The 72089-nt window shown below is 40.2% G+C and overlaps 1 protein-coding gene and 1 long non-coding RNA gene across 2 annotated transcripts; one reads left to right on the top strand and one right to left on the bottom strand.

The window, feature by feature from the left end:
- Window positions 1-41905: 41905 nt before the first annotated feature.
- On the top strand, window positions 41906-44490 carry LOC120438108. Its single transcript, XR_005611672.1, has 4 exons — window positions 41906-42448; window positions 43321-43469; window positions 44229-44390; window positions 44469-44490. It is a non-coding gene; the product is annotated as an uncharacterized LOC120438108 (long non-coding RNA).
- A 25474-nt stretch (window positions 44491-69964) lies between these two features.
- LOC116334154 (NLR family CARD domain-containing protein 3-like) lies at window positions 69965-71840 on the bottom strand. Its single transcript, XM_031757492.2, has 2 exons — window positions 71173-71840; window positions 69965-70157 (listed from the first exon to the last, which is right to left on the bottom strand). The coding sequence occupies exons 1-2, from the start codon at window positions 71766-71768 to the stop codon at window positions 69980-69982; spliced, it is 774 nt and encodes a 257-aa protein (XP_031613352.2). The 5' UTR covers window positions 71769-71840; the 3' UTR covers window positions 69965-69979.
- Between the last annotated feature and the right edge of the window lie 249 nt (window positions 71841-72089).

Genomic DNA, 72089 nt, shown 5'->3' with positions numbered 1-72089 from the left:
GCCTCAGGGAGATGTTAAAGATGTCTGTGAAGACATTCTTCAGCTCCTCTGCGCAGTCTTTCAGCACACTACCAGGGATGTTATCTGGACCCGCTGCTTTCCGGGCGTTGATGGTGATGAGTGTCCTCTTCACGCTGGCAGCAGACAGGCACAGAGGCTGGTCGTGTGGAGGTGGTGGTGTTTTCTGTGGGCGTGTGTTGTTCTGTGCTTCAAATCTTACAAAGAAGCTGTTCAGGTTGTTGAGCAGAGTGGTGTCGCTCTCACAGCTACGCGCTGCAGGCTTGTAGTCTGTAATAGCCTGGATGCCTTGCCATAGGCTTCGTGCGTCCTTGCTATCATTGAAGTGGGAGGTTATCTTGTGTGTGTAGTCCTGTTTCGCTTTCCTGATGCCACGGGACAGGTTGGCTCTCGCTGTTCTCAGGCCTATTTCATCCCCAGCTCTGAAGGCCTTGTCTCTGGCCTTCAGCAGCCTGTGGACATCTCCTGTTAGCCATGGCTTCCGGTTGGCTCGAGTTGTGATACTTTTCATTTGTGTAACATCATCAATGCATTTGGTGATGTATGAGCTCACCGTGTCTGTGTACTCCTCGATGTCTATGATGTTATTGTAGGTGGCTGCTTCCTTGAATATATCCCAATCAGTTGACCCAAAGCAGTCTTGAAGAGCAGAGGTGGCCTCCTGTGGCCACACTCTTACCTCTTTCATAACAGGTTTGATGACCTTCACTCTCTGTCTGTATGCTGGCATTAGCATGACAGTGAGGTGATCAGAGGTGCCGATGTGGGGGAGGGGGATGGCTTTGTATGCTCCATTTTCCTGTGTGTAGACCAGGTCCAATGTGTTGTCTCCCCTTGTTGGAAAATGTACATGCTGATGAAACTTTGGGAGAACAGTTTTAAGATCAGCATGATTAAAGTCTCCTGCGAGGATGATGAAACCGTCTGGGTGTGTTGTTTGTTGCTCACTGATGGCCAGATACAGTTCGTTCAGTGCCGCATTTCTATCGCTGTTGTTGCTAGATGGAGGTATATAAGTAGCGACCAACAGGATCGAACTTATCTCCCTGGGCAAGTAGAAAGGGCGACACTTCACGATCATGAACTCCGCCAGTGATGAGCAGTGTTTGCGTACTACAGTGGCATCACGACACCATTCGTCACGGATGTAAACACAGACCCCGCCACCTCGGGTCTTGCCTCCGTCTACGAGAGCCCTGTCGGCTCTGTAGCATGCTAGCTGCTCCAGTTGTATGGCCGGGTCCGGAATGTTGTCATTAAGCCATGTCTCAGTGAAAACTAGCACACAACAGTCACTTACATAAAGACTGAGGGAAGGCCAGAGCCATTTATACACCTGAGGTCATCACAGGAGGGTCATGTGACAAAGCTGAAACTCATCTAGACAACGTCTGACACCAGAGACCATACTTACTGTGGAGATACAGAAATTCTTTTATTGCTGCAATATAACCTGCATTATTAACATTGCATTAATAATATTCCTTACAGCATTGATATTGCATTAAAGATGTTTACTAAAGATGCTGCCACCATATTAACCTTTTATTACAGGTGAAACCATAAACACGTTATACACATATTGCATATTTGTGCTCATTCAGAGTTGATGCTCGGTCTATTGAAGGTTTCAAGCTTTGTGAAGCGCTATGTCTTCACAATCTATTGTGTAAGTGACTTAGAGCATAGAAGGACCGCATACATGCTTACAAAACACATATAATCTAGAAACCTGCCAGGGCAAAAGGCCTGAAACCCATTTAGCTTCTAACTGCATTTCAGTCTGCTTGGTAAAGACAAGTCAAGAGAAGAATCAGCCCTCAGAGACCAGCGAGGCTTGAAGTTTATTGCCATGTATGGAAGGTGTTATAGAAAAAGGAAGTTCTGTGTCTGTTTTTAGCCATTTAAGATGTACCATTTATTGTAATCAACGTCTTTGATCTGTAATTGATGCTAGAAGGGGGCGTTAACCCTGATGTGATAAAAGCATTCTCAAATGTATTTTTGGTAGAAGACGTGTGCTGATGTGATGCTGCATACTTCTTCTCCTGTGTGTTTTAATAAACTCATCATTTGATTGCACTCTTCTGGGCCTCTGTTGGTTTGTTTCATTGCTCAACATTGTTTGAACTCGCTACATTACCAAAATAAAACAGGTTATAATGAACAACCATGAGTGGAACAGCGGGGTGAATTCAGCAGCAGGAGGGAGGGCGTTTCTCCAAAACATGTGTCCATCACAATTATGGACAGTCATGTATAATAAGTAGACTTGTTCAGATTTGTCCAATACTTTTCTCTGTCAGTGTTTCACAGAATATCATCAAAGAGTCATGATAGTGACCATTGTGTGTGTGGAGATGCTTGTTCCAGCATCACTGACTTCATGGTTCCAGTTTCCATTACTAAGGACAACATGTGGCAATGCTGCTGTTAGCCATGTTAGCATGTTAGCTCCAACAGGTGGTCAGTGTGAGAGCAGAAGATGATATCAGTGACATCCAAACAAGGAAGGAAAAGACTGTTGAAGGCAGCGAGCTGTGACTGCTGTGAACAGTGTTCTGTTAAAATCTCCCAGTTCTTTTAATCTTTGGGCTGAAGGAAGGACAATACTCGGTGTATATATGCTCAATCAACAATATTTTATTTCCATATAATTCAACACTTAAGAGCATAAGAACCATCATGATGGGGAGAGTTGCCTGCAGAGGGTCACAGCAAGTCTCAAAATGGTGACGGGTTTCTCAGCCTTTTATAGCCTCTAGTAGCCCCCACCTAATCGTAAAACCCTAAACATTCACATTCTTTCTCTCACACGGCGCCTAAGTTATGACCTCGGCTCTCTGTCTTTCTGCTCTCTGTAAAGGTGGGGGTATGGAATGTAGTCTGTTTCTCCCATTTATCAGTACAAGGCCCTCTGCACCCAACATTCTCTTCATGATTCAGCAGTATGAAATGTCAAGAAACAGTGTAACACATTCAACAGTGTTGAGTAATGCAGGTCAATCAAATAGATCTAATGTTTTTCACACTCTTTTAAGTCAGAAGTATAATGCAAACTAAAACTACATACTGATCACACACTCTATATTAAGGGGTATAATATGATCTACAGCAGTATCATAATTCAACTACTTTGATTACAGATATAAAGTAACATATGATAACAAAATAATCTCACAGTTCTCACACTATTTTCTCCCAGTGTCAACATACATGAGGCTGTTTCAGCTGCTTAGTTATTCAGTGCAACACACCACAAACACCTTTATACAACTAAATATACTGCGAGCACACTGCTCTGGTTGCTGTGGTAACCATCCATATATCCAGCTGTTTGGGGCCGAGTCTGCTTCCTCATCCTTGGGAAAAAACCCTCAAAGTTTGACGTGTTTTTGACTTGAAGCTTTTTGGGATTTGGTTTTATTTGTTGTTCTACACACTGTGAAACAAAGCTAGAAGCCACTGTGGTACAGTGGGGGACTCAAACCCAGGGCCCAACCTGCTGCAACAGTCAGAAGGATTTTACTAAGTCTCATTTTGTGTTCATTAGGAAAACATCAATAACGAAGAGCACATGTTTATAGAGGCACATTCAGACCAATGACAACAGTCCATTCACACTGACCTCCACCTTTTTAAATGTCAGTAAACACATCATGGTTCTGGTGCTGATATGGTATCTGGGACAGGTGATGATGATGAACTCTGTCTGAGGTTTGATTACACTGAACCTGCACTGCTTTCTCCTCTTTATGACACATTTATACCCAAAGTCTCAGCTGGATAACAAAGAACGAGGAAAAAACAAATTTGTTGAGAGAATTGTTAACAAATGCGGTGAGAGTGTTGTAATTGTTACAGACAGAACTATGATTTATACGTGTTTGACTGATGCTAACACAGCTACACAAACACCTGAAACTGATCAAAGACAACCCAACATATTAAACATAAATATGTTCCAGTAACCACGACTTATTTAACTTGTACTGAGGGTTCATTATGCTCAGTGTCTCAATACTGGCATGTTGATTTGAAACAAAGATCAATATGTTGAAGTTAACCACTATAATGAATCAGAAAATAGAATAACAGTGATTCTAATAACAGCCTCACTTTGTAAAGAGTCTGACCTTGGATGTGTGTGTGTGGTGCAGGATGTGGGTGAAAAAGGGAGGAGATCCCGTTTAATCGGTTATAACACGGGTCAGAAATATAAGTCCCGACATGTGTGGTATGCACAGAAATCTCAGCTAAAATCTCATAGAAACCATTTCTACAACCACCAAACACAACAAAAACAAGCCATGATTAAAAGAGCAGTTACGTACATGTGCAAAAGTCAGTTAAACAAACAAAACTGAACAAGAAATTCTCCAGACTTCATGTAACCGGCTAAAGAAAGGCTAGTCTAAGGTTCTCAGTCATCCAGGTCATCGCAGTCTAAGGAGCTTGGAAAGAAAAGTGTCTGGACTCCTTTAGGTTGCTTGAAGACCTTTCAACTTTCAATTTAAAAAATATGGAAACATCCCAAACCTGACTGTTTCAGATGCATACTGCTTGTCTGTGTCTTGCATCAGAGAGTTACTACCAATGACGAGTAGGATGCGCCAAGTTAAGCAGGACACTTTGTGAGGCGCTGAGGCCGCCTGTTGTCCCCCTCTTCTCCCCATTCGCCTTTAGACCCTCTGTTCCTTGTAAAACTTCTGTTAGTGCGATGTGGTCAGGCTGTTTGTCGTCCCTCCGCCCCAGCTTTGCCGCTGCCGGTTTTTGTTTGTGAGTTCTGTGTTTGGCTGCGTTAATAAACCTTCTGACACTGACTGGCTGCCCCACATGTTACTTCCTTAATCCCCTAGGCAAGCCGTTTCGTAACAGGAGTTTCTAATTTAATGTTTATTTTTTTTAAACAGGCCCTTCGGTCACAACAACATGGCAGATGGAGTCAGACAGTGATACTCCTGTGAAAGGTAATTTTACAGCAAATGTACACCTCAAGAGCTATGGTGATATTTTGATATTTTTTTTTTTTTTTGGACCAAAAATATTTAGGCTGGACTGAAAACATGAAAATAAGACCGGAGATTTACCTGCCAGCTTTTATCTCCAGCTATTTACATCTGGATCAGACAATCAACTTAGATGGTATTGTTTGTTTAAACTACAGATCCATCCATATGATTTTTTTTAGGGCCGATATGGATTATTAATAGTCAGGGAGGCCGATAACTTATACTTGGAGCCGATTTTGGGCAGTTATTAAAGCAGAGGATATGCAATGAAATATTAAGTGTTATTTATTTCATTTAATGTTAATTCTTTCTGTTCAATATTTTTTACTTCCATGAAACAAACAAACAAAGTGATCTTTTAAACTGTTCATCAGATTTAGCTGTAAAAACCTGGAATCCAAAGCTGGCAGGTAAATCTCTGTCTGATATTCATCTTTTGAAGTCGACGCCAAACTCCGCAGCAAAGAAAATCAAACCTCTTCAGTTGACAGCAAAAACAAACAACTTGGCCTAACAGTCCAAATTCTTTAGCAGGGGACTGTAAATGAGTTTAATTATTTCATTGGTACTTGTTGCCTAAAATGATTTGATCTTCAGTTGATGAGTTTGTGGAACACAGTCCAAAGATTCTTGTAGTACTGTACAGGTTTTCATTTAGCTCTGCACATGTGTTTGAATTATTACAGCATTTGTATAACACCGTACAGGGACGTTTGTCACTTTTGAGGTATTTACCTGCAGTACAATATCTCCCCTGAAATGGCAAAAATAAATAGTAGTTACCAGAGATGGGCAGTAACGCGTAATCCGATTACTTTTTTCAAGTAACAAGTATTAGGATGATGCTGGAGGTTGTTCTGTAAATATATGAAAACCAACAGAAGAGTGAAAACTTTTAGTGTTTCTACAAAGATATTTCAGCTCATAGCTGCTCACAGATTGTATTTACAAGAGACAAACTGCAGTATCTGACTCATAAGTACATCTACAGTATATATCAAATATATTCTGTATTCAAAATTATTCAGAGGTGTTTGAAAGTCTTTCCAGGAGAGTTTGATCCAGAAGGGTCTGAAGCCAGAGTCAGACAGAGACTGTGCAGAGACTGTAGAAGGACAGAGCAGCAGCAGAGCAGTCCAGATACACTGATGATCCTCTGTCAGATCCAGAGGGACACACAGGGATGATGCTGGACTCTACATTGTGTCTGACAGTGGAGCTGTTCTCAGAGCAGTTCACTCTGCAGCATTGACAGTCATCTGCACTTCATTCCTCTGTCAGTCACTGCTGGATGAAGCTCTCCTCTCCACTCCACCTCCCAGTAACATGGCCCAGTCAGAGCGTCTCTACACACAAGCTGCTGCTGCTTCAACCTCTCTGGATCATCAGGACACAGCTCCTCCTCTCTCAGCACACACACCGTCCTGTTTACCATCATCAGCTCCACCTGCAGAGAGAAGAAGGAAGAGCAGAGGAGATAAATGAGTGTTTCCAGAGACTCTTCATCAGCTGTCAGTCAGTGATGCGGCACATCCAGTATAAAGAGCAGCAGGGACTTCAGTGCTGGGAGTGTACTGGTACTCATTGTTGGTTCACTTTTTCTAATCTTTGGTTTTTTATTGAAGTTGATGAAAATGTTTTTGACTCCTAGTTTGAGTTTGGACTTTCATTCATTAGAAGAACCTTGATCGTCCACTCTGAGCTCTGTAGGAACCCCAACAACAACCCAACAATCCAGATGGACGGTTCCAGCTGTCAACTGGAGGAACACTCAAGGCTGGTTTGGAAAGGAATGAAGTCCATGGTGGGGATGCAGAACAAGGACCAAAGATGAATGTGATGCTGAATCAGCAGAAGACTTGGACTCATTTGATTCCAGCTTTGATATAATTGATTTCAATGAAGAGCTTTGTGATTGTAGCAAAGGGCTGGTAGCTCTAAGAGTGACACTGATGAGGTGTTTGTGTGTAAATCTCTTAGTGGGATCAAAGAGAGAAAAAGCCCTGGTCTTGATGCTTTGGGAGGGAAATGATTGAAGTGTGCTGTGAGGAACTGACTGGGAGATTTTCACACATTTTCTAGTCCTCCTACAACAACAGTAAGTTCCCAGCATATGGAAACAAAGGTTAAGTGTCCTATGGCACTCAGTGATGATGGTCCTGTGGCCCCACCACCTCCACCTCTTTGTAAAGGAACTAACTGTAATCGGAAGCTTCAAATGGAACTAGAAAAATTTGCATTTCCTGCGAAAATGCTGTGTGGATGCCTTAACGCTGAAGCTGTCTGCTGAAAAGCTGAAAAAGATGAAAAGTTGCAAAAAGTTGTGTGGTGGTGAAAAAAAAATGTCACCCTGAGCAGGATTTGAACCTGGCCCTCCTGGTCTCAAGGCAGCTACTCATCTCACTGAGCCAAATTCATTCTGACAAATAATAGGTGGAGAGACTCACAATTTTGCTGAAATGAGCAGAAGCTGCTGAGAATTGTGCTGATAAGAGGTGAAAAGGCTGAAAATTTTGCAGAAAAGAGGTGAATCAGCAGAATTTCTGCTGAAAAGAGGTAAAGAAGCAAAAACTTGCGCTAAAAAGAGATGAATCAGCAGAATTTCTGCTCAAAAGAGTTTTTTCTGAAAAAAGCTGATATTTGTGCTGATAAGAGGAGAAAAGGCTGAAAATTTTGCAGAAGAGGTGAATAAGCAGAATTTGGCCTTAAAAGAGGTGAAAATTTGGCTGAAAAGAGTTCAATCAGCAGAATTTCTGCTGAAAAGAGTTCTGCAGAAATGCAGAACTCACAATTCTGCTGAAACGAGGTGAAGAAGAGGTGTTGGGCTGTTGAGAAGAGTTAAATAAGTTGAACTGATGTTTGGGTAGAAATACTATGATTTGGCAATAATACTGCATTTTAGCACAACTCCTGAGATTTGATTGAAATACTATGATTTAGAAGAAATATTATGACTTTGTACAAATACAATGTTTTGGCACAAATACTATGATTCTATGATTTAGTTCGAATGCTATGATTTGAAACAAACACTATGATTTGGCAGAAATACTATTATTTAGTAGAAATACTATGATTTACCAAAAGTACAATGTTTCTGCAAAAATACTATGATTTTGCAGAAATACTATGGCTTAGTAGTAATACTATAACATCACAGATATATGATGATTTTGCAGACATAGTATGTTTTTGCACAAATACTACGATTTCGCTCAAAAACTATGAAATTGCAGTAATACTATGATTTTGAAGGAATACTATGATTTGGTAGAAATGCTATGTTTTAACATAACTAATATCTTTTGACAGAAATTTCTGCTAAAAGGTACTATTTCTGCTTTTTAGCAGAAATACTGTAATTTGGCATAAATACTATGATTAGGAAAAATACTATGATTTGGCAGATATACTATAATCAGCACATATACTATAACATGACAGAAATTCCTCCACTTAGTAGTAATACTATAACATAACACAAATGTTATGATTTGACACAAAAACCATGATTTAGCAGAAATACTATGATTGAGCAGAAGTACTAAGATGTAGTAAAAGTACTTTGATTTAACAGAAATACAATTATGGAGGAGTAATACTTTAAAATGGGAGAAATATTGACACACACACACATACACAGAGCCTAAAGGGAACAGTATTTGTGCCATGGAGTGTTAACAAGAATGTGAGGTCTATATTAGAAAAGCTGCTAAAATCATAAAAGTTTGCAGAATTGTAAAAAATGATCAATATGAATTACTGGTCTGTGATAGTGTATTAATTTGTAGGCAAAAAAAATGTTGACCAAGGTTGAATTGAACCCGCGATCTTTGGGCTGCTGTCCGGTGTCATTACCAACTGCGCCACTGGGAAAGAGAGCGGCGGCGGCTGAAAAACAGGGAGATGAGTTGTCAGGTTTAGATCGCGGTGAGAGGCGTAAAAACGCCGATTTTTAGAGTTACAAAACGTCGTGTAACTCAAACACTAGGTGGAATAGAAGCATCATTCTTGTACTGGGTGAATCAGCGGACTCTGGTGTACTTTGACTGCGATTTTTATTGCTCTTTGTACCTCCGACGCGGAGATATGACGAGAGAAGAAACGGCTTCATTTTCAGAGTTTGAAAAGTGAGAGGAGGACAGATTTCCACCCCTCAAACAAACGTAATTCATTGCTCAACAGTAAGATGACTGTAAAAACTGCTCCAACCGTGAGTGTCAGCAGTGTCTGAAGATGAATTGGCACAAGCCTCTCGTCTTAACTTTGCTTTGTTAAAATTATTTATGATTTGGCAGAAACATTGGGACTTGGTAGAAATACTATGATTTACATGAAATACTTTGACTTAGCAGAAATCCTATAGTCTAGCAAAAAGCACTACAGCATAGCAGAAGTTCTATCATTGAGCAGAATTACTAGGATTTAGTACAAACACTATGATTTGGCTCAAAAACCTTTATTTTGCAGTTATATTGTGATTTGGCAGAAATACTATTAGCAGTAATAATATAACATAGCAGAAATACTGTTATTTTGTGGAAATACTATGCTTTGGCACAAATACCATGATTTGGCAAAAATACTATGATTTAGCAGAAATACTATGATTGAGCAGAAATACTAAGATGCAGTAGAAGTACTTTGATTTAACAGAAATACTATTATGGAGGAGTAATACTTTAACATGGGAGAAATATTGATACAGACACAGAAACACATACACATACACAGAGCCTAAAGGGAACAGAGGCTGTTAAGAGTCTGGGCTTGGTATATCTAGGTCAGTTAAATTAGCTGCACCTGCTGTAATCAGCCCTTACACACACAGACACAGAGAGAGGTATAAGTTTTCTGCAGTGTATTTCTCACATTCACATTCAGGATTCCCCTCGAACCTCCTGGTCTCAAGGCAGCAACTCATCTCACTGAGCCAAACTCATTCTCACAAAGAAGAGGTAGATAGACTGACAATTGTGCTGAAATTATCAGAAGCTGCTGAGAACTGTGCTGATAAGAGGCAAAAAGGATGAAAATTTTGCAGAAAAGAGGTGAATCAGCAGAATTTCTGCTGAAAATAGTTTTTTTTTCTGAAAACCGCCAAAAAAGCTGGAATTTGTGCTGAAAAGTGGTGAAAAAAATGAAAATTTTGCTGAAAAGGGGTGGAGAAGCTAAAGTATACCAAATCAAAGTATTTGTGCCAAAACATGGTATTTCTGCCATTTTGTGGTATTTGTGCCACAAAAGTTACTACATTACAACATGAATACGGATTAAAGTTGAAAGAAACTGGCAACAAATTCCTCCACTACAAACCAGTCTGAAACCACTTCTTTGCAGTGTTCACGTTTACTAAGGCACTACCCAAAAGGCGCCACAAGAGGGCACTCCAACACAAGAGATGACCTATGTACACTGATGCACTTAGTAACAGTCAGCCTCCTACTTAGCCACTACGTAATACAGCGATATTACAGTGTACAAATTCACACAAATTTGTAGGGGGAACAAACAAAGCAGGAACAAGCCCAAAACAATCAAATAACTGTGCTGCCATAGCTATCGCTAACTAGCACATACACTAAAGGTAACTAAAACCAATACACACAAGTAGCAGGGTAAACATCTTAAGCATGGAACATTAACTCACGTTTATGTGACACACACCATCCCCAACAAATACAGGATGGGCTATTTGCTCCCCTTCCCAGCAGCTCTCTCCTCAATCGTTAGCCCAGGAATGAAGGAAGACCATCTAGCTCAGAAGTCCCATGAATCCCCTCACTGCTCAGAGGCTGCTGGGTAATGTAGCTCACACTAACACAGGTTTTCTACAAGCACAAATACTATAACATAGCAGAAATACTGTGATTTTGTTGAAATACTATGCTTTAGGACAAATACTATGATTTGGCAGAAATACTATGTTTTAGGACATATACTATGATTTGGCTCAAATACTATGATATAGCAGCAATACTATGTTTTGGTACAAATGCTGTGCTTAGGCACAAATATTATGATTTGGCAGACACTATGATTTAGCAGAGATAATATGATTTGGCAGAAATACTAAACTTTGGTACAAATACTATAATTGAGTGCAAGTACTTTAAGATAACAGAAATACTATGATTTAGCAGAAATACAATGTTTTTGCAGAAATACTGTAATTTCACTCAAATACTTTGAAATAGCCATAATACTATGATTTGGCAGAACATAACAGAAATTCTACGACTTAGTAGTAATACTATAACATAACAGAAATATTAATTGGGCACAAATACTATAATTTGGCACAAGTACCATGTTTTGGCAAAATCCCATAATTTGGCACAAATACTATGATTTGGCAGACACTATGATTTAGCAGAGATAATATGATTTGGCAGAAATACTAAACTTTGGCACAAATACTATAATTGAGTACTTTAAGATGAGAGAAATACTATGATTTTGCAGAAATACAATGTCTTTGCAGAAACACTGTAATTTCACTCAAATACTATGAAATAGCAGTAATACTATGATTTGGCAGAAATACTATGTTTCAGTACAAATACTATGACAAAGCAGAAGTACTATGACTTAGAAGTAATACTATAACAAAAGGGATTCCTCAAAATACAATGAAATTGCAGTAATTCTATGATTTGGCAGAAATACTGTACTGTACAAATACAATGCTTTGGTACAAATACTATATTTTGATTTGAATACTATGATTTGGCACGAGTAGTATGATTTAGTACAAATACTACGAATTGGCAGAAATACTGTGACTTAGTAGTAATACTATAACATAACAGATATACTATGATTTTGCAGACAGTCTATGTTTTTGCACAACTAGCACAATATGGCAGAAATACTATGATTTGGCACAAGTACTATGATTTAGTACAAATACTCTTATTGGCACCAATACTATGTTTCAGTACAAATACTACGATTTGGCAATAATACTGGGTTTTAGCACAACTACTGAGATTTGGGTGAAATACTATGATTTAGAAGAAATACTATGACTTCGTACAAATACAATGTTTTGGTTGAAATAATATGATTTGCAAAAATACTATGATTTGGTACAAGTACCATGATTTAGTACAAATACTACAATTTCGCTCAAATACTATGAAATTGCAGTGATACTATGATTTTGAAGGAATACTATGATTTGGTAGAAATACTATGCCTTAGTAATAATACTATAACATAGCAGATATAATGTGATTTTGCAGACATAGTATGTTTTTGCACAAATACTACGATTTCGCTCAAATACTATGGAATTGCAGTAATACTATGATTTGGAATGCTATGATTTGGTAGGAATACTATGCCTTAGTAGTAATACTATAACATAACAGATATACTATGATTTTGCAGAAATTCTATGTTTTTGCACAAATACTACAACAACTACTACTACAAATACTACAAGAAATACTATGTTTGGGCAGTAATACTATTATTTGCTATAAATACTATTATTTGGCACATATACCATAATCAGCAGATATACTATAACATAACAGAAATTCTATGACTTAGTAGTAACACTAATATAACAGAAATTTTAACTGGCCACAAATAACATGATTTGGCACAAATACCATGATTTGGCAAAAGATACCATGATTTGGCACAAATACGATCATATTGCAGAAATACTATGATTGGGTACAAATACTATGATTTGGCACAAGTACTATGAATAAGTACAAATACTATGATTTGGCAGAAATACTATGATTTAGCAGAAATACTATGTTTTAACATAAATAATATCTTTTCACAGAAATTTCTGCGAAAAGGTACTATTTCTGCTTTTAGCAGAAATACTGTAATTTTGCATAAATACTATGATTTGGGATAAATACTATGATTTGGCAGATATACTATATTCAGCACATAAACTATAACATAACAGACATTCCTGCAATTAGTAGTAATCTCATAACATAAAATAAATATTATGGTTCTGCCCCCAAACCATGATTTGGCCCAAATACCATGATTTTTCAAAAATACTATGATTTAGCAGAAATACTATGATTGAGCAGAAGTACTAAGATGTAGTAGAAGTACTTTGATTTAGCACAAATACTATTATGGAGGAGTAATACTTTAACATGGGAGAAATATTGATATACACACACACATACACATAGAGCAAAGTGTACAGGGGCTGTTAAGAGTCTGGGCTTGGTATATCTAGGTCAGCTAAATTGGCTGCACCTGCTGTAATCAGCACTACACACACACACACACAGAGAGGTGTGAGTTTTCTGCAGTGTATTTTCACATTCAGGATTCCCCTCGAACAAATGGCCATAATTTCCTAACCGTAGGGGCTAGAACGCTCATTCTGACACCGATTTGTTCAGAAGAGATGGGGAAAACTTCAGGCCTTCATAATTCAGAGATAAAATATAAATTATTGAAGATATATGACCTGTAATACACTGTAACTGAGTAGAGGCGAAGCAAAACTGCCTTGACTTGCCCTCAAACAACGTTTTGTAACTCTAAATCTATATGGAGCATCAAAATCATTCTTTCACCGTAAGAAACAGCAGGCTTTGGTGAACAGTCATGGAAATTTTCAGGTCTCTGTTGAAATCAATCAAAAAGATATGACGATAGAAAAAAGTGCCTCATTTCCAGAGTTTGAAATCTGAAGAAATCTGAGCGAGGGAAAAATTTCCTACCCTCAAACAAGTGTAATTCATGGCCAAACGGTAATAGGTGAGGAAAAAATTCTTGAATTGGGAGCATCAGGGATGTCTGAAGATATATTGGCACAAGCGTCATGTCTCAACTTTGTTTCGTTAAGGAGATATGACGATTTGAAAATGCCTCTCATTAGAGAATTCCAGCGCTGATTTTGAAGAAACTCCATTGAGTTTCTATGGAGAGTTTTGAGACTTTATGTTACTCTGAGGAGATTTGCAAAACATCTATAAGTCCCACAACAATGATAGTGACATTTTCTGAAAGCCAGCAAAAATACCTACGTTTTGATGTATAATTTGTGGGGTTGAGTGGAAATTGAGCGAGTAGCAAGAAGTTGTTCAGACATGAAGAGAAAATTCAGAAAGGACGAGTGCACACTCTGAGTTAATTGCATAGCAACCATAACAACGCATGTATTTTCTGAAAAATCACAATTTTGCAACTGAAAACTTAAAGAGGTATAAATTTAAAACGGTAGAAGATCTGAAAAAGCTGAATCATTCAGAAATAGCCCAATAGTCTGAGAACATTTTAAAGTTTGAATGGAGTTTCTAGGTGAAAGTATGACAAAGTAGTTAAGTTTCAAAAACAAGCAAGTTTTAGCAGAATTGTGGAAGTTTTCCATTCATTTCAATGGGACAAATTAAAGGAAAAAAGTGTAATATTTTAAAAAGTATAATAGTAATAAACACCAAAAGTCATAGCAAACATTAGCAGAAAGAGCAGAACAGTATAGAGTTTGAATGGAGAAAATCGGCTGAAAACTGAGGCAGTAGATAGACGGCAAAAAACGTACGGAAGCAACTTGAAGAATAACTAGAAAAAATTGCATTTCCTGCGAAAATGCTGTGTGGATGCCTTAATGCTGAAGCTGTCTGCTCAAAAACTGAAAAAGATGAAAAGTTGCAAAAAGTTGTATGGTGGTGAAAAAAAAAAAAATTGCCCTGAGCAGGATTCGAACCTGGCCCTCCAGGTTTCAAGGCAGCCACTCATCTCACTGAGCTAAACTCACTCTGACAAAGACGAGGTGGAGAGACGGACAATTCTGCTGAAATGAGCAGAAGCTGCTGAGAATTGTGCTGATAAGCGGAGAAAAGGCTGAAAATTTTGCAGAAAAGAGGTGAATCAGCAGAATTTTTGCTGAAAAGAGGTAAAGAAGCAGAACGTTGCGCTGAAAAGACATGAATCAGCAGAATTTTTTGCTCAAAAGTGTTTTTTCTGAAAACAGCTGATATTTGTGCTAATAAGAGGTGAAAAGGCTGAGAATTTTGCAGAAGAGGTGAATAAGCAGAATTTGGCCTTAAAAGAGGTGAAAATTCTGCTGAAAAGAGTTCAATCAGCAGAATTTCTGCTGAAAAGAGTTCTGCAGAACTCTTTTCAGAATTCTGCTGAAAAAAGGTTTTTGCTGAAAACACCTGAAAAAGATGGGATTTGTGCTGAAAAGGGGTGAAAAAACTCACAGTTCTGCTGAAAAGGGGTGAAGAACGAACAGTATTTCTGCAGAAAAGACAGAAAGAAGCAGAACATTGTGCTGAAAAGAGGTGAATGAGCAGAATGAGCAAAAGCTGCAAAAATTTTGAAAATTCTGAAAACAGGTGAAAAAACAGAAACTTTTGCTGAAAAGAGGTGAAAAGGCAAAGATTCTCCTTAAAAAGGGTAAAGAAGTTCAAATTTGTACTGAAAAGAGGTCAAAAGGTTTCTTCTGAAATGAACAGAAGATACTGAGATTTGTACTGATGAGAGGTGAAAGGCTGAAAATCTTGCTTAAAATATGTGAATCAGCAGAATTTCTACTGAAAACAGGTAAAGAAGTAGAACGTTGCACTGAAAACAGGTGAATCAGCAGAATTTTTGCTAAAAAAGATATTTCTGTTGAAAACACCTGAAAAAGCTGGGATTTGTGCTGAAAAGGAGTGAAAAAACTCACAATTCTGCTGAAACGGGGTGAAGAAGAGTTAAATAAATTGAACTGACAAATGCGATGATATGGCAGAAATACTATGATTGGGTACAAATACTATGATTTGGCAGAAATACTATGATTTGGGAATAATACTGCATTTTAGCACAACTACTGAGATTTGATTGAAATACTATGATTTCAAAAAAAATATGACTTTGTACAAATACAATGTTTTGGCACAAATACTATGATTTGGTTCAAATGCTATGATTTGAAAAAAATACTATGATTTGGCAGAAATACTATTATTTAGTTGAAATACTATGATTTACCAGAAATACTATGCCTTAGTAGTAATACTTTAACATAACAGATATATGATGATTTTGCAGACATTCTGGTTTTACACAAATACTATAATGTGGCAGAAATACTGTGTTTTAGCACAAATATGATTTGCTATAAATACTATGATTTGGCACATATACTGTATTCAGCAGAGATACTATAACAAAATAGAGAGTCTACGACTTAGTAATAATACTATAACATAATAGATATACTATGATTTTTCAGACAGTCTATGTTTTTGCACAACTAGAACAATGTGGCAGAAATACTATGATTTGGCACAAGTACTATGATTTAGTACAAATACTCTTATTGGCACAAATACCATGTTTCAGTACAAATACTATGATTTGGCAATAATACTGCGTTTCAGCACAACTACTGAGATTTGATTGAAATACTATGATTTAGAAGAAATACTATGATTTTGTACAAATACTACTATGTTTTGGTTCGAATACTATGATTTGCAAAAAATACTATGATTTGGCACAAGTTCCATGATTTAGTACAAATACTACAACTTGGCAAAAATGCTGTGACTTAGTAGTAATACTTTAACATAACAGATATAGTGTTATTTTGCAGACATAGTATGTTTTTGCACATATACTACGATTTTGCTCAAATACTATGAAATTGCAGTAATACTATGATTTTGAAGGAATACTATGATTTGGTAGAAATACTATGCCTTAGTAGTAATACTATAACATAACAGATATACTGTGATTTAGCAGACATAGTATGTTTTAGCACAAATACTACGATTTTGCTCAAATACTATGAAATTGCAGTAATACTATGATTTTGAAGGAATACTATGATTTGGTAGAAATACTATGCCTTAGTAGTAATACTATAACATAACAGATATACTGTGATTTTGCAGACATAGTATGTTTTTGCACAATTACTACGATTTCGCTCAAATACTATGAAATTGCAGTAATACTATGATATTGAAGGAATACTGTGATTTGGTAGAAATACCATGCCTTAGTAGTAATACTATAACATAACAGATTTACTGTTATTTTGCAGACATAGCATGTTTTTGCACGAATACTACGATTTCACTCAAATACTATGAAATTGCAGTAATACTATGATTTTGAAGGAATACTTTGATTTGGTAGAAATACTATGCCTTAGTAGTAATACTATAACATAACAGACGGTGATTTTGCAGACATAGTATGTTTTGGCACAAAAACCATGATTTGGCAAAAATACTATGATTTAGCAGAAATACTATGATTGAGCAGAAGTACTAAGATGTAGTAGAAGTACTTTGATTTAACAGAAATACTATTATGGAGTAGTAATACTTTCTGCAATCAGAGGTACTGCTTCTGTCTGCTTCATCAGGCTGTGTACTTGTATGTATTTCTGCCATGGAGCGTTAACAAGAATCTGAGGTCCTTATTAGACAAACTGCTAACATCATAAAACTTTGCAGAATTGTAATAAATTAGCAATATAAATTACAGGTCTGTGATAGTGTATAAATTTGTAGTGGAAAAAAAACCATGTGGACCATGGTGGAATTGAACCCACGACCTTTGGGCTGCAGACCCGTGTCATTACCAAATGCGCCACCGGCAAAGAGAGCCAGTGCCTGGAAAACAGGGAGATGAGCAGTCAGAATCAGATCGCGGTGAGAGGCGTAAAGCGCCGTTTTCTGGAGTTACAAAATGTCGTGTAACTCAAAAACTAGGTGGGATAGAAGCACAATTCCTTTACTGGGTGAATCAGCAGAATTTCATGAACTTTGACTGCGATTTCCATAGCTCTTTGTACCTCCGTCGCGGAGATATGACGAGAGAAGAAACGGCTTCATTTCAAGAGTTGGAAAACAAACGTAATTTATGGCTCAACAGTAAGATGACAGTAAAAACTGCTCCAACCGTGACTGGCAGCACTGTCTGAAGATGAATTGGAACAAGCTTCTCATCTTAACTTTGCTTTATTAAAATTATTATGGCACATACAAGTCTTGCAAATAAGCACACAGGGAAAGCTTGAGCTTGTAATTCCACCCCAAGCTGGTAGGAGAAGCTTTTTATTAAACACTTGCTTGTTCTACAATGTGCTTCAAGGGTCAATAACAGCATAACAGAACTCACTTATGGTACTGCATTCTTCCTTCCTATAAAACAATAACTGTCAGTGACTTTGTACCATAGTATAAACACAACATTCAAGACAACAGTTAAAAGTAACGTAACCATAAACAATGAAACAAGAACATCTAAACAGCGGACTAGCTGTTCCCCCAACACGCCACATTATTTATGATTTATGATTTGGCAGAAACACTGGGACTTGGTATGATTTACATGAAATACTTTGATTTAGCAGAAAAACTATAATCTAGCAGAAAGCACCTCAGCATAGCAGAAATTCTATGAGCAGAATTACTAGGATTTAGCACAAACACTATGATTTGTCTCAAAAACCTTTATTTTGCAGTTATATTGTGATTTGGCAGAAATACTGTGCTTTGGAGCAAATACCAAAATTTGGCAGAAATACTATGAACAGTAATAATATAACGTAGCAGAAATACAAATATTTTGTGGAAATACTATGATACTATGAAAAGCTAAAAACGATGAAAAGTTGCAAAAAAATGTATGGTGGTGAAAAAAAAAATTGCCCTACTGAGCAGGATTCCAACCTGGCCTTCCTGGTCTCAAGGTGGCTATTCATTTCCCTGAGCCAAAGTCATTCTTACAAAGAAGAGGTGGAGAGACGGACAATTCTGCTGAAATGAGCAGAAGCTGCTGAGAATTGTGCTGATAAGAGGTCAAAAGGCTGAAAGTTTTGCAGAAAAGAGGTGAATCAGCAGAATTTTTGCAGAAAAGAGGCAAAGAAGCAGAAACTTGCGCTGAAAAGAGATGAATCAGCAGAATTTCTGCTGAAAAGAGGTTTTTTTTCTGAAAACAGCCAAAAAGCTGGAATTTGTGCTGAAAAGGGGTGAAAAAATGAAAATTTTGCTGAAAAGGGGTGAAGAAGCTAAAGTATACCAAATCAAAGTATTTGTGCCAAAACATAGTGTTTCTGCCATATTGTGGTACTACTACATTACAACATGAATACGGATTAAAGACGAAAGAAACTGGCAACAAATTCCTCCACTACAAACCAGTCTGATACCACTTCTTTGCAGTGTTCACGTTTACTAAGGCACTACCCAAAAGGCGCCACAAGAGGGCACTCCAACACAAGAGATGACCTATGTACACTGATGCACTTAGTAACAGTCAGCCTCCTTGAATTGGCAGAAATAATGTGATTTAGTAGTAATACTATAACATAACAGATATACTGTGATGTTGCAGACATAGTATGTTTTTGCACTACTCATTTGTAGTGAAAAAATTAGCAATATAAATTACAGGTCTGTGAAAGTGTATAAATTTGTAGTGAAAAAAAAAAATGTTGACCAAGGTGGGATTGAACCCACGACCTTTGAGCTGCAGAGCCGTGTCATTACTGATTGCACCACCTGGAAAGGGGGGGGGGGGGTGGCTGAAAAACAAAGACATCAGCAATCAGAAATAAAAGAGATTTCTGTTGAAAACACCTGAAAAAGCTGGGATTTGTGCTGAAAAGGGGTGAAAAACATGAAAATTTTGCTGAAAAGGGGTGAAGAAGCTAAAGTATACCAAATCAAAGTATTTGTGCCAAAACATAGTATTTCTGCCATATTGTGGTATTTGTGCCACAAAAGTTACATTACAACATGAATACGGATTAAAGATGAAAGAAACTGGCAACAAATTCCTCCACTACAAACCAGTCTGATACCACTTCTTTGCAGTGTTCACGTTTACTAAGGCACTACCCAAAAGGCGCCACAAGAGGGCACTCCAACACAAGAGATGACCTATGTACACTGATGCACTTAGTAACAGTCAGCCTCCTACTTAGCCATTACGTAATACAGCGATATTACAGTGTACAAATTCACATAAATTTGCAGGGGAAAAAAACAAAGCAGGAACAAGCCCAAAACAATAAAATAACTGAGCTGCCATAGCTATTGCTAACTAGCACATACGCTAAAGGTAACTAAAACCAATACCAACCAATGTTTTTGCAGAAACACTGTAATTTCACTCAAATACTATGAAATAGCAGTAATACTATGATTTGGCAGAAATACTATGTCTTTGCAGAAACACTGTAATTTCACTCAAATAATATGAAATAGCAGTAATACTATGATTTGGCAGAAATACTATGTTTCAGTACAAATACTATGACAAAGCAGAAATACTATGACTTAGAAGTAATACTATAACAAAAGGGATTCCTCAAAATACTATGAAATCGCAGTAATTCTATGATTTGGCAGAAATACTGTACTTTGTACAAATACAATGCTTTGGTACAAATACTATATTTTCATTTGAATACTATGATTTGGCGCGAGTAGTATGATTTAGTACAAATACTAAGAATTGGCAGAAATACTGTGACTTAGTAGTAATACTATAACATAACAGATATACTGTGATGTTGAAGACATAGTATGTTTTTGCACATATGCTACGATTTCGCTCAAATACTGTGAAATTGCAGTAATACTATGGTTTTGAAGGAATACTATGATTTGGTAGAAATACTATGCCTTAGTAGTAATACTATAACATAACAGATATACTATGATTTTGCAGACAGTCTATGTTTTTGCACAACTAGCACAATGTGGCAGAAATACTATGATTTGGAACAAGTACTATGATTTAGTAGAAATACTCTTATTGGCACAAATACTATGTTTCAGTACAAATACTATGATTTGGCAATAATACTGCGTTTTAGCACAACTACTGAGATTTGATTGAAATACTATGATTTAGAAGAAATACTATGACTTCATTACAAATACAATGTTTTGGTTCAAATAATATGATTTGCAAAAAATACTATGATTTGGTACAAGTACCATGATTTAGTACAAATACTACAATTTCGCTCAAATACTATGAAATTGCAGTGATACTATGATTTTGAAGGAATACTATGATTTGGTAGAAATACTATGCCTTAGTAATAATACTATAACATAGCAGCTATAATGTGATTTTGCAGACATAGTATGTTTTTGCAGAAATACTACGATTTCGCTCAAATACTATGGAATTGCAGTAATACTATGATTTGGAAAACTATGATTTGGTAGGAATACTATGCCTTAGTAGTAATACTATAACATAACAGATATACTATGATTTTGCAGAAATTCTATGTTTTGCACAAATACTACAACAACTACTACTACAAATACTACAAGAAATACTATGTTTGGGCAGTAATACTATTATTTGCTATAAATACTATTATTTGGCACATATACCATAATCAGCAGATATACTATAACATAACAGAAATTCTATGACTTAGTAGTAACACTAATATAACAGAAATTTTAACTGGTACAAATAACATGATTTGGCACAAATACCATGATTTGACAAAAGATACCATGATTTGGCACAAATACGATCATATTGCAGAAATACTATGATTGGGTACAAATACTATGATTTGGCACAAGTACTATGAATAAGTACAAATACTATGATTTGGCAGAAATACTATGATTTAGCAGAAATACTATGTTTTAACATAAATAATATCTTTTCACAGAAATTTCTGCTAAAAGGTACTATTTCTGCTTTTTAGCAGAAATTACAGTATTTCTGCTTTTTAGCAGAAATACTGTAATTTTGCATAAATACTATGATTTGGGATAAATACTATGATTTGGCAGATATACTATATTCAGCACATAAACTATAACATAACAGACATTCCTGCAATTAGTAGTAATCTCATAACATAAAATAAATATTATGGTTCTGCCCCCAAACCATGATTTGGCCCAAATACCATGATTTTTCAAAAATACTATGATTTAGCAGAAATACTATGATTGAGCAGAAGTACTAAGATGTAGTAGAAGTACTTTGATTTAGCACAAATACTATTATGGAGGAGTAATACTTTAACATGGGAGAAATATTGATATACACACACACATACACATAGAGCAAAGTGTACAGGGGCTGTTAAGAGTCTGGGCTTGGTATATCTAGGTCAGCTAAATTGGCTGCACCTGCTGTAATCAGCACTTACACACACAGACACAGAGACAGCTATGAGTTTTCTGCAGTGTATTTCTCACATTCAGGATTCCCCTCGAACAAATGGCCATAATTTCCTAACCGTAGGGGCTAGAACGCTCATTCTGACACCGATTTGTTCAGAAGAGATGGGAAAACTTCAGGCCTTCATAATTCAGAGATAAAATATAAATTATTGAAGATATATGACTTGTAATACACTGTAACTGAGTAGAGGCGAAGCAAAACTGCCTTGACTTGCCCTCAAACAACGTTTTGTAACTCTAAATCTATATGGAGCATCAAAATCATTCTTTCACCATAAGAAACAGCAGGCTTTGGTGAACAGTCATGGAAATTTTCAGGTCTCTGTTGAAATCAATCAAAAGATATGACGATAGAAAAAGTGCCTCATTTCCAGAGTTTGAAATCTGAAGAAATCTGAGCGAGGAAAAATTTCCTACCCTCAAACAAGTGTAATTCATGGCCAAACGGTAATAGGTGAGGAAAAAATTCTTGAATTGGGAGCATCAGGGATGTCTGAAGATATATTGGCACAAGCGTCATGTCTCAACTTTGTTTCGTTAAGGAGATATGACGATTTGAAAATGCCTCTCATTAGAGAATTCCAGCGCTGATTTTGAAGAAACTCTCCATTGAGTTTCTATGGAGAGTTTTGAGACTTTATGTTACTCTGAGGAGATTTGCAAAAATCTATAAGTCCCACAACAATGATAGTGACATTTTCTGAAAGCCAGCAAAAATACCTACGTTTTGATGTATAATTTGTGGGGGTTGAGTGGAAATTGAGCGAGTAGCAAGAAGTTGTTCAGACATGAAGAGAAAATTCAGAAAGGACGAATGCACACTCTGAGTTAATTACATAGCAACCATAACAACGCATGTATTTTCTGAAAAATCACAATTTTGCAACTGAAAACTTAAAGAGGTATAAAATTAAAACGGTAGAAGATCTGAAAAAGCTGAATCATTCAGGAATAGCCCAATAGTCTGAGAACATTTTAAAGTTGGAATGGAGTTTCTGAACGGTGAAAATAGCACAAAAACTGAGGCAGTAGTTAAGTGCCGAAAAACGTACGGAAGCAACAGGAATAATAAAGAATAAAGAGAAACAGGAAAACAATAGTGTGGAAGCCCTTTAGGGCATCCACACAATAAAGAATAAAGAGAAACAGGAACTCAATAGTGTGGAAGCCCTTGAGGGCATCCACACAATAACTAGAAAAATTTGCATTTCCTGCGAAAATGCTGTGTGGATGCCTTAATGCTGAAACTGTCTGCTCAAAAACTGAAAAAGATGAAAAGTTGCAAAAAGTTGTATGGTGGTGGAAAAAAAAAAAAAAAACATCGCCCTGAGCAGGATTCAAACCTGGCCCTCTTAGTCTCAAGGAGGCTACTTATCTCACTGAGCCAAACTCATTCTCCCAATGAAGAGGCTGAGAGACTGACACTTTTGCTGAAATGAGCAGAAGCTGCTGAGAATTGTGCTGATAAGAGGTGAAAAGGCTGAAAATTTTGCAGAAAAGAGGTGAATCAGCAGAATTTCTGCTGAAAAGAGGTAAAGAAGCAGAAAGTTGCACTGAAAAGAGATGAATCAGCAGAATTTCTGCTCAAAAGTGTTTTTTCTCAAAACAGCTGAGATTTGTGCTAATAAGAGGTGAAAAGGCTGAAAATTTTGCAGAAGAAGTGAATAAGCAGAATTTACAGCAGAATTCTGCTGAAAAGATGTTTTTGCTGAAAATAGCTGAAAAAGCTGGGATTTGTACTGAAAAAAAAAAAAAGGTTGCCGTGAGCAGGCTTCGAACCTGGCCTTCCTGGTCTCAAGGCGGCTACTTATCTCACTGAGCCAAACTCACTCTTGCAAAGAAAAGAGGTGAATCAGCAGAATTTCTGCAGAAAAGAGGTAAAGAAGCAATAAGTTGCACTGAAAAGAGATGAATCAGCAGAATTTCTGCTCAAAGGCGGCTATTCATTTCCCTGAGCCAAAGTCATTCTTACAAAGAAGAGGTGGAGAGACGGACAATTCTGCTGAAATGAGCAGAAGCTGCTGAGAATTGTGCTGATAAGAGGTGAAAAGGCTGAAAATTTTGCAGAAAAGAGGTGAATCAGCAGAATTAGTGCAGAAAAGAGGCAAAGAAGCAGAAACTTGCGCTGAAAAGAGATGAATCAGCAGAGTTTCTGCTCAAAAGAGTTGTCTTTTTTCTGAATACAGCCAAAAAAGCTGGAATTTGTGCTGAAAAGGGGTGAAGAAGCTGAAGAAGCTAAATTATACTAAATCAAAGTATTTGTGCCAAAACATAGTGTTTCTGCCATATTGTGGTACTACTACATTACAACATGAATACGGATTAAAGATGAAAGAAACTGGCAACAAATTCCTCCACTACAAACCAGTCTGATACCACTTCTTTGCAGTGTTCATGTTTACTAAGGCACTACCCAAAAGGCAACACAAGAGGGCACTCCAACACAAGAGATGAGGTGAATGAGCAGAATTTCTGCTGAAAAGAGGCAGAAGGTTCTGTATGTAGAAAAAGAAACACTGTTGAACCATGTGTGAAATAAATAAAGAAATGAAATGAAAGAACAACCTGGTTCTGCTCAAATTCACCAATCAGAGGTACTGCCTCAGTCTGCTTCATCAGGCTGTGTACTTGTTTCTGCCGTGGAGCGTTAACAAGAATCTGAGGTCCATATTAGAAAAGCTGCTAAAATCATAAAAGTTTGCAGAATTGTAATAAATTAGCAATATAAATTACAGGTCTGTGATAGTGTATAAATTTGTAGTGAAAAAAAAAAAACGTGGACCAAGGTGGGATTGAACCCACGACCTATGCGCTGCAGAGTCGTGTCATTACTGATTGCGCCACCTGGAAAGGGGGCGGCGGTCTGAAAGACAGATACTTGGGCAGTCAGAAAATAGATCGCGGTGAGAGGCGAAAACCGCCGTTTTTTGGAGTTACAAAACGTCGTGTAACTCAAAAACTAGGTGGGATAGAAGCATAATTCTTGTACTGGGTGAATCAGCGGACTTTGGTGTACTTTCACTGCGATTTTAATAGCTCTTTGTGCCTCCATCGCGGAGATTTGACGAGAGAAGAAACGGCTTCATTTCCAGAGTTTGAAGACTGAGAGAAGGACAGATTTCCACCCTCAAACAAACGTAATTCATTGCTCAACGGTAAGATAATTGTAAAACTGCTTCCACTGTGAGTGTCAGCAGTGTCTGAAGATATATTGGCACAAGCCTCATGTCCTAACTTTGCTTTATTAAAGAGATATGGCGATTTGAAAATGCCTCCCGTTTCAGAATTTCAGCTCTGATTTTCAAAACCTCCCCATAGACTTTGAATGGGAGTTGTCAGACCATGTGTCACCCGAGGCAAATTATGAAAAAACGGTAAATCTCACAATAAAGATAGTGACATTTTCTGAAAGCCAGCAAAAATACCTACGTTTTGATGTATAATTTGTGGGGGTTGAGTGGAAATTGAGCGAGTAGCAAGAAGTTGTTCGGACATGAAGAGAAAATTCAGAACGGACCAGCACTCACTCTGAGTTAATTGCACAGAATTGTGGAAGTTTCCCATTCATTTCAATGGGACAAATTAAAGGAAAAAAGTGTAATATTTTAAAAAGTATAACAGTAATAAACACCAAAAGTCATAGCAGTCATTAGCAGAAAGAGCAGAACAGTTTAGAGTTTGAACGGAGAAAATCGGCTGAAAACTGAGGGGGTAGTTAATCGGCAAAGAACGGAGCAACTAGAGGAATAATAAAGATAAAGAATAAAGAGAAACAGGAAAACAATAGTGTGGAAGCCCTTTTAGGGCATCCACACAACTAGAAAAATTTGCATTTCCTGCGAAAATGCTGTGTGGATGCCTTAACGCTGAAGTTGCCTGCTGAAAATGACTGAAAAAGATGAAAAGCTGCAAAAATTGTATGGCAGTAAAGAAACTGAAAAATTATGCTGAAAACAAGTGAAAAAACAGAAACTTTTGCTGAAAAGATGTGAAAAAGCAAAGATTCTGTTTCAAAGGGGCACAGAAGTTCAAATTTGTACTGAAAAGAGGTGAAATGGTTTCCTCTGAAATGAGCAGAAGATACTGAGATTTGTATTGATAAGAGGTGAAAGGCTGAAAATTCTGCTTAAAATAGGTGAATCGGCAGAATTTCTACTGAAAAGAGGTAAAGAAGTAGAACGTTGCACTGAAAACAGGTGAATCAGCAGAATGTCTGCTAAAAAAGAGATTTCTGTTGAAAACACCTGAAAAAGCTGGGATTTGTGCTGAAAAGGGGTGAAAACACTCACAATTCTGCTGAAACGGGGTGAAGAAGAGGTGTTAGGCTGTTGAGAAGAGTTAAATAAGTTGAACTGATATGTTTGAGTACAAATACTATGATTTGGCAATAATACTGCGTTTTAGCACAACTCCTGAGATTTGATTAAAATACTATGATTTAGAAGAAATATTATGACTTTGTACAAATACAAGGTTTCTGCAAAAATACTATGATTTTGCAGAAATACTATGCATTAGTAGTAATACTATAACATCACAGATATATGATGATTTTGCAGACATTCTGATTTTACACAAATACTATAATGTGGCAGTATACTGTTTTAGCACAAATACTATGATTTGCTATAAATACTATGATTTGGCACATATACTATATTCAGCAGATATACTATAACAGAACAGAAAGTCTACGACTTAGTAGTAATACTATAACATAATAGATATACTATGATTTTGCAGACAGTCTATTTTTTTTCCACAACTAGCACAATATGGCAGAAATACTTTGATTTGGCACAAGTACTATGATTTGGTACAAATACGATGATTTGGCAATAATACTGGGTTTTAGCACAACTACTGAGATTTGGTAGAAATACTATGATTTAGAAGAAATACTATGATTGAGCAGAAGTAGTAAGATGTAGTAGAAGTACTTTGATTTAACAGAAATACTATTATGGAGTAGTAATACTTTCTGCAATCAGAGGTACTGCTTCTGTCTGCTTCATCAGGCTGTGTACTTGTATGTATTTCTGCCATGGAGCGTTAACAAGAATCTGAGGTCCGTATTAGACAAACTGCTAACATCATAAAACTTTGCAGAATTGTAATAAATTAGCAATATAAATTACAGGTCTGTGATAGTGTATAAATTTGTAGTGAAAAAAACCCCATGTGGTCCAAGGTGGAATTGAACCCACGACCTTTGGGCTGCAGACCCGTGTCATTACCAAATGCGCCACCGGCAAAGAGAGCCGGCGCCTGGAAAACAGGCAGATGAGCAGTCAGAATTAGATCGCGGTGAGAGGCGTAAAGTGCCGTTTTTTGGAGTTATAAAATGTCGTGTAACTCAAAAACTAGGTGGGATAGAAGCACAATTCCTTTCTGGGTGAATCAGCCGAATTTCATGAACTTTGACTGCGATTTTCATAGCTCTTTGTACCTCCGTCGCGGAGATATGACGAGAGAAGAAACGGCTTTATTTTAAGAGTTTGAAAACAAACGTAATTTATGGCTCAACAGTAAGATGACAGTAAAAACTGCTCCAACCATGAGTGTCAGCAGTGTCTGAAGATTAATTGGCACAAGCCTCTCGTCTTAACTTTGCTTTATTTAATTTATTGTGGCATGCAGATGAATCTTGCAAAGAAGCTCACAGGGAGAGATTGAGCCTGTATTTCCACCCCAAGCTGGTAGGGGGAGCTTTTTATTGAACATACTTGCTTGTGCCACAATGTGCTTCAAGGGTCAATAACAGCATAACAGAACTCACTTATGGTACTGCATTCTTCCTATAAAACAATAACTGTCAGTGACTTTGTACCGTAGTATAAACACAACATTCATGACAACAGTTAAAAGTAACGTAACCATAAACAATGAAACAAGAACATCTAAAATGCAGCACATGTCCCAAGGCATGATGGGAGAGAACTAGCTGTTCCCCAACACGCCACATTATTTATGATTTATGATTTGGCAGAAACACTGGGACTTGGTATAAACACTATGATTTACATGAAATACTTTGACTTAGCAGAAATTCTATAATCTAGCAAAAAGCACTTCAGCATAGCAGAAATTCTATGATTGAGCAGAATTACTAGGATTTAGCACAAACACTATGATTTGTCTAAAAACCCTTTATTTTGCAGTTATATTGTGATTTGGCAGAAATACTATGCTTTGGAACAAATACCAAGATTTGGCAGAAATACTATGAGCAGTAATAATATAACATAGCAGAAATACTGTTATTTTGTGGAAATACTATGCTTTGGCACAAATACCATGATTTGGCCAAAATACTATGATTTAGCAGAAATACTAAGATGTAGTAGAAGTACTTTGATTTAACAGAAATACTATTATGGAGGAGTAATACTTTAACATGGGAGAAATATTGATACAGACACACAAACATACACATACACAGAGCCTAAAGGGAACAGTGGCTGTTAAGAGTCTGGGCTTGGTATATCTAGGTCAGTTAAATTAGCTGCACCTGCTGTAATCAGCCCTACACACACACACAGACACAGAGAGAGGTATAAGTTTTCTGCAGTGTATTTCTTACATTCACATTCAGGATTCCCCTCGAACCTCCTGGTCTCAAGGCAGCTACTCATCTCACTGAGCCAAACTCATTCTCACAAAAAGAGGTAGATAGACTGACAATTGTGCTGAAATTATCAGAAGCTGCTGGGAACTGTGCTGATAAGAGGCAAAAAGGATGAAAATTTTGCAGAAAAGAGGTGAATCAGCACAATTTCTGCAGAAAAGAGGCAAAGGAGCAGAACGTTGCGCTGAAAAGAGGTGAATCAGCAGAGTTTCTGCTGAAAAGAGTTTTTTTTCTGAAAACAGCCCAAAAAATGGAATTTGTGCTGAAAAGGGTGAAAGAAATGAAAATTTTGCTGAAAAGCGGTGAAGAAGCTAAAGTATACCAAATCAAAGTATTTGTGCCAAAACATAGTGTTTCTGCCATATTGTGGTATTTGTGCCACAAAAGTTACTACATTACAACATGAATACGGATTAAAGATGAAAGAAACTGGCAACAAATTCCTCCACTACAAACCAGTCTGATACCACTTCTTTGCAGTGTTCACGTTTACTAAGGCACTACCCAAAAGGCGCCACAAGAGGGCACTCCAACACAAGAGATGAGGTGAATGAGCAGAATTTCTGCTGAAAAGAGGCAGAAGGTTCTGTATGTAGAAAAAGAAACACTGTTGAACCATGTGTGAAATAAATAAAGAAATGAAATGAAAGAACAACCTGGTTCTGCTCAAATTAACCAACAGGCACGTGCCGAGGGGGGGGCGGAAGGGGCTTGAGCACCCGCCCCTTTCCTGATGGGTGCCCAAAGTGCCCTTTTGTTGAGTCAATTTTAAAAAAAAAATTTAATTGTTTTTTTTAAATGTGTGCGTGCGTGCGGAGTCCTGTCTGTGCCCCTCAACAATAATATTTAACTATTAATCACAATTTGCTAAATAAAAGGATCTGGCTTGTGTTACGAAATCAGTTTCGCCCCGGTTCTTTGATTCGTCAAGGGATCCAGAAACGGCACAGGAACTTCAGTAGTTATTTTACAAAATCTTTATTCATCTTTATTCATCTTCATTTAAGCATGCACTTCTAGAAGGGAAGACGAGGCCGGTGTCCCTCTGAAACAATCTTCACCCCTTTGTTAGTTCCAGCCAGCTTTATAGAGGCAACCCCATCATAAATCCCCCATGGTGTGCTGGAAACTCCGTATGTCTGTGTGTGTATGCACGAGCACGTGAGTGCCTGTGTGTGCTGCGTGCCCGCGTGTCTATGTGAGTGCTCGTGAGTGACTGTGTGTGCATACCTGGTATGTGCGTGCACGTGAGTGAGTGTGCATGTGGATGTGTGAGTGTAACAGTTAAAACACTGGGTGTGTGTCTCTTCTCCCTTCCAGACCACAGTTATCAAGTTACATGTTGAGACCCCCACCCAGGTATCCTCTGGGGAATTTCCACTCAGCATTAACTCCTCTTTGTCTTACTTTCACAGTTCAACTGGGGAGGGTCTCCTAAGATCTACTCCTAAGTTCATGACACAGTCAGACCTTTATTTACACCCAGGGCAGTGTCAGTGTCTCTACCATAATTCTACATTCTATCTTAACACATTTCTAAACTCTAAAACAAACTAAACATTCCTACATGTCTAAACTCTAAAATAAGCTAAACATTCCTACACTTGCATCAGTCACATGATCACCATTAACCAATGATCGCCCTTGATGGCAGAACGCGCTGGTTACGAGCCGGGAACGAGCTCACAAAGAGCACACGCATTTTTTGCGGTCCGGAGCTGTAGGAATCTGAAGGCTAGACTGTCCCATTTCACAGCCTCGCACTTCCGGCCTTCTCGGACTTCGAAGGACCCGGCCCATGTAGACCGCGAAGGCCGGGTCCTTCGATGGATGCAGCCGACGTTTTGGGACACAGCTACAACTTACCTCAGACACACAGACTGATGCGACAAAACCAGTAAGTAGCTGTACAGCGCACACTGTAGTCTACAGCACATAGGAGTATTAGCTTATTACGTACACGTTGGTAAGCTGTCTTGTGACAACTGACGAACTGAAACAAACGAGCATGCTGTGTGTGCAACAGCGCGACAAACTTTACCTGTCCTTTTATTAACTGCACAAGTAGTGCTGGTCATAGCTGCTGGCTCACTGGGTAAGGCTGTCATGGGTCTGTAGCTCTGTCACCGTTTTAGGGAACATATTTAGTTTTAAAGTAAGTTACAGGGCTTTTCCTGCCTTTCTGGAGGGCTTATATTTCACTTAAAACGATCTAATATGCATGTCCACATAATGATAGAAACACATGCTGTATTTTAAAGAACATACATTAAGAAACAGATTATATTAGATTTATATTTTAAATAAGACAAAATGCTGATTTTACAGCAGCAAAATTATTGTATCTCTACAGTTTAAAAATGTAATAAGCTTTCTGCCTGCACAGAGTGGATAGTGTAACAAATGGAATCATCATAAATACATTATTTCATATTTATTACTTTTTATCCCTCATTGCTTTATTATTGTAGCTCTAGTAATAAATAATAAGGGAAGGATTCTGGATCAGCACCATGATGGAAACTTGTGCCCACAGTATATACAGTATTCTGAAGAAGGTCTAAAATGTCACTGTGTGTGCATGTGTGTGTTTTATGTATATGGATTTTTTAAATTATTACTCATAATATAACATTGTCCAGACATGGCTGGTAAGGACATGAGGGGGAAACAGTAGGAGCTGTGTGAGGCTACTAAAGGCAGTGGATCCCTCAGCAGCTGGATTACAAAGAGCACAGGTAACATTAACACATGTACCAGTTGTTGGAGAGGTATTCCAGTATAAAAATAATAATAAGCACAACTGAAATGTTTTGCTTCTATAACATTTTTCTGTCATCATTTTATTATAGATTAAGTGTAAGAGTTGTTAAGTGTGGATAATTAAATAATAGTTTATTGCAATAGCAAGTTGTGCCTTGTTCTCAGATGGACAGCAAGTGGAGAGTGATAGATGAGATGAGGGGATGGAAGGAGGAAGAGAGGCAAAGAGTGATTCACAGGCAGAGCCTTGTTTGTTTCTCAGTTTTTTGTTGCCTTTGGTGACAGCGCTTGGAACCATATCTTTGCATTTTGTTATTATCTCATAACACTTGTTTAATCAGCTGCCATCTCTCCTATGGACTTTTTAATGTCTACAGTCTCAGATCAACACAGCCCTGCCCTCCAGTACTATCAGCAGCAGGAGCAGCAGCAATACAGGCGACGTTTGCTTTGCCTCACAACAGTGATATAGTATGATGCGATCCCATATTAGATTCTTGATGAATGTGTGTTGTTGTTGTTATTCAGCCTGGTTCAATGTGCCCTTTTAGCTTTGAGCACTTGCCCTTTAAACGTCTCTGCACGGCCCTGTTAACCAATCAGAGGTACTGCCTCTGTCTGCTTCATCAGGCTGTGTACTTGTTTCTGCCATGGAGCGTTAACAAGAATCTGAGGTCCATATTAGAAAAGCTGCTAAAATCATAAAAGTTTGCAGAATTGTAATAAATTAGCAATATAAATTACAGGTCTGTGATAGTGTATAAATTTGTAGTGAAAAAAAAAAACGTGGACCAAGGTGGGATTGAACCCACGACCTTTGGGCTGCAGACCCGTGTCATTACCAAATGCCGGCGCATTTGGAGTTTGTAAATTTTTGGAGCTACAAAACGTCGTGTAACTCAAAAACTAGGAGGGCTAGCAGCATAATTCTTGTACTGGGAGAATCAGCGGACTTTGGTGTATTTTGACTGCGATTTTCATAGCTCGTTCTACCTCTGTCGCGGAGATATGACGAGAGAAGAAACGGCTTCATTTCCAGAGTTTGAAGACTGAGAGGAGGACAGATTTCCACCCCTCAAACAAACGTAATTCATTGCTCGACGGTAAGATAATTGTAAAAACTGCTGCCACTGTGAGTGTCAGCAGTGTCTGAAGATATATTGGCACAAGCCTCATGTCCTAACTTTGCTTTGTTAAAGAGATATGGCGATTTGAAAATGCCTCCCGTTACAGAATTTCAGCTCTGAATTTCAAAACCTCCCCATAGACTTTGAATGGGGAGTTGTCAGACCTTGTGTCACTCCGAGGCAAATTGCGAAAAAACGGTAAATCTCACAATAAAGATAGTGACATTTTCTGAAAGCCAGCAAAAATACCTACGTTTTGATGTATAATTTGTGGGGGTTGAGTGGAAATTGAGCGAGTAGCAAGAAGTTGTTCAGACATGAAGAGAAAATTCAGAACAGACCAGCGCTCACTGTGAGTTAATTGCATAGCAACCATAGCAACGCATGTATTTTGTGAAAAATCACAATTTTGCAACTGAAAACTTAAACAGGTATAAAATTAAAACGGTAAAAGATCTGAAAAAGCTGAATCAGACAGGAATAGCCCAATAATCTGAGAACATTTTAAAGTTTGAATGGAGTTTCTGGGTGAAAGTATAAAGAAGTAGTTAAGTTTCAAAAACAAGCAAGTTTTAGCAGAATTGTGGAAGTTTTCCATTCATTTCAATGGGACAAATTAAAGGAAAAAAGTGTAATATTTAAAAAAGTATAGTAGTAATAAACACCAAAAGATATAGCAAACATTAGCAGAAATAGCAGAACAGTTTAGAGTTTGAACGGAGAAAATCGGCTGAAAACTGAGGGAGTAGTTAAACGGCGAAATACGGAGCAACTAGAAGAATAAAGTATAAAGATAAAGAATAAAGAGAAACAGGAACTCAATAGTGTGGAAGCCCTTTTAGGGCATCCACACAATAAAGAGAAACAGGAACTCAATAGTGTGGAAGCCCTTTGAGGGCATCCACACAATAATAATAAAGAATAAAGAGAAACAGGAACCCAATAGTGTGGAAGCCCTTTTAGGGCATCCACACAATAAAGAGAAACAGGAACTCAATAGTGTGGAAGCCCTTTGAGGGCATCCACACAATAAAGAGAAACAGGAACTCAATAGTGTGGAAGCCCTTTTAGGGCATCCACACAATAAAGAGAAACAGGAACTCAATAGTGTGGAAGCCCTTTTAGGGCATCCACACAATAATAAAGAATAAAGAGAAACAGGAACTCAATAGTGTGGAAGCCCTTTTAGGGCATCCACACAACTAAGACTTCCTCCACTAGGTGGCAGTGTCTGAGGAGAAAGTGTTAGAGTAGCTGGCCTGTAGTCAGAAACCGGAAGATGCAGGATTTGGGCTGAGATGGGGAAAAGTGGTTAGCACTAGTGCCTTAAAGCAAGAAGGTTGTAGGTTGAAGCTTGTTGGTCAGCTGGGCCTTTCTGTGGAAGTTGGATGTTCTCCCACAGTCCAATGAAATGCTGCTTAGGTTCATTGGTGCTTCTAAATTGGCTGTAGGTGTGGATGTGAGAGAGTGCTTCTCTGTCTCTCTCTGTTGGCCCTGTGATCGACTGGTCACCTGTGCAGGTGGACCACGCCTCTTGCCCTGTGACAGCTAGAGCACAGGCTGCAGCCCTGTGAGCCTAAGCTGAATAACCAGTTAGCAAAAATGATTCATAGATGGCCTGAAATTCCCCAGTTAGCAGTTTGGCAGATAGCTATGACATGCTAAACCCACCCAGCAGCTGTATTCTACCTGTAAGCTGATCCCTGCTGAGCCAAAGCACTTTTTTATATACAAATGACAACCTTTAATAGAAAGCCTGCTGTTAGCTTCATTCCACAGAAAACTGACAGAAACTAACAGAGCTGATAAAGAATAAAGAGAAATGTGCTGATTTAAAGCCTTTGAAGTGCTTCAGATGATCTCTGTCCACTTCTGTCCACTCATTCATTCATGTAAGCTTCTAATGCAGCTTTGATCTTCACAGTCTGCTTCATGAAACTCATTCTAACCCTGAATGTCAGAGTGTTCCTCCTTCTCTTTCCCATCATTCATGCTAGCATTGGAGGAGATTTGGATGTTGGACTGTGTTTTGGATGATGTGTGTATGTTTGTGTTGGACTGCTGTCTGTAAAGCAAACGGACATTTTGCTTTGGATTTCAGTGTCAGACAGACTTCAAGGTGGAATGAAGAGTTTGAGAGTTTCACAGTGAATTATCCAGTGGAGGATTTTTCTTCTTCTTTGAAGGTTTGAAATGTGAACATTGTTCTGCTACAGTCAATGGACTAAACCAGAGAAGAAGAAAACAGACTTTACCATGAAGATCCTCAGTGTGGATCAGTATAATATCAGCCTTATGTCTGCAGTTTAGTGTCAGCACAACTTTCACATAATATTCATCACAGCACAACTAAAACATGGTGACTGACCTCAGAGTTTCAAGTCCACATCCTGGACTCTCCAGAAAACCACACAGCTGCTTCACTCCCGAATCCTGCAGCTCATTGTCGTTAGTTGAGGAGAAGAAGTCATTAGTCAGGTCCAGCTCTCTCAGATGGGAGGGGTTGGACTTCAGTGCTGCTGCCAGATAATCACAGCTGATCTCTGACAAACCACAGCTCACCAATCTGTATAAAGAATGAAAGATGTAAGTTTATTAGACAAAGTGCTTGAAATCATTCAGTGTTTCATAATCTGTTCAGAGCTGAATAAGGTTCAGAATGTAGAAGTTTAGAAAATGGAAACTCAGCAATGGGAAAAAATGGACCTATTTGAAGCCCAACATCACCTTTTTCCAGTGACATTATTAAAGCAGACAAACTACAAGCTCATTTTCATTCCAACAAGTCATCTTCTGACCTGGACTAACAACACTGGTCTCTATGTGCAGCTGGCTGTGAGACCAGTGCTCAGGGAGCGTCTACAAAGTGCAACACTGGAAGAAAATCACACACTAATTTGCTTCCAGCACTTTCACACAAAAAGCTACTGTCATTATTTTCACCAAACTCTGTGGATCCTTTATTGGAAATTCAAATGGGATTCAAATGTTCAGACAAAAGAGGGTTATGAGGAAATATGATGAAATTTTGTGTATTAGCAGGAAGTTATTGAATCATTTTCATCATAAACCAAACAAAATGATTGACAAACATGTTTTTACAAACTCAGTGTTGGACTTGGATCAGCAGGATAACCTGATGTTTAAAGGCATTTTAGTCTCACTGTATGTGAGTCAAGGTATTACTCAGTATTTATGAATGTTGTTTCAGTGTTGTACTTTGTTGATGGTCCCTGAGGGCTCGTCTCACAGCCAGCTTGTCACGATCGTTTGACCCAGCGTTTTAAGTTTGAGTTTATTTTGATGTTTATGGTTTATTTTTAAGTTCATTAGATTATCTAAGTTCATTTGTTTATTAGATTCCCCTTGTGTATCCAACCCCTGTTAAGTCTCCCTTGTCCTTGATGTGTTTTGTAAGATTTAAAGAAATTAGTTTACTGCTGAACTGTATATAACCATCATTCTTATCATTGCATCAATTATCATTTCATCCAAGCATTTATTGAAGCTGCTGGCATTAGGTTATAATTTGTATTACAGGGGTTATCATAATCAAATATTAACATGTTTATTATAGGTGCAGTTATAACCACTTTAAAATGATTGAGTTAAATATATATATCAAAACTCATATGCTGAGTATATTGTTACAGTAAAATAGTAGCTGAGCAAAGGCCTGAATATATTCAGCAACCTGCTGCACTAGAGCTTGCTTGCCAACAGGTGACAGAAGAAGTTGTCCAGTCCATGGGGACCTCAAAGGCCTGAGATCATCACCATATTTGAAAGAGGATGCCAGAAAGGGGAACTTCTGTGTCTGCATTTATCTCTTAGAATTGATCATTATCTGTAGAGGAGGCAAATAATGTTCTTAAGATGCAAATTATGTGACTGTAAACGCAAGAGGGGGCGTCATAATACCCTGATGTTATAAAAGCAATCTGAAGTGTATTTTTGGGTGGAGATGTACAACTGATGTTTTGCAGTTTACACCTCTCCACGCTGCGTGTATTCATTAAAAATCAATTGTTTGATCGACCTCTTCTGGACCATGATTGTTTTACTCTCGTCCTCAATTTCGGACCCATAACAGTTTCATGTCTGTGTTTCTTATGTTGTCATGTTTGCGTTTCATTATATTTCCCATTTTATTTTGAAAGCGGTCCTGTGTTCCTGTATTTTCTTTTACTCTTCCCCTGTGGCTTTGTTATGTTCATGTTGTGTCTACTGTGCCTTTCTGTCCCATGTTTCAAGTCCTTATGTTCTGTCTCCCCAGTCTGTTAAGTTTACGTGTCTTGAGTTCAGTCAGTGTGTTTCCTGTTTTACTTTCACAGTCTATGTCCTACGTTAATGTTTCTGGTTTTGCTTCCCTTGTCTCGCCCTGCCTAATTACTCCCAGCAGTGCTCTCCTCCAGTGGTTCATTCCCCCTCGTTATCTCTCAGTGTATTTAAGCCCCATGTTTCTCTTTGCCAGTGTTACGTCCTCCATCATAGCTGTGTGATTCTCCCTGTGTTTCCATGTATGATTTAGTATTAATTTTCTCAGTTCAGTTTTATTCTTTGTTTCACTTCCACGCCAGTAATAAAGCTGTGTTTTTTGAGTTTACTTTTTGTCTCTGCAAGTTTGCGTTTGGGTCCTACTCTTGCCTGCACACAGCCGTATTGTGACAACAGCTGCACACAGGCTAATGTGTATGTGTTAGTCCCCGTAGGGAAATTACTCCTCTGCATTTAACCCATTCACCCAGTGAAGCAGTGGGCAGCCACCAATGCAGCGCCCGGGGAGCAGTGTGTAGGGACGGTACCTTGCTCAGGGGTACCTCAGGGTAGCCGTTTAGTGGAGTCGAACCCCCGACCTTCCGATCATGGGGCCACCACTCTACCTACTGAGCTATCCCTGCTCCTGTATCCCAATTCAGGGTCTGCAGCCTTAAAGGCCGCATTTTAAGGCAGATTGTGTCACAGCGATGCGACCAAGGCTGTAACAATTTGAAGGCTGCTCGAAATGCAGCCTCAAATGCGTCCTTCATTTCCCTGAATTTTAAGGATGTGGCGGTGTAGACTTCGTGGCCCAACATATCCCACAATTCATAGCGCGGCGGAGGGTGTGGATAATTTGGCGGAAAAAAACAAAAACAAACGGTGGAAGCGGAGCGGCTGAAGAGTAAACTTTCAAAAGTAAGTACTGCATTTTATGTCACTTATTTATGTGCAAATGTTTAATAATGAAGAACATTAAAACATGACTGTTGGCCACATGTCGGCAAAGTTATGTGACATTAGTGATGTTTGTACGAACTTGGTTTTAAAGCCTGTACTTTAAAATATACGCCGTTCAATAGTCAACCTTAATCTTACAGAGAATGTGATGATTTTATGGATAATTAAAGTCAGTCATATATCCACAAACACAACAAGCTGAAAGTCAGTGATGCTGCTCGGTTTGCAGTCCTGAATATGACGGCACAAGCAGGATTCACTGCACTGTTAATGTTAGGTATGTTATATTGCTGCCTCTGTTCGGTGGTGTCGAGCCAAACGGACTTTAACGTGTGTTCGAACGAGCTGACGGTTCACTCGTTAAGCTGAAAGAAAGATGCTTTAATCACAGGAGTCACACATGTGTCCACTGTACCATCTGGGAACTCTTCTTGTTTAGCACTCGTAATAACACAAACACTAAATCCTCCTTCTCTTGTGCTGTTTTGTAGCAGTGTATACACCTGAGACTGTCACCTGTCTGTCTGTCCTGCACTCTCTCTCTGTTTCTTTCTCTCTGATTGTGGAATAAAAGGATGAACATGTATTTATAAGTTAATTCAATTCAATTCAATTCAATTTTATTTATATAGCGCCAAATCACAACAAAAGTCACCTCAAGGTGCTTTATATTGTACAGTAGATCGCACAATAATAAATACAGAGAAAAACCCAACAATCATATGACCCCCTATGAGCAAGCACTTTGGCGACAGTGGGAAGGAAAAACTCCCTTTTAACAGGAAGAAACCTCCGGCAGAACCAGGCTCGGGCAGGGGCGGCCATCTGCTGCGACCGGTTGGGGTGAAAGAAGGAAAACAGGATAAAGACATGCTGTGGAAGAGAGACAGAGGTTAATAACAGATTTGATTCAATGCAGAGAGGTCTATTAACACATAGTGAGTGGCTGGAAAGGCATTACCTTGGCCTCCAGTAAGGCTGTGAGGAACCTTGGAGTCATTTTTGACCAGGACATGTCCTTCAGCGCACACATTAAACAAATATGTAAGACTGCTTTCTTCCATTTGCGCAACATCTCTAAAATTAGAAATATCCTGTCTCAGAGTGATGCTGAAAAACTAGTTCATGCATTCATCACTTCCAGGCTGGACTACTGTAATTCACTATTATCAGGATATCCTAAAAACTCACTGAAAAGTCTTCAGCTAATCCAAAATGCTGCAGCAAGAGTCCTGACAGGGACTAGAAAGAGAGAGCATATTTCTCCTGTTTTGGCTTCCCTTCATTGGCTTCCTGTTAAATCCAGAATTGAATTCAAAATCCTGCTCCTCACATACAAGGTCTTAAATAATCAGGCCCCATCTTATCTTAATGACCTTGTAGTGCCATATCACCCTATTAGAGCACTTCGCTCTCGCTCTGCAGGCTTACTTGCTGTTCCTAGAGTATTTAAAAGTAGAATGGGAGGCAGAGCCTTCAGTTTTCAGGCCCCTCTTCTGTGGAACCAGCTTCCAGTTTGGATTCGGGAGACAGACACTATCTCTACTTTCAAGATTAGGCTTAAAACTTTCCTTTTTGCTAAAGCATATAGTTAGGGCTGGACCAGGTGACCCTGAATCCTCCCTTAGTTATGCTGCAATAGACGTAGGCTGCCGGGGATTCCCATGATGCATTGAGTTTTTCCATCCAGAGTAAGAATCTGGTTAGATACCATATTTCTAAGATTTTCAGGGCCGAGTACAATAACCTCAGTTTTATCTGAATTAAGAAGCAGAAATTTAGCGGCCATCCAGGTCTTTATGTCTTTAAGACATTCCTGCAGTTTAACTAATTGGTCTGTGATACCTGGCTTCATGGACAGATAGAGCTGCGTGTCATCTGCATAGCAGTGAAAATTTATGCTATGTCTTCTAATGATGTTGCCTAGGGGAAGCATGTATAATGTAAATAGAATTGGTCCTAGCACTGAGCCCTGTGGAACTCCATAATTGACCTTAGTGGGTGAAGAGGACTCTCCATTTACATGTACAAATTGGAGTCTATTAGATAGATATGATTTAAACCACTGCAGCACAGTACCTGTAATACCTACAGCATGTTCTAATCGCGCTAATAGGATATTATGATCAACAGTATCGAACGCTGCATTAAGGTCTAGCAGGACAAGCACAGAGATGAGTCCACTGTCAGAGGCCATAAGAAGATCATTTGTAACCTTCACTAAAGCTGTTTCTGTGCTGTGATGAGCTCTGAAACCTGACTGAAACTCTTCAAATAAGCCATTCCTCTGCAGATGATCTGTTAGCTGTTTGACAACTACTCTTTCAAGGATTTTTGATATGAAAGGAAGGTTGGAGATTGGCCTATAATTAGCTAAGACTGCTGGGTCTAGAGATGGCTTTTTGAGTAAAGGTTTAACTACAGCCACCTTGAAGGCCTGTGGTACATAGCCGATTATTAGAGATAGGTTGATCATATTTAAGATTGAAGAATTAATTAATGGCAGGACTTCTTTGAGCAGTTTTGTAGGAATGGGGTCTAAAAAACACGTTGATGGTTTGGAGGAATTAATTATTGAAGTTAACTCAGAAAGATCAATTGGAGAAAAATAGTCTAACTTAACATCAATGGTACTAAAAGTAGCTGTAGATAATATTACATCTGTGGGATGATTACTGGTAATTTTTTCTCTAATGATAAAAATTTTATTTGTGAAGAAGTTCATGAAGTCATTACTAGTTAACGTTAAAGGGATGGTTGGCTCAACAGTGCTCTGACTGTTTGTCAGCCTGGCTACAGTGCTGAAGAGAAACCTGGGGTTGTTCTTATTTTCTTCAATCAGTGACGAATAGTAAGATGTTCTGGCTTTGCGGAGGGCTTTCTTATAAAGCAGCAAAGTATTTCTCCAGGCTAAATGATGATCCTCTAAATTTGTGACACGACAGTTCCTCTCCAGCTCATGAGTTATCTGGTTTAGGCTACGTGTTTGAGAATTATACCACGGAGTCAGGTACTTCGGAGTTGAGACCTTACTTTTCACAGGAGCTACAGTATCCAGAGTCGTACGTAGTGAGGAGGTAAAATTTTTAACAAGATAATCGACCTCTGTTGGAGTAGTGTTCAGGTAGCTGCTCTGCTCTATGTTGGTACAGGGCATTGAAGATGATAACAGTGGGTGGATTATATTCTTAAACTTAGTTACAGCACTTTCAGAAAGACATCTACTGTGATAAAGTCTACTCTCCACTGCTGTGTAATCAATTATTGTAAATGTAAATGTTATCAGGAAATGATCAGACAGCAGAGGGTTTTCAGGAAACACTGTTAAATGTTCAGTTTCTATGCCATATGTTAAAACAAGATCTAGAGTGTGATTAAAGTGGTGGGTGGGTTCTTTTACATTTTGAGAGAAGCCAATTGAGTCTAATAACAGATTAAATGCCATGTTGAGGCTGTCATTTTTAGCATCTACACTCAGAAAAATTATGGTTCTTAAATGGTTCTTCAGATGTCTTCATGGTTCTTTAAAGAACCATCATACGTCAAAGAACCTTTTTATTTTGTCGATGGTTCTTCAGCTATTACAAATGGTTCTTTAAAGAACAAAAGGTTCTTCATCCATAGCAATCTAAGTTTGATGGTGTAAAATGGCATAAATATTTATTCACTATAATGAGGCTGTGAATTAGTTTTGTGTTTTGTTTGTGTGCATGTGTGTGCGAAGGGGGAGGGCGGGTTACCTGGCAATTACCTTTTAATAGCAGATGGTAGGAAACTGAATATTCAAATAAAAGTTAGAAATACTTGCTTAAAACTATACTGGTGGCAGGGGTGGGGGCCAAAGCCTAAAGACCCTACCCCCCACACCCCTAACCCCGCAAACCCACTGATCACAAATAATGTGGTAATAGAATATGGAATTTATTATTAAGACGTTTATGAATATGGTGAGTTAACAAACAGTAGACACAATACACACATCCAAATACTGTACTTCAGCTTTAAATTTTAATAAAGTATTACTATTTTCTGCTTCAAGGTATTACTTTTGAGATTATTATATATATTAGAAAATATAGCATAATGAAAATACTAGTTATTGTAAACTTTACAAACCACCCAGCAGTATGTAAAGTCAAATTATAAAATACTAATAAATAACAATTGCACAACAGAATCTCAGTGTAATGAACATACTTATGTGTTCATTACCGACACACTTAGTTTTGACAAAGCACACTGCTTAGGTAAATGATCTCAGTAGTTGTTTATCACTGAGCAATTTATGTGTTTCGAGCCAAATAAATGACAGTGAGAGAGAGAGAGAGAGACAGACAATCGTTGGGTTGCGCATGCGCAGACAGATTGCGCGACCGACGGGCCTTGAACTTTAAGGGAAAAAACACTTTCTCACGGACGGTGACAGCGAAACGGATAACAGTCTTCAGTACCTGCTGGTCTTTGAAGCTCTGGATTCTGGGACTGTTGGAAAAGGTAAAACGTTTTCATTAAAACCTTTTTACTGTTTTGTTTTTGTTACTCGTCATTGTAGCTTACTGTTAATGCTGTGCTAACAATAACGGTTAGCTATGTTAGATACGTTAGCCGTGGACGTTAACGCAATTTAGTATCGGTACAGAACTGTTTTCCTAACAAAACCACTGTTATAATTAAGTGAAGGTGCTCCCAACTAATTGGCTTCTAAAATATGTGGTTCTATTGCGTGCTGCGTACATAACGTAATGTCAGCTAGACTGATTAAAATTTATAATATTGTTAATGTCACTAAAATGGCACCTGAAGCCTGTTGTGATGTGAGCTCTGTGTCTGCTCTAGAAACTCTGAAATTCACTAGATCTGAGCCGTACATTAAATACTCACATCAGCCTGTACTTTGCATTCTGTAAGAGCTGTATAAAACACAGCAATGCATAAGTGTTTTGAATGAATAGAAATGTGACACATGAGAAGGTGTGTCTGTGACTGTTCCTGTGTAACTAATTTTCGGACTAGTTGACAAGTTATGCTCCGGCCATTTGATGTTACCAAGATAGATGTCCATTTGTAATATAGTTAAATTTTCTTTGTACGTTTCATTTATCCACCATCGTACATTAAGCCAAGAAGAGGTCATTATACTAACAAGAGGTATCAACACTGGGCCAAAGTTCAGCACGTGGTTAAAGTTTGTAATCCAGCCAGGGTGTAAATATCACTCAGCAGCCAGTCGCAGAGATGAAGCAGGTAGCATCAACACATAAATCTACTCTACCTGGCTTAAATCACAAGACTACCTCTGACCGAAGAGCTGTAGATTTTTCTTGTTTGCACAAAATAATTCAGATTCACACTAATTCTTTTCACAGCTCCAACAAAATGAGGAAGAGGAGCGGGAGAAAAACAATTAGATTGAATTACAATTGGATGGATGTCGAGGACAAGGAGGAGGAAGCTTAGGATGAGGAGGAAGAAAAGCAGCAGGAGCATCTTTGGGGATCTCTACGATGTCATTGAGGTTTGTTTCATTAATATTGTCCTCTCACAAAGAAAGATGACTTGTTTTAGTTCACCTACTTCCTGTGTTAAATAGTTATTTGCAAAACGTTGTGGAAAACCACAGAGCAGGCACGTATAGCGCATCTGCAGGTAAATGAACATCAAATCTCTCAGACTAAAATCTGTATTATACTTTTAGTCTTAAGAACATATGTTGTATATTTATCACCCTTATGATAAAACCCATGTCAGCCATTAGTTTATGGACTTTGTATTTAGAAGCCTCAACATTTGCTTTATTGCTATTCCAATGTTTTTTGTGAGCCTTTTGGGACCATATTAGGAAGAGGGATCAGAATCTGGAGTCGTGCACACTACTGTTTCATTTAGCGTGTATCTATAAGATTTGTACAGCAGATCCAAGTTGTGCCTTGAAAACAGGAAAGTCGTCTGCATAGAGGAGAACTTTAATAGCAGGCTTGTACAAAGTGAGGCTTTGTGCTCACATTTGCTGCAAACTCTCGTTTTAATTCTGTTACCTTGTTTTGATGCAGAATTCACTTGAAATCAGGGAAGAACTGGACTTTCTTTTATAATGTGTTCTTGTGAATTGATTGTGTATCGCATACATTTGATTTGACTTTCTGTGAGACAACAGTCGTCCGCTGGCCAAAAAAGTTTTCCGAATACCTCCACATTATCAAGTCTGGATTTAGGAAAGAATAGCAAAAAAATCTGCACCTCCTGGTTCACATGCAATTTCTGTTTTTGTGTTCAGAGGCGGCGGCGAGAGGGGAGACCTCAGCTCATCCAGCTGGACAGCCTGACCAGGAGGAGTCTACATTAACTCGGCTCTTCCAGGGCACCCTGCAGACTCGGCTGCTGGCAACACTGGGATGACGTGAACGCCAAACAGGAGTCCATCACAGGTCGACTGCAGGTATGCGAGTCAGACCTTCTGAGGAGGGTTTCACTTTTCTCTCTTCTTTATAATTGACCCTTGTTTTTTCTCTCTCAGCTCCTTGTCTCAGAGTGGGAGGATTTGAAGCACAAAGGGAGGAGCTTTTCGTTTGGTTGGCTGATATGGATGTCCACCTGAGTGAGGTTGACCAGCTGACAGGAAACACCTGTAAAAAAACTGAAACAACTGCAGGTGTGGGGTTGTTTTGATATGACATATATTTGATATGATACATATGTCAGAGACATTATCCTAAACTGGACTAACAAAGAACCATGAGTCCAACTAGGGCTGCTCAATTAATCGAATTTTAATCTCGATTACGATCTGGGCTTTCAACAATCATTAAAAATGACTGAGCCGATTATTAGCACCTCCCTCGTGCTTTACTCTCGCGCTGCTCCGTGTGGCAAATCGAGCGCACCTCTCTGCGAATCGAACACACGTCATAATAATTAAGAGGACCCGAGGGAAGCTAAGCAGAAGTTATTTGGAGAGGATAATGGCTGCTGAAGAGAGAATGCCGCTGGTTGAAAAGAGAGATAAAACAACTTCAGTGGTGTGGAAACATTATGGGTTCGCGGAGTCAGACGTGGATTAAGTAGACATAGTGTGTAAACTTTGCTACGGTGTCGTAGCTGCACCACAGAGCAACACTACAAATTTATTCAAACATTTGAAGACCGCTCACAAAGTGACATACGATCAAACAATGAAGGAGCAGCAACTTTAGTTGACATACCTCAATGTCAGTTTGATGCAATTGTGCATTGTGTGGCTACACAGCTTGCCTTGATGTTTGGTTATTTGTATGCATAAATATTATGCAGTATTTTGAAGTTCACTAAACATTAATGTTTACATTTTTCATTTATTTTTTATATTGCAAACATTTGCACTGTTATCGGTATTTGCACACTATTTTATATTATTTTTTGACAATCTTTAAAGCCATTATTCAATACATTGTTATTGTTGAATAAATATCGTCAAATAATCGAGATCTCAATTTCAGTGAAAATAATCGTGATTATCATTTTTGCCATAATCGAGCAGCCCTAAGTCTAACATTAAACTTACCTTACATAATGTAAGGCTGAAGTTCATTGATAATTTTATTCAAAAACTTGTTGTTGAAATATTTTTACTGAACATGCAAACATCTGCTGATGAAAATGTCTTGATTTATTGGTCTGTTATGAAGCTATTGCTATTTCTAATGTGTTTATCACTTTTTGATGTTTTATAAATTAAACAATCCATGTATTAATTGTTGTGTTATATTTAGATATAGTATTCATATATATATATATATTTATTTATATATTTATTTATAGTATAGTAAAAATGTTATTACTGTTTAAATGACTAATATGTGACATGTATTAGTAGTGATGTGGTGCCTTTTTGTCTTTTGGTATACTGCTAAATGGCAATAAACCATTAATATATGTCTATGCTGTGCTCGTATTTATTTTACCCTACTTAAATTCAATTTATGATACATTTTATTTTGAAAGATTTAAAATGGTTCTTTAAAGAACCATTTCAAAAAGGTTCTTTAAAATGGTTTTATAAAGAACCATTTGAAGGAACTTTTAAAATGGTTCTTTAAAGAACCATTTTAAAAAGGTTCTTTGAAAAACCATTAAAGGTGCCCCAAAGAACCATTTCTTGATGGTTCTTTGGGGCACCTTTAAAGGTTCTTCAATGAACCACTGAAAGAAATGGTTCTTCAAAGAACCATTGTTTGAAAGGTTCTTTGTGGCACCAAAAAAGGTTCTTCTATGGCATCAGTCTAAAGAACCACTTTTGGTTCCAGTTGGCACCTTTATTTTTCTGAGTGTACATGGATGTTAAAATCACCCACAATAAGTATTTTATCTGAGCTGAGCACTAAATCAGATAAAAAGTCTGAGAAATCAGAGAGAAACTCTGTGTAAGGCCCAGGTGGACGTTAGATGACAACAAGTAAGACTGGTTTCTGAGTTTTACAGCTGGGGTGGACGAGGCTAAGCATCAGGCTTTCAAATGAATTAAAAGTCTGTCTTGGTCTTTCGTTAATTAATAGACTGGTGTGAAAAATTGCTGCCACACCGCCCCTCGGCCTGTGCTTCGAGGTTTCTGGTAGTTAGAATGACTCGGGGTGTTGATTCATTTAAACTAACATACTCATCCTGCTGCAACCAGGTTTCTGTAAGGCAGAGTAAATCGATTTGTTGATCAATTATTAAGTCATGTACTAACAGAGACTTGGAGGAGAGAGACCTAATATTTAATAATCCACATTTCACTGTTTTACTCTTTGGTTCAGATGTGGATACTGTATTGTTCTTTCTTTGTGATTTTTTATGTTTAAGTTGTTTATTGCTGGTTTTGGTTTGTTTTTGTCTTTTGGGAGCTGACACAGTCTCAATGGAGTTGGGTTTTGGGGGTAGCAGGAGGAGAGAAGCTGCAGAGAGGCGTGTAAGACTGCAACTCTGCTTCCTGGTCCCAACTCTGGATAGTCATATTTTGGGGGTTTAATAAATTGGTCCATATTTCTAGAAATGAGAGCTGCTCCATCCAAAGTGGGATGGATGCCGTCTCTCCTAACAAGACCAGGTTTCCTCCAGAAGGTTTGCCAATTATCTATGAAGCCCACATCGTTTCTGGGACACCACTCAGACAGCCAGCAATTTAAGGAGAACATGCGGCTAAACATGTCACTCCTGGTCTGATTGGGAGGGACCAGAGAAAACTACAGAGTCCGACATTGTTTTGGCAAAGTTGCACACCGATTCAATATTGATTTTAGTGACCTCCGATTGGCGTAACCGGGTGTCATTACTGCCGACGTGAATTATGATCTTACTTTATTTACGTTTACCCTTAGCCAGCAGTTTTAAATTTCCTTCAATGTCGCCTGCTCTGGCCCCTGGAAGACAATTGACTGTGGTTGGCGGTGTCTCTAGCTTCACATGTCTGAGAACAGAATCACCAATTACCAGTTTGACCCCCGGCGGGTGTGTCGCCGAGTGGGGAAAAACGGTTTGACACATGAACAGGTTGGTGGTGTACCTGGGGCTTCTGTTTAGGACTATGCTTCCTCCTCACCGTCACCCAGCCGCCCTCTTTCCCCAGCTGCTTGGGGTCTGCCGGGGAACAGCTAGCGGGGCCTACGCTATCTTTGGCTGCACCAGCTACAGGGGCCTGGCTAGCTACGGGTGAATGAAGGGTGCGAAGCCGAGTCTCCAATTCAGTAATCCTAGCCTCCAGAGCTGCAAATATGCTACATTTGTTACAGGTATCATTACTGCTAAAGGAGGCCGAGGAGTAGCTAAACATCTGACACAATGAGCAGGAAAGTGCAGGAGGGACAGGTGAAGTAGCCATGGTGCTAATGAGTCGGCTACGAGCTAAGCTAAGCTAGCGAAACAGTACAGACACAGTGAGTGAATACTTTGGCTATAAATTAAGTAGTGAGTACACAGAAAGGGTGATTCAAAGCACGTGAAGATTATACTATGAAGAAGGAATGTATCTAAAAGTTTTTAATTAAATTGCTAAGCAGAAAAGCTACTCAGAAACACCACTGTGTTTGAGCAGGAACAGGAAGTGATACTCTACCACAAAGGGAGCGAACACCACGTGACAGCGCCACCAAGAGTCAGGATGCAGCTTATCACACATTTGATTTCCATGTGTGACAACTGCAAGTGTCCAGAGTGAGGACAGACTGAGGGACCCACTGCTGCACATCATCTGTGAGGCTTTGCACCCCGGATGATCCACCAGGACAAACTCAGCAGTGTGTGAGGAAGAGGAGGAGGAAGAGCCAGCAGCAGCTGACAGATGGAGAGAATAGACAGACTGTTCCCTGTTTGTGAAGGACTGCTAGAAAAGTTTAAAATAACTAATTGTCTGTCCTGAATCAGTCTTATTAGGTAATGTTCAAATAATGTTATCATCCCAGTGTTTTCAGTGTGGGAGAAAGTACTCAGGGCCTTCAAGTTACACACTATGAAAGGCAGCAACAAGTTTAATATTCAGAAACCTAAAGTATGTATCAGCAGCAGAATGGAGCTAAAAATAAATGTTTGTTTCAGTTCTATGAAGCTTTGAGTATTTTGGATTAGTAGTACTGCTGTGTTTGTTGCATCATATTACTGTAATTGTTTATATGCTTTATATATTCTGAGGTAAGTTGATCTATAGTGTTACATCATATTCTATAAGGATGTTATGTGTTTGTAGACTTTCTGCCCAGTTTGACCCATTTAGCAGAAGTCAGCCTGTTTAAGGCTCTGATATCTATTCTGTATGACTTAAAGCAGTTATGACATGGTCTGATTTTCTCACCCAATAAAGGAATATTTAATATATCAGTCTGATCTTCATTCTATCAGAAACAGTTTTCACAGCTCGTACATTTTCCTTTTTACACATATATGTGAGCATTGAGCCAAATTTAGTAATGCCAACATATTAAACGAACAATATTTGTCTCTTATATATAATACATCTATATATACACTTTCAAAGATACTTGTCTTTGAGTGAAGATTTAAGGTGATAGGAAACATAAATAAATGCAACTTGAATCTTTACTGAAGCTCAGTATTAGACACAGAGTTCACTCACATGAATTTCGCTCACATGTGCTGTACCAGTGTACCTGCGCATGTGATGTGACAATAAAAGTGATTTGATTTGAGAGTTCAAGTTTACTGCTGTAATAACTAATGATTAATATAATAACTATAATATTGGCCATGTTATATTTACACTGACTTTAGTCTCATGAACAACATTTGCTAATTGTTATTACTAATCTAAAAATTAGCTAGTAATAATTCAGTACAGTAATTTTCCTTACTGAACATTTCTGTTCAGTACAGAAATGAAGGCCAACAATCATGTTTTACAGTCCTGTGGTCTCAGCCTCAGATACTTATTAAATCACACAAAGCTCATGTAGAAACAAATGAACAAAATATGTTCTCCGTCATTTCTGTCATACAAAGCTATATGAAACGTTTCCAGCTGTTAGTATCATGATTGCTAGGCAACCTGGGCAGCGCGACGGAGGCTAGACCATCCCATTTCACAAGCCTACAAGCCTCGCACTTCCGGCCTTAGCGGTCTTTAAGTACGCGGCCCTTGAGTCTCCTGTCTCCTGCCACCCTCAGACACTGTACAAACGAGCTGGCCCCAGTGTTTTCTGGCATTTTCAACTCCTCACTGCAGGCATGTCATGTGCCTGTCTGCTTCAAGTCCTCTACCATAATCCCTGTCCCCAAGAAACCAAGGATCACTGGACTAAATGACTACAGACCTGTGGCTCTGACATCTGTGGTCATGAAGTCATTTGAGCGCCTGGTTCTCTCCTACCTCAAGACCCTCACGGCCCCCCTCCTGGACCCCCTGCAGTTTGCATACAGAGCCAACAGGTCTGTAGACGACGCTATCAACATGGCTCTACACTTCATCCTGCAGCATCTGGACTCCCCAGGAACCTACGCCAGGATCCTGTTTGTGGACTTCAGCTCTGCCTTCAACACCATCCTTCCAGACCATCTCCAAGGCAAGCTTTCCCAGATGAATGTGCCTGATCCCATCTGCCGGTGGATCACTGACTTCCTGACGGACAGGAAGCAGCATGTGATCCTGGGAAAGAATGTCTCGGACTCCCGGACCATCAGCACCAGCTCCCCTCAGGGCTGTGTTCTTTCTCCTCTGCTCTTCTCCCTGTACACCAACTGCTGCACCTCCACCCACCAGTCTGTCAAGCTAATCAAGTTTGCAGATGACACCACCGTTATTGGACTCATCTCGGACGGGGATGAGTGTGCCTACAGGAGGGAGGTTGAACGTCTGGTGTCCTGGTGCAGCCACAACAACCTGGTGCTGAATGCCCAGAAGACAGTGGAGATTATTGTGGACTTCAGGAAGCACACAGCCCCACTCCCCCCCATCATCCTGACTGACACCCTCATCACCTCTGTGGACTCATTCCGCTTCCTGGGTACCACCATCACCCAGGACCTGAAGTGGGAGCCCACCATCACCTCCGTCATAAAGAAAACCCAGCAGAGGATGTACTTCCTGAGGCAGCTGAAGAAATTCAACCTGCCAACACGGACGATGATACAATTCTACGTCGCAATCATCGAGTCCATCCTCACCTCCTCCATCACCGTGTGGTACGCTGGAGCCACTATCAGGGACAAACAGAGACTGCAGCGTGTTGTGCGCTCTGCTGAGAAGATGATTGGCTGCAAACTCCCATCTCTGCAGGACCTGTACACCTCCAGGACACTGGGGCGTGCAGCTCGGATCAGTGGTGACCCTTCTCACCCTGGACACAGTCTGTTTGACCTGCTCCCCTCAGGCAGGAGGCTCCGGTCCATTCGCACCAGAACCTCTCGCCACAAGAACAGTTTCTTCCCCTCTGCTGTTGGACTCATGAACAATAACCATATGACTGTTCCCACCACTAACACATGACCCTACACTGTGTTCACTGCATCATTCCATGTTTGGCACTGATCACCACCTGCACTCATGTACATATCTATCCTCTTAGCACTTTTAATTTTTATTTTTATGTCTATTTAAGAGTTGTATAACAGTATGTTTGCACTAAGTACCGCAGCAATTTCCTAATGTTGTAAACCTGCTCAACATTTGGCAATAAAACCCTTTCTGATTCTGATTCTGATTGAGGACCGTTGAGGCTTCGTACTTAAAGGCTGCAGAACCAGAATTGGGATACAGCCACAGAGACCAGTGTTGTTAGTCCATATGGGATTAATCCAGTCACACAGGATGAGAATAATCATAGAGGTACCCTGGGTAATGATGAAGAACAAACTGGCGTTTGTCCTGAATCAGCTGGTGGAGAGTTTTGGGGGGATTTGCTGTTTTTATTGTTGTGCTGATGCAAATGTGTGCTGACAGCTGTGAGTTCGTTCTTCAACAGTCGATGCCACCTGAACAACTTGTGAACTTTGAACCCAGACGTGTAACACAATTCAACGCACCGAAGCATCAAACCTGAACAGGAAGTCAAAGCTGCTCCTTTTGAACACAATATCAAAGAAAGTCTACAGTATAAAATAGAAAAGACAGAAAAAAGTTTGGGTTGTTTTTATATTGTGCAGAAATGAAACTACACTGAGCTCAAATATGTGACAGACATTTAATCCCAGTTCAGTTTGGCCTCATCCTGGGCCGGATTATCCAACACACACTGTGACCACAGGCCCAGGGGCCACGCACAACTGGGCTCCATCCAGGAGACAGGACACAAAACCAACACAATAATAAATAGCACCATTTGATTTTCTTACATTTTAAGTCTTCAAGCCAAACATAGTAAAAACATAAGCATATGTAGCCAGGTGGAAGGTCGATATTATGGGACATGCCACTGGATGGCGCTGTTTCTTTTGGGGTACCTCTAAGAGCACAAGAGATGATGGGGATCTACAGAGACATTCACGGAAGTGCTAGCTTGCATTGGTGTTATGTGGGTGTGTAATGACGTTTTTTGCTGCGTGGTCTGTTTTAAATGCAAAGTGTGGAACAGTTAAGGCACCAGGAGTTGCTGCAACCAACTTCACCGTTCATCTCAGAGGGATCTGTATTCCATTTTCTGCTGGATTAATGCACTGTATGTATTCGAGTTCACACTCGTATTATAATATCTCTGTGGGTAAGAGGGAAAATGTACCTTGTTAACTGTTTAATCATGGCTCTGTATTTTAGCAGGAGAAGCGACTACAGTTATTTTTGCACTGCTAAGTTTGTTTTATTTCTGTATGGGTTTATACCAGTCATAAATTGACGTTAGAGATCCTTGAGTTCCAGACGCTGATAAAGTTGGGAAAATGAACTGCAGTAGCAGTGGGTTACCAGTGCACAAAGCTGTTACTGGATAAGAACTGTATGTAACAATTTTATTTCTTTATTTTTACAACCTTTTTTATTTTCTTCTGAGCGCTTCCTTTATCATTCAGATTAAAAGAACCCCAAAGTTAATCTGTGTTCTGGGCTGGTTAATTTAGCCAGGCTACACATATATATGTATTCTGATAAAATGTTGTCACAGGTAGAATAGAATAATGTGGTGGTGTTACAGCCGCCAGTGACCACCTCCTTGCGGTGCCTCCTGGATAACCAACCAGTGGTGATTATCTTCGATGTCAGGCGGTGCGAGACGTCAATCGAAGCTAAAAATCGTGTCATCAAATGGCAATGGAACATCATCCCAACTGAAGTCTGGAAGCTCTCGAATGACCGGAAATGGCCATTTCAATTGTTCAACAACATTGTCAGCACAGTGGAAGTCCTGAAGGCCTAGATGACCAGCATCACCATACCCATATGGATGAACAAAGGGGATGTAGCCGAGTGGTCCAATTATTGTCCTATCCGCCTACTATGTCACACAATGAAAATATTCAAAAGAGTCATCAATGCACATCTTCACGAAATCGTCAATGTCACCCCCAATCAGTGCAGTTCCATAAAGGGATGCAGAACAACTAACCCCATGCACGCTGCTCGCCTCCTGCTGGAGAAGCACAGGGAAAAGAACAAGACAGTCCATATGGCCTTCTTAGACCTTGAAAAGGCTTTTGACAGGGTGCCCCACAACCTCATATGGCATTCCCTACTATTGCATGGAGTCCCTGAAGCATATGTGAAATGGATACAACTCCCCTACAACAACGTCACCAGTTCAGTCCGATGCGCCACTGGACTATCACCTCCTGTTAAGAGATTTTGTTTAATGTTTTATTAAATAACATGCTTTCCCTAAATAGGTTTGCGAATGTACAATGATGTTCATATATTTTATACTACATGTATCTTGTCACTACACATGCACGTGAGCCTTGCTGACTTCTAAGAAAATGACTGGCATAAGGAGGTTGCCACAGGAAACCTCACCTTTGCTGAGTTTGCTGAGTCTGCCGTTGAGAACAGGAACCAACTGGCTTCTGTTCCCCTTAAGATAGGCTTGACCAGTTCCTTACTGACAGTTGAACGTATACGTTTTATGCTTTGTAAGGAGTGGTATGTTATCTCTTCCTACATGTGTCTGTGACACAAACATGTTTGAGTATAAATAAAGCTGACTGCAAAGCCTCGGGGTGAGTACCACCCGATCACTCACCCGTGCGCACGCGCACGTAGTTCTCTGAACAAAACTCTGACTGTTTTGTATTCCTTCAATGTGTTTTATAATGTCTTACCACTGACATTTAATTGGTCCTTCGAGCCGGATTTATTGATTGATATTATATCATCTAACTATTCACAGACGGAGCCGCCGGATCCTGACGTCGTGACTACCTGCACTGTAAACCACCGCTTCTAGCGAAGCAAGGAAAGCCCAGAGTCGTAAATTCGCCTATTGGCCAGTGTCTTATACAGGTCCACGACGACAGGACCCGGTGACGCCGGAAAAAAGAACACAGCGCAACATTGAAGGTGAATATAAAGCAGCCAGAAACACTTTGCGTTGAATAATCGATTTTTAGGCTGACACTGCTCAAAGTAGAAGGGTCCTGTGTGGGCCAAAAGGACAGACGTGTCCTATTGTAAAACGTCCTGTGGACCGGGTCCTGTGTGGACCCGCACGTAAACTTCGCCTGTGTAAGACGGACTAAGTCGGCCGGTGTGGGCCCAGTCCGCAACAAAAAGAGAGGTTGGTAGCTCGTGGTTTCATTTCACTCCGGGAGTGAAAGGTAATGAGAGTGTCAAATAAAAATAGGATTTTTTTCTAAACGCGCTGTATGTTTGTTGAGGAGTAAGTGCTTCATTGAATAGGAACTCTAGGCTCCTGCACTACTCCTAGTGTTTTCCTGTGAGTACTGAATGGTGAGGAAGAGAAAGGTTGCGCATCAACGCATAAAATTAAGTCCGCCCTGAATTTAGTTCAGGGTAGAAGGCTGACTTAATAACCTCCTCTGACTCTAGTACCAGAACGTCTCACAGTGTGTGCTGGCAGTATTAATAAAGAAAAGCAAAACAAGGTGTAATGTTTTAAAGCATGGAAAGAGGAATGAAGTGGAATAAACAAAAGGTTAAATTAAATTAGAGCTTATTTAATGTATTCAAATTGATAATAGAAGGATAACAACCGGTAAACTGGTATTAATAATGAAATATAGTTGGCAGGACGACCGTGCCTAGAATGGATAGAATGCATGAAACCAGATAATTCACACAAACACATATTAAATGAAATAGAGAGATGCATAAGGTATATTAAGGTTGTGTCATTGTTCAGCCAAAGAAAATGTGTGAAAAGGAAAATGTCTCCAGCTTGGGAAAGGGTGAGACTGCAGCTCACCCTCAGCCCTTGGTGGACACAAATAAAATATTGTAATATACTATTGCTGTTATATAAAAAGATAATAACATTAATAATGAAATAATATTAAATATGAAGAGGCACCTCAGTCAGTTGTGATGTGAGGTGGATAATTGTTAAAGGTAATCTGTATCAAGCTTAAGGTTTGCTCAAATTCAGTATAATGACATATGAGATGAAGAAAATAAAGAAAATATGTAAACTAATTAAGTGCATAGAGACACTTGACCCGTTTGTAAACCTGTCATCCTAGATGAGATTTTGTTAAGATGAAGAGCAAACCTATACTACCAAGCTAATGAGCAAGATACACCCTTTTATTTTGTATTAATTTTTTTGTTTTTCAGAGCAGAAGCTGCATGATATTAAAAGCTCACACATGCAGCAGTCTGTGATCTCAGTTTTTTCTCTCACACTTCTGCTTTGTTTCTGACAGCAGTTCTTTTTCTTTTTGTGTCCCAACTCGTGTGTAAGGTGTTCATGCCATCAGCAACTTGTTTTTGTTTGTTTGTTTTGTTGGTTTGAAAAACAAATCTGTGATCATACTTGAGGATCACAGTGACACGAAATGATTAGGCACATGATTTACTGATGCCTAGCTTTAGAGCTGTGAGCTACGAGCTGTAAGCAATGCAAAGTTTTTCCCAACTTAGAAGTTGACATATGTAACATGTGTGAGATACATGAATTCTTTTAAAACAAAATAGAAATTGTCTAAAATGCCTTAAGTAATATGTAGTGCTGTATCTACAAAGGGAAAAAGAAGAAGCATTCAGTAACTTGAAATAGCCTTTCTATTTACATGCAGATGGAAGTGCAGGTTACATGAAAGCTGTTTTAACACAGGCATTTGGAGAAAAACAACGTCTGCTTGCATGTTACTTCTGTAAATTAGACTCTGTCGCCCACATGTGTGCGAACCGGTGTAGCCGCAGCAGAGGCAGTAAAAAGTCAGCTGACATTGTTTTAGGACACACTTTAATCATCAAAGTGCCCCCATGCAGTGACTTCAATTTTAAATCTAAGCCAATTTGTCTTACTAGCATGTGAGACAACTCTCAAATGTTGGACACTTATTGTCGCTATATGGAAAGTTCAACAAAGAGTTTGGTTAGTCTGGAGAAACAGGAACTACATGCCCATGAAAGGAGCTGACTGTGTCAAGGACGCAGACAGACAGAGAGACACATGGACAGTTAGTATGTTTTTTCAGCAGTACACCATTTCGCAAAAAATATGGCAAAATAGGGGTATGATCACCTCCACAGGGGCACCAGTACAACATGGCAGTCATCTGAAAAAATTACTAGAAGTAATCACATTACCCAGAAAATTAGCACTGTGCAAATGTGCTGCACATCAAAAAGATGACTCTTACATCACTAAAGGAAATAACTTTGCAGATAAAGTAGCAAAAGAAGCTGCACAGCAAAAAACAAATGTTCTTGCATTAACCTCGTGCTCCCTGATACCAATAGAAATCCTTAAAAACGAACAAAAGGCGGCACCACAAAATGAAAAATCCTCGTGGTTAAAAGATGGCGCAATTCTGAAAGATGATATTATGACGTGTAATGGGAAACCTATTCTACTTAAATCCCTACATAAAACAGCAGCATTAGTGACACATGGGCGTTGCCATTTGTCAACAGCAGGGATGGTAGATATTCTTTCTAAACAATTCTACTCAAAAAATTTTTAATTTTTGGAAACGCAGCTAAAGCATATATAAGAACATGCATGATATGCCAAAAACATAATGCACAGGGAAATTTAAGGCCAAAGAGAGGCCATTTCCCAACACCGCCACATCCTTTTCATACGATACACATGGATTTTATCCAATTACATAAACACCAACAAGTAGAATATGCACTAGTAATCATAGACGTATTCTCGAAGTGGCCAGAAATCTACCCAGTGAAGAAAAATGATGCAATCTCGGTGGCAAAATACTTGTGTAATCATTTTATCCCAACATATGGAATACCAAATCTAATAAGATCTGACAACGGCACACACTTTGTAAATGAAGTAATATCAAAAGTCTCCGAAGCGCTAGGTTTCAGCATAAAACATCACTGCTCATACCACCCACAGAGTGCAGGGCTGGTAGAAAGAACCAATGGCACTATAAAACAAAGGTTAAGGAAATGCATGGAGGAAACTGGTCGCCCCTGGCCTGAATGTGTAGGTCTGGTCAAAATGTGGATGAGACTACAAGGCTCACAGAAACTGACACCCTTTGAAATAGTACATGGGCGACCCTTTCCTCTACCCATTACAAGTGAACCGATAGATAAATCCATAAGAGAAACAACGCTGGCAGAATGGATGACAAAACTGGAAATAGTTTTGAACAATCAACTGCCGAGTGATTCTTTTTCAGTCTCTTCCAGGTTGAAACCAGGGGATTGGATCCTGATAAAAGTGCTCCAGAGGAAAAACTGGTCCTCCCCGAGGTGGGAAGGACCCTACCAAGTCCTCCTGGCCACACCAACAGCCTGCAAAATTGCTGAACGCCCCTCCTGGATCCACCAAAGCCACACGAAGAAGGTCGAACTACTCCAGGATTCATCGACGTCAGCCTAAAGTGAGCAACAGCCTAGATTCCAGTCCTCCCTAACCTCCGGTGTTCGCTCGGTGGGGAGTAGGGTGATCAGTGGCAACACTTGGGATCCCACTCCTCTGGCTGAGGTCTACTCACCAGGGGCCCTGGGAGTGACAAGGGTCGAGAAGAAACTCACTCACAAAACAAAGAAGATCTAAAGACACCAAAAGTGCTGCAATGACACTTGTCATCACAGTACTATGTACACTCTTGTGGTTGGTGGCCATCAAGAGCCAGGTGAATGGATTCAACCCCTGTAACGAACGGCCGCAACACAGGTCAAAACCACAGCAGACCTGTACCTGTGTTACAACCAAACGAGCTTCTCGTCAACAGTATGGATTCCCCTGAACTCATTCCATATCGGAGGATACTTAGGGAGCCAGTGGCCTGGATATGACTGGTACCTGTCAAGCTCAGATGCCACCAACCCAGGCTGGGACACAGTCTTCACCTATACTGGAAACGACTGGACACCAACGCCAACACAAGGATCTGCTAGAAATTTGTCTAAACAGCTGAATCTGACTAAGACAAACACACATCTGGTGGTCAACTTCCACACAACAAGCCACCCACTACTGGAAAACCCACCTAAATCACAGAAGAGGACCTATGTGGTTCCACAGACGTCATCATCACACACTGGAACATTGGCGGGCAGCTCTAGCTGCTACCACCTAACCTTGTTCATATATAAGAGTGGAAAAGACCCCACCATTTCTTATCTATATGTAACAACCTCACCAGGAATGAAGAAAGCAACGCAATACGACCACCGTCACAAGCAGCGGCCCCGCCTTGACCAAAGGGCCACTCTCAACATCTATGACCACAGTAGTCATAGCCGGACCAGAACTGGAAGCCGACGACTGGTTTAGAATTACCACAGGCATTTCAGGACATTCCAATAACTGGCTATTGCTGGCAGAACAGGCAGCTCGTGATGCCAACGATGACTGTATGGTCTGCCTAGGGCCACGACCAACACTAAGAGTAGTACCTGCGCCGATTGAAGAACAATGCCTGGTAGAGGTCATGAACTCCACTAACATAGAAGACATCAACTGCACGAAGTGGGATAAGATCTTTCCTTTAACAGGACCGGAGAAGAAAACCTATATTTGCACGAGGCGTTACGGCGACCAATCACACCTGTATCAACATGACCGGACCAGGTGAGCGCATGAGGCACGCTGAGCGACTCAAGCTGCCTGACTCTCACAGACGTGGACCCCTATTCAACCCAGTGAGCAGAGCTGACATCTGGTGGTGGTGTGGAGATCCACAAATCTACGATCGACTGCCCAGGAATAAGACCGGAATGTGTGGCCTGATATCTCTCCTACTACCAGTTCAGGTTATAAAACTTTCAGTGATTGACATCACCATGAATGCTGAACGACAATGGTTTGCAAGCCGGAGGAAAAGATCGGCTCCAGCTCCAGCGCAACCTGAGCCCGACCCAACGTACATAGACGCCATAGGAGTCCCCAGAGGAGTACCAGATGAATACAAACTAGTGGACCAGGTGGCTGCTGGTTTCGAGTCATCAGTATGCTGGTGGTGCACTATCAACAAAAACGTGGACAGAATAAACTATGTTCACTATAACGTGCAGCGATTAGGCAATCTGACCATGTCCGGACTCCACGCAGTAGCTGAGCAACTGAGAGCCACATCCCTAATGTCGTTCCAGAATAGGGTCGCACTGGATATGCTCCTGAGTGAAAAGAATGGGGTATGTTCAATGTTTGGAGAACAATGCTGCACATTCATACCCAACAATACAGCGGCGGATGGAAGCCTCACCAGAGCCCTGGAGGGTTTAAAGACCCTAAATGAAAAAATGAAAGAACATTCGGGAGTCGACACTTCGATGTGGGACAGCTGGATGGATATGTTCGGGAAGTACCGTACTCTGGTGTCATCAATTCTAGTGTCCATGGCTGTATTTGCAGCAATACTCACTCTATGTGGATGTTGTTGTATTCCTGCATTAGAGCATTAATCAACAGACTCATAGCAACTGCCATCACACCACATGTTACGTTTCACCAAGAGGCGATGATGTTGCTTACACATCAGGACCGAAACACAGACTTTGAAGAAGAAGACAGTTTTTAATTATTGTCAACGAAGTGAAAACAAACCTAAATGTTGATCATATCAATTTTACTAAATGATACTCTGGTTGAAAATGTATACACAAGTGACTAGAAGTTGAAGTATGTAAAAATATTTGAACAACAGCAGGGAATGTTAAGAGATTTTGTTTAATGTTTTATTAAATAACATGCTTTCCTAAATAGGTTTGCGAATGTACAATGATGTTCATATATTTTATACTACATGTATCTTGTCACTACACATGCACGTGAGCCTTGCTGACTTCTAAGAAAATGACTGGCATAAGGAGGTTGCCACAGGAAACCTCACCTTTGCTGAGTTTGCTGAGTCTGCCGTTGAGAACAGGAACCAACTGGCTTCTGTTCCCCTTAAGATAGGCTTGACCAGTTCCTTACTGACAGTTGAACGATATCGTTTTATGCTTTGTAAGGAGTGGTATGTTATCTCTTCCTACATGTGTCTGTGACACAAACATGTTTGAGTATAAATAAAGCTGACTGCAAAGCCTCGGGGTGAGTACCACCCGATCACTCACCCGTGCGCACGCGCACGTAGTTCTCTGAACAAAACTCTGACTGTTTTGTATTCCTTCAATGTGTTTTATAATGTCTTACCACTGACACCTCCCTTCCCAGTTAGCATAGGAGTCCACCAAGGATCAGCTCTGTCACCCCTCCTCTTCATCCTTTCTATGAATATCATCACAGCCAACCTCCAGTTACCTCATCCGTGGTCTCTCCTCTTTGCTGATTGATTGATTGATTGATATACCTTTATTAGTCCCACAAGGGGAAATTTCATGTTAAGGCTGCCGACCTATTGCACACAGTGGCGGCGCCATCTTACCCATCCGACCATACATACATTACACAAACATCACATGGGGAAGACAGGTCAGAGGGGTATAACATGGAAAAGCACAACATGAGGAAAGATAAGGAGAAAAAAATAACTCCCCCCAGACTGAGCTCCAACAGGGAGATCAGTTTGAGAACAGAAAAAAAAACACCTCTGCACATAGCACATGAAAAAAACTCTTAATACACCAAAGAAACACATGACAAGCAACAGGGATGGGTAAAGGGTGAGAGACAGCCAATGTAGACAGTACATCCGGGCCTGCAGCCTATGCGCTGGTCTCCATGATCCACCGTCAGCATCGGAAGGGAATAAGCATCGAAGGCGTTTGGAGGGGGGAGGGGGGATGAGTGTATATCTGCATGTGTATATGTCTCTGTGTGTGTGTGTGTGTGTGTGTGTATGTCCAGAGTTCAGCTGAGACAGTGTCCTTCGCCCTGCCAGGCTAAGTAAACAGTCTTCCAGCCAACCCAGGTGGCCTTGCATAGAATGGGAAGAACAGTCTAAACACAGTCCATTATCAGGGTGTTGTTGTTCAGCTCCAGCCTTGAGACCGCAGCTGGCTCCAAAGGGGTATCCAAATGAAGTGATGGTGAATTTTTACTTTATTGCGAACAACTCATATGAATTTCAAAGCTGTTCTAACAGTCCGACACTGGTCTCTCAATCTCCCGTTGGAGAGCCGTGAGCTTTCTATGATGTTATCCAAACTTACGTTCCGTGGTGTTGTCATTCTTGTGGTCAAAGAGCAGGTTCTGAGAACTCACGACCACGGTGCGCTTCCCAAGATGTGATCAATTTGTGCCCAGAGGTGTTATTCCGAGCGAGCCCCTCCAGATGTACTCAGTTTGCACTCAGAGGTCTTGTTCTGAGTATTCCCTGCAGCTGTGCGGTTCTCCAAGATCTTATCCGTGCTGCACTCAATGACCCATTTCGAGAAACTCACACCTCGTCCCATCGTTTCAATCCCAGCGGGCAGCCTTGTGGGGGTTTGAACAGCCGGTTCCGCTTCATTAATTCTTCGATAAGCCAGGGCCAAGCCAGCTCTGATCAGCAAGAACCCTGTTATCATGGTTCCGAATAGGTAGATATCTTCAGCACTCAGGCTCACCCGAGCCCAGACTTCTCATTGAAGGGGTGTCAATTGCATTCAGAGACCAGTTGATCAAATCCATAATTCCTCTTTTAGGTTTTAGAGAACGGACTGTGAGAGACTGTTCCAGGGAAAAGTAATACAAAAAACATGAGACTAGACAAGGACACAAGAGGCTAAGCAGGGAAGCTAAGGGAGAGGAGAGGAGGAGGAAAAAAAAGTGTGACCGCCTTCGCCAAGAGCAAGAGAAGATGGCATATTCCTTGCCAGCAAAGACAGGGAAGAGACCCAAACAACGACTCAACTCTGGAAGACCCAGCTTGACGGATATGGTATGCGGCTAAATACTAAAAAGACCGAATACCTGGAAGGTGGTCCCCAAACTGATGGCACCATCATAATTGACAAAAAAAAGAGTTGAAGAAGACAGAAGAGTTCCACTACCTGGGCTCAGTCATCAGCTACGATGGAAATATCACCTATGATGTCTGAGCACGAATAAATGCAGCCTGGTTAAAATGGCGACAGGTCACTGGTGTCCTTTGCAACAGAAGAATGCCAGATTGACTCAAGGAAAAAAATCTACAAAACGGTGGTAAGCCAAGTAGTACTGTATGCCTCACATGAGCAGGCCCTAAAACCCATGGAAATGCGTATGCTCCAGTGGAGCCTGGTAATTACGTGATAGTAGCCCCACTTAAAGAAAAGATGCTCGAATCCCGCCTGAAGTGGTATGGACACGTGTTTCAAAGCGATGAGAAGTCTGTAGCAAAAATGGCTATGAGGATCTACCCAGAAGGATGCCAGCCTCAAGGCAGACCGGCGAAACGGTGGATGGACTGTCACGGTTCTGGGTCCGTTGGACCCAGTATTTTGAGTTTATTATGTTTTGGTTTAATTTTGCATTATGGATTGTTTTCTTATTCTCTTGTAGTGCTTGTGTTGGTGGTGGCGATGATGATGATGATGATGATTATTATTATTATTATTATTATTATTAGTATTAGTAGAGTTTCTGTTTATTCGTGTTTTGGAATTGTGGTCATGTATTGTTTGAGTTCCATGTGTTATATTCTGCCTCTCAGTCTGCGTCCTTGTTTAGTGGTTTATGGTTTCCTGTTTTGTTTTGAAGGCGTGTGCTTTATGTTAATGTGAGCAGCTTTGTTCCCCCTGTCTCGTTAGCCCTGATCTCTCCCTGCTGTGTCTCCCTCCTGTTGCCGATTCCCTCATTACTGCCCTGTGTATTTAAGCCCTGTGTTTTCCCGTGCTCGTTGTCGCGATCTCCCTCATGCTGTGTGTTTCTACCTGTGGCTCCCTATGTGTGTTTTGTTAGATTTTTCTCAGTTTAGGTTTTTGTAGATGTTCTTGGTTCAGCAATAAAGGCTGCCAATTTGAGTTCAGTCCTGTCTCCAGTGAGTTTGCGTTTGGGTCCTATCCCTGCTTGCACACAGCCGAATCATGACATGGACAAAATCAAGGAAGACATTAAGACCGTCAACGCATCACCTGAGGATGCCTTGGACAGAACAAAATGCAGAAACCTTTACCGAAGAGCGGACCCTGCACCAGCGGGAACAACGCCTGGATGAAGAAGGTTGTGTTACAGCCGGCCTTTCTCCCCTCTGCTGCCGAGATTGTTACTCTCTCCCAAACTCAGCTACAGTACTTACAAATAAATGAAAGCAGCAGAACTAGATTTACGAATGAAAGAGGAAGAGGAGAAGAAGAGGAGAGGGAGGCCACCCTGACCATCACTCCAGCCAGTGGCGGACTGGGCATCTGTGGATTCTGGAGAATCACAGAAAGGCCGGTACTCCAGGAAGGTCGTCGGGCCGGCCCACCACTCTCCACGCATGCTTCCAACACCTGTTTTTTCCCCCCACTAACCTCTTTCACACTCCAGTACTCTAGCGGGCAGCACTGCACCTCTAAGTTGGATGCCAGCTGCATTGGCTGTGGCTGCCAGGCAAGCAGAAGAAAAAGTGGAGTAGGAGGAAGAAGTGGAGTAGGAGGCAAAGATGGTGGAAAGAAATTATGCAAAACGTGGCTGCAAGTTAAAAAAAGGGAAAGAAAAGGGTGGGGCTGAGAAGGCAAGAGAAAAAACATTAGATGCTGAAGCCTCTAAATGTCACAGACTAACCGACATATTTAGCATCATAGCCAGCAGCAGCACCTTTCAGCAGGTTGATTTACTTTGCCTTACAAAAACCCGGTTGCAGCAGGATGATTATGTTAGTTTAAATGAGTCATTCTAACTACCAGAAATCTCGAAGCACAGGTCGAGGGGGCGGTGTGGCAGCAAATTTTCCCACCAGCCTATTAATCAACGGAAGACCAAGACCAACATCTCTAAAATTAGAAATATCCTGTCTCAGAGTGATGCGGAAAAACTAGTTGACACATTTATTACTTCCAGGCTGGACTACTGTAATTCATTATTATCAGGAAGTCCTAAAAACTCACTGAAAAGCCTCCAGTTAATCCAAAATGCTGCAGCAAGAGTCCTGAAAGCGATTAGAAAGAGAGAGCATATTTCTCCTGTATTGACTTCCCTTCATTGGCTTCCTGTTAAATCCAGAATTGAATTCAAAATCCTGCTCCTCACATACAAGGTCTTAAATAATCAGGCCCCATCTTATCTTAATGACCTTGTAGTATCATATCACCCTATTAGAGCACTTCGCTCTCGGTCTGCAGGCTTACTTGTTGTTCCTAGAGTATTTAAAAGTAGAATGGGAGGGAGAGTCTTCAGTTTTCAGGCCCCTCTTCTGCGGAACCAGCTTCCAGTTTGGATTCAGGAGACAGACACTATCTCTACTTTCAAGATTAGGCTTCAAACTTTCCTTTTTGCTAAAGCATTTAGTTAGGGCTGGACCAGGTGACCTTGAATCCTCCCTTAGTTATGCTGCAATAGGCGTAGGCTGCTGCAGGATTCCCATGTTGCATTGAGTTTTTCCTTTCCAGTTACCTTTCTCACTCACTATGTGTTAATAGACCTCTCTGCATCGAATCATATCTGTTATTAATCTCTGTCTCTCTTCCACAGCATGTCTTTATCCTGTCCGGCGCCTGGACATTTCTTTTCTAGCCACTGCTCATCAGCAGTGAGTTTGGTGGGCTGATTCCCCATTATCACAGAACTGCAGAGCCTTCTCTGGTACTAGACTCGGGAGCGGTGGCTGACACGCCCTTCTACTCCGCGCTATTCAGTCACGGAGCGGTGTCAGTTTTATGAGACGGAACTCAACCTTTGTCACCAGTACGTGGGCTTTTGCAGGAACACAAAGATGGAAGTAGTTCAGCAGTCTATTTGTGCTGTAAAATCAACTTACTTCCAAAGACATACACACATATACATACACACAGATAGACATTTGCGCGGTAATTTGTCACGAAGTACTTCCGGCTACTTCTGAAACCAGTCTAAACACAGTTCCTTGTGGCGAACTTAAACCTATTTTGTTACGAAGCATTTGACGGCTACCTCTAAAACCACTCTAAACACAGTTCCTTTCGGCAAACTCAACCTATTTCACGTGTTTCATGAAGTAATTGCGGCTACTTCCAACCTATTTTACACGTATCCTGAAGTAATTCTGGCTACTTCCAACCTATTTTGCGCATTTCCTGAAGTAATTGCGACTACTTCTAACCTATTTTGCGCATTCCTCTAAACCCTTCCGGCGGTTTAAAACCAAACAGTGTTTTCTCACCCTCAGTTGTCTTTTGCTGGTTGTCAAGTCGTCTGGCTGCATCCCAACATCGTGGACCAGAACTAAACCACCGGCCTGGACCCGAATTTTTCTTACGTCCCAGGTCTTTGACCTCTACCTGGAGAGGGCTGTCGACAGACTTCGGTGCTGGCTTCTGTCAGGTGGGAGTAACGTGTTATGCTGCTATTTCTGCTGCTATTTTTTATAATCAGTATTATCATTCCATTAATTATTAATATTGATACTGCATTTAGATGTTTAAACATATTGGCACCCAATTAAGCTTTTATTACAGGTCCAGCAAGAACCACTTTAAACTATTGAGTTGAATCTATAATTTTAAAGGCTTTTGAATGTTTTTATATTCTTACACTTAAGTCTTCACTGGGGGAGAAACTGAGTTGCAGGCTGACAGGAAGTTACATGTTTTTGAAGTTGCATGCTTCTGCAGAAGTGAAACCGAAAGCAGAGTCTGAGTGCAAGTATTTTGAGCAGGTTATTTTATTATGCATTTATCTTTGATTAAGCTTTGATTAAGCTTTAAGTAGTTGTATTAGATTGGAACATTTGTTTTATACATTTTACATATAAGTCAAGATCGGCACACACAGGATGGCCTTAGCCTGGTTGCTTAAGCTGAGGTCAATCAAAGTGCAGTGTGAGGATCACACATGTACAGACATATACACATACACACACATAGTTTCAGTTGTTGGCCTTCTGTCTGGTGGAAAGGTTACAAGGTCTAGCTGGGGAGCTGAGAGGTGAAACAAAGGGCAGCAGAAGCTGACATATACATACACACATATTAGATAGACTCATAGGTAAGAGTTTAATCATGTTTTGCTATAACTGCAAAGTTGGGGTGCGTACGTGTTAGTCTGTTCCAGGAAGTACACCAGATGTCCCAGAGATAAGCGACAGCGAAGACGAGCTGAGGGGAAGCACCGAGCCGAAGACGATGTTCTCTGGACTGTGTCAAGGGTTGACAGAACATTTGTGGTTTTGGATTGACGTATGCTGTATTGTGTCTGAGAGGGGGGGGGGGGGAGCAGTATCACCCCCAACCCTATAAAGCCTTTGTCTGACTATTGTAAGATAGTTCAATACTGAAATCTGCACAGTATTGGCTCCACGCTGCGTGTATTCATTAAAATGCCGTCTAATTGCACACGGCCGGATCAGTGGTGGTTATTTTTGGATTCCTCCTCAATATCTGAACCTTAACATTTGGGGACATCGTCCGGTGAGAGGGGAATTTTGGAGGTGTAGAGAGATCCGGGGTCCGTGGTGATTGGACGGGCAGATACGAGTCAGTGGTTGAAAGTGAGTGACAAGCCGGCTTATCCAAAGGTAAGGCACATACCTGTTGAATTTTCCAAAGTATCCCAGATTGGACATCATTACAAAATTAAAGTCTACTCACTGGAAATTACTGGTGAATGTCTGTTTTGATTTTGGTGAAGTTTTCATGAGGTTTACCGGTTGAAGTAATGATAATGAAGTATAAGTGACAGTACTGAGTAATGAGAATAAAGGAATGAAAAGAGAAAGCAGTTGGACTGCTAAGTGAACTTAGAATGATAGGGAATTTGGTCATTGTGTAGGTTCAAGTCCTGTTGGTCATTTGGTCTACGTGTGATGGTCATTTTTGTGGGTTCGAGTCCCCTATGTCCACAACGGGGGATCTGCCTCAATCTTAATCCTGTTTTGGGTGTGGATTGTTGTTTCAAATTATTCTAAATTCTCTAGAACGACAGCGGCGTCTGTTAAGAAGCGCATTTTTCTCCTTGGTAACGCACCAAACAGTGTTTTCTCACCCTCAGTTGTCTTTTGCTGGTTGTCAAGTCGTCTGGCTGCATCCCAACATCGTGGACCAGAACTAAACCACCGGCCTGGACCCGAATTTTTCTTACGTCCCAGGTCTTTGACCTCTACCTGGAGAGGGCTGTCGACAGACTTCGGTGCTGGCTTCCCACGACGTCAGGATGCAGCAGTCAGACCTTGGATTGGAGTCACAGAAACGTGTCTGTTGTTTCCATCGCTAAGCTCGAAGGACCAATTTAAATGACAGGGAATTTCTATGAATCACCCCGATCTTTCTTCAGCTAAGACCCCTGAGTTAGAAAACACAAACACTGCAGTTGTCTTTTCGCTTGCGAGGGCAGTCATGAACGCACGACCTGCGCCCCACGACTGTCTGCGCCCTTTATTTATACAAGATAGTTCTGTGTGTGTGTGTGTGTGTGTGTGTGTGTGTGTTACAAAGATAACAACGTCACTCAGAGCAGCGGGTTTTTCCCTTTTCTACATCTGTATGTTCTTTTAAAAGAGCTGAGGTTTCTCTTCTCTACATCTAAATGTTCTCTGAAAACAGGAAGCGGTTAGTAGCTGAATAAGTTCATCACACAAGTTACTAGGTGAAAAGTCACGTAGACATGGCACTTGACTATTAATAATAAAAGAGCACATTTCGTGTAGCTGATCATATATACACAATTTTCCCTTGACATCCTTCTTTCACCCCAACCGGTCGCAGCAGATGGCCGCCCCTCCCTGAGCCTGGTTCTGCCGGAGCTTTCTTTCTGTTAAAAGGGAGTTTTTCCTTCCCACTGTCGGCAAAGTGCTTTCTCATAGGGGGTCATATGATTGTTGGGTTTTTCTCTGTATCTATTATTGTACAGTCTACTCTACAATATAAAGCACCTTGAGGCGACTGTTGTTGTGATTTGGCACTATATAAATAAAATTGAATTTAATTGAATTCTTTCTGTAGTCATTCCAGCAGAGTCCTTTCTCTTCTCCAGCTTCTGTTTGAAATCCTCTCGCAGAGCCTGAATGCTGCTTTTTTTGTCATGTTTGGGCCTGTGTTAGGCTGCTCTGTGTTCCTCTGCCTTAACACACACCTCATGACAGCAGCTGTGTGGGTTGTCTCTGTAGCAGCCATATTAGCTTCTGATACCATGAACATCATCAAAGCTCCTAACTTCAACTTTATTAGCTTTGACATTAATTTCTTTCTTTTCTCTCTCTTGTGTTTCCACACAAGCTCAAAGTCTCTGCAGCCTGTTTTTATCTGCTATCAGCAGATAACCTAAAAGCTCTTTTAGGTTTCTAAACCTAAAAGAGAATTATGAATTTGATCAACTGGTCTCTGAATGCTATTGACACCCTTTTCTCAACGAGAAGTCTGGGCTCGAGAGAGCCCGAGTGCCCTGGAGGTACTTTCCCTGCCGGATACATGATGGACGGGTGGCAGACATGGAGGGTCGAGTGCCTGGCGTGACTGTCGATCGAGGACGCTGAAGATATCTACCTATTCGGAACCATGATAACAGGGTTCTTGCTGATCGGAGCTGGCTTGGCCCTGACTTATCGAAGAATTAAGGAAGCGGAACCGGCTGTTCAACCCCCCCCCCCCCAAGGGTGCCTGCTGTGATTGAAACGATGGGACGAGGCGTGACTTCTCAGAATGGGCTCACTGAGTGCAGCATGGTTAAGATCTTGGAGAAGCGGCTGCTGTGAATACTCAGAATAACACCTCTGAGCGTACATTGGATTACATCATGGAGAAGTTAATGCAGAATAACACCTCTGAGCGAAAGTTGGATCACATCTTGGAGCAGCTCACGGCAGTCGTAAGGTCTCAGAATCTGCTCTTTGAGCAGAAGAATGACAAGACCATGGAGCGCAAGTTTGATAACATCATGGAGAAGCTCGTGGCTCTCCAACGGGAGATTGAGAGGCCAGTGTCGGAGTGTTAATGAACAGCTTTGAAATTCTCATGCGTTGTTTGCATAAAAGAAAAATCAACATCATAATGCGGCTATCCCTTCGGCGCCAGCTGTGGGCTCAAGGCTGGAACTGAACAAAAACTCCCTGATAACGACTGTGTTGAGTCTGTTCCTTCCCATTCCATGCAAGGCCACCTGGGTTGGCTGGAAGACTGTTTACTTAGCTTGACGGGGCGAAGGACACTGTCTCAGCTGAACTCTTGACACGCACACACATACACATACACTGATACACACTCATCCCTTCTCCCTTCCCAAACACCTTCGATGCTTGTTCCCTCCCTGAGAACAGGGTGGGTCTGGGCCCAGCGCTGGAAAAATAGCTGCAGGGCAGGATGGCTGCTGTATTTGCTTGGGATTACTCCTCACCCCCTACCCACCCCCAGTTGCTTGTCACGTGCTCCATAATGTTGTGCTGTGGACATTTATGTGCTTCTGTGCAGAGGAGGTTTTCTGTATTATCCTTTTGTGTTACACGTTTCGATGTTTTTTTCCCCTGTCTCCCCAATGTGTTGTTTGTGTATTGTATGTACGGCTGGCAAGGTCTGTCATCTCGGTTGTGGGCAACTGCAACTGACAAATAAAGGCTATCTCTATCTCTATCTCTGTCTATCTTCAACAGCCTTATTCACATCCCTCACACACTCTCATCTTCAACAGCCTTATTCACATCCCTCACACACTCTCATCTTCACTGACTGATGGAGCACAACATGAACCTGTGGAGGCTGAAAAACTGTCCTTTTAAACATCTCCCCATCACCACTCCACTTCTGTCAGCCTTTAAATGAACCCTGCTCAAGTCTGTCACTTGTATTTAGAGCCAAAAGGAAAAACTTTTTGTTCAGTCGTTTGGAAAAACACAACATTTCTGAAAGCACTCAAGCTTCTTCACATTTGTTTTCAGACACATCCTGAACATTTATGAACTAAAGAAAGATTCAAATATCAATCACAGATCTGAAATATAGAAAAACAACAACAGCTGCAGTCAGTGAACTCACCTCAGAGTCTCCAGTCGACAGTTTGGATTCTCCAGTCCAGCACACAGAAGCTTCATACCTGAATTCTGCAGGTTGTTGTAACTCATGTCCAGCTCTCTCAGATGGGAGGGGTTGGACTTCAGAGCTGAGGCCACAACTTCACAGTGAGTCTCTGAGAGTCCACACCGAGTCAGTCTGTGATTATAGAAAATATAAAATGTGTTATCATCAAAGCAGAAAATCTGTATTTTAAACACAGACCGAATGTATATGAAGACAAAACAGAGTGACGTCATAATGTGATGAACATCTGCTCTTCACATCTGTCCTTCAGCTCCTCTTACTGTGTTTGACATGAAATAATGATTCAGTCTCTCTCAGACCTGCAGCCTTTTAATGAGAATCTTTGTTTGGCTTTAATCTGCAGATGAAGGAGGAAGATGGCGTCACATTTAGGCTTCCATAATGTTCACAGTCTGTCAGTGAGATCTGATCCAGAGTCAGAGTGAAAACACACATTTGGACTGTTTCCTGTTTTGAATCTGACTCCAGACCATTTTGAATAAGTTGAGCTCAAGAGAGAGTTCCAGCTGGGAATGATGGGGAACTAAACTAAGAAATGATTGGCTCATTTTATCTTTCTGAGCCATTAGTCTGTTGGTGTGTTGCTATTTGGCAGAAAATGATTTGTATTCCTGTTCTGGGCTTCAGTGTTTATGACTCCAGATCCAGGTGACAGCAAGTCAAAATGATGTTACCTGTCTGTGTCCAGCAGCAGCCTGTATTCACTGTGAATATTGTTATAAACTGACATGGATCAGTTTGTCTTTGATTGGCTTGTAAATGTCACTGTTTCCATTGAACCTGAGTGACGGTACAAAGACAGAGATGGAGAGAAAGTAGAGAGCAGGATGGAGACAGCAAAGAGAGTAACCAAGGTCAGCAACCAATGAGAAAGCTTCTGTTTGACCCACAGTCACTGATGAAGACTGCACATAACCAAGCAGTGTGTTGCTCTGATATCAAATATGGATCCTGCTCTTATACCGTGAAATGCTAAGTGCACACACACATTTCCTGATCAACAGAAAATAGAAGTTTTATCTGAGAAACTCAAACTAATGAGAGTCGTTTAGTACTGTGTATATCTAAAGAACTAAACTACTAATCTAAACTAATTAATGATGTTAATGATCACATCTGGACTCACCGAGCCTTTCTGCAGTTCCTCACAGCTGGAATCAGTCTATGTCGTCCCTGTTTTGATGTGTTGTACTTCTGCAGGTCAAACTCATCCAGAACCTCCTCCGACATCTGCAGCATGAAGGCCAGAGCTGAGCAGTGGATCTCAGAAAGTTCCTTCTTTGATCTGTTGTCTGATTTCAGGAACTCTTGGATATCCTGATGTACTGAGAGGTCGTTCATCTCCATCAGACAGTGAAAGATGTTGATGCTTCTGTCAGGAGAGATTTCATCACTGTTCATCTTCTTCAGGTTGTTGATGACTCTCTGGATGGTCCCTGGGCTGATCTCTGTCTGACCCAGCAGACCTCTTAAGATTCTCTGGTTGGACTCCAGACAGAGGCCATGAAGGAAGCGAACAAACAAGTCCAGGTGGCCATTTTTACTCTCCAGGGATTTCTCCATGGTTTTAGTCAAAAAGACATCCATTGATGGGAACCTATAAGACTTGAATATGTTTTTAAAAAAAGATGTGATTGAGTTCCCGTTTTTGTATTTGTTTAGGAAGTTCTCTAGAAAACCTTCTACCACCTCTGTCTTCCTGTTGGTGAAACAGTGGAACATGTAGACGGCAGCCAGAAACTCCTGAATGCTCCGATGAACAAAGCAGTAGACTGGTTTCTGGAAGATCACACACTCTCTTTTGAAGATCTCTGTACAAACTCCTGAGTACACCGAGGCCTCTGTCACATCCAGACCACACTGCTCCAGGTCTTCTTGGTAGAACATGAGGTTTCCTTTCTCCAGATGTTCAAACGCCAGCCTCCCCAGCTTCAGAAGACCTTCACTGTCAGCCTCCGTCAGCTCCTGTGGACTCGTCTTATGTCCCTCATGGTACTTGTTCTTCTTCCTCTTTGTCTGAACCAGCAGGAAGTGTGAGTACAA

The sequence above is a fragment of the Oreochromis aureus genome, linkage group 3, assembly GCF_013358895.1.
Source record: "Oreochromis aureus strain Israel breed Guangdong linkage group 3, ZZ_aureus, whole genome shotgun sequence".
NCBI classification, from domain to species: Eukaryota; Metazoa; Chordata; class Actinopteri; order Cichliformes; family Cichlidae; genus Oreochromis; species Oreochromis aureus.
The sequence above is the reverse complement of the archived record's forward strand: the minus strand, read 5'-3'. Positions and strand labels throughout refer to the sequence as shown.

Bases quoted from the DNA above. Each gene is read 5' to 3' on its own strand.
- LOC116334154 (XM_031757492.2), bottom strand. From the start codon at position 71,768: ATGTTCCACTGTTTCACCAACAGGAAGACAGAGGTGGTAGAAGGTTTT. The intron at 70,158-71,172 runs GTGAGTCCAGAT...CTATAATCACAG, and splicing joins AGGAACTGCAGAAAGGCTCG to ACTGACTCGGTGTGGACTCT.